Here is a 67,609-nt window from a genome sequence, read left to right as displayed (position 1 = left end):
TGTCCACGCGCCACATTTTATTAATGCACTCCTGGATGGATGGGCACTCGGGTCGCTTCCACATCTTTGCGATTGTGAATTGTGCCCTAACTGTAACCCTAACCCTTACCCAGCCCGTCTCCTCTGCCCCTGCCTGACTCGCTCCTCCCCGGCCAGGCCCGTCACTGTCCTGGGCCCCCGCCTGACCGGCTCCTTCCCGCCCGGCCTGTCACCGTCCTCTGCCCCTGCCTGACATGCTCCTTCCCGCCCGGCCTCTCACCGTCCTCGGCCCCTGCCTGACCGGCTGGCTCCTCCGTCGCCTGGGCCTTCCAAGGGCTTGGTGTGGACGCTGCTTCCAGGAAGCCCTCCAGAAACCCGGCAGCAGGGTGGCCGCAGCAGTCTCCAGCAGCCGTCCCTAAGGCGCTTGTGCGGGGAACGTGCCCCCCCGCTGTGCCCCCTCCCCCCCCCCGCTGTGCCGTGGGGGGGCCCAGCCTGGTGTCTTGCCTGAGGCCCTGGGGCTGCCGCTCCCCGCAAGGGGAGAGCCCCGGAGGTGGGGACCGCCTCCTGATGGGGACGTACACGCAGCTCTCCACGTCGGATTCCGGGGCTCTCTGTCCTGCCCGAAGGCCCAGCTGGCCTGCGGGTCCTTAGAGTGGCAAAAACATCCGAAAACTGAGACTGAGGGTCCGGTGGGTGTCTGCACTTTTGTGCTGGGCACCCCAGGGAGGCCCGGGGGCTGGCTGGACAACGTGGTCTGCTGGGCGGGGGGTTTGGAGGAGCAACCGATGCCCTTTGCACTTTGGGTAGCAAGGGTCTGAGGTGTCTCTGAGCCCTGTGCCATGTCGGTGGAGGGGTGGGGGCGGGGGGTGGGGGGGAAGAGGAGGAGGAGGAGGTGGGAAGGGCCGGGGCCTGCAGTCCTGTTCCCGGGGTGGCACGGCAAGTGGCTTCTTCCACAGGCTGCTTGGCCTGGGCTCCCTGTACCTGGGCCTTTGGAGGACTGGCCCTGTGCTTGCCAACACTTCCTGCAGGGACCCAGAGCTGGGAGGTGGCGTCTCTCAGCCCTGGGTCGGGCAGAGCCCCAGCGGGCCATGCCCACAACCTCTCTCAGCACCGGTCCCCCAGAAGGCTCCTTTGGGACCAGGATTCTCTTGCGGTGACTCTTTAAGGTCTGGCCCCTGGATGGAGGGGCACCAGGAGTAGAGGAGCAGGAAGGGGAAGGGGGTGGCCGTGCGAGGGGACACTTTGCGGCCAAGTCCCAGCTTCAGCCTGATCCTCCTGGGAACCCCGCTCTGAGACAAGGAGCCGGGCTTCGCATTCCCACAGCAGCCAGTCGTGGGCTGAGGACACCTGGGGCGTTGGGAACTCCCTGGCTTCTCCTTGGTTTAACATCTGGAGCTGCTTGGGAATCGCGCCGCCACACACACCCGAGTGCAGGTGTCTTCCGCACAGACTGCGGGCCTCGCTCTTCTGAATGCCGCTAGCTCGCCACCCACCCACGGGTGAACCTGGTCAGGGTGCTTTCTCTCGGGGGCAGACTCTGATCCGGGCGGGCTACCGGTGTCTCTGTTTGCTCGTTTCTTTCTTCCATTTCGGGAAAGGCTTCCTTGCTGGGTGTGGAAATCTCCTATGCCTTCCCTCGCCTATTCTGTCAGCTTTCAAATTCTCTTTCAGTTGCCACCCTCACAGATGGATTAGGAACCTCTTTCCGGTGCACTCATTAGTGAAATGACCTCAAGGAAGCTGGAATCCAATATCTAATGGCCGATTTTTGGCGAGTCCACACGCCAGGGTGGTCAGGGTCCAATGCAGCCCCGGCCAGGCCCAGGCCCCTTGGACTGGGCCACAGGAGGACACAGAGGAGGGTCCCGGCCCCCACGGTAGCGGTGCCGGCAGTTCTCCAAGGGCTTGGGCGTTTTCCAGAGGTGGGAGATGGAGGGGACTGATTTCTTCAGCGCCCCACAAACCACGCCACCCCACCCCACCCCACCCATGGGACACATCCCCAGAGAGAGATGCCCCATACACTCGCTCCCCTCCCCCTTGCGCTGTGCCCCAGTCCTGGCCCGGGGGAATAGGCGGCAGCCCACCCACAGGGCGGGGGGAGGGGGGCACAGCTGAAAGCGGTTGTGGGGGAGGGCGGCCCCTGGCTGGGGTCAGAGGGCGAGCGCCGGGCGCGTGCGCAGTCAGCGGCGGCGACGCGCTGGGGGTGGGCGGCGGGTAGGTGAAGGAGGCCAGGCGGGGAGAGGAGGGGGGCTGGAAGGTCTCCACCTTGGCGAGTCCAGCCGTGGAGGCGCATCTTGTGTGAGTGTGAGTGAGTGTGAGTGTGTGTGTGTGTAGAGAGAGACAGCCCCCCGCCCCGCCCCGCCCCGCCCATCACCCCGGTCCCTCGGAGCCCGCCGGACCCGGCCGCCGGCGAACTCAACAGGCCCGGCCCGGCGCGGGGCCTGGGGCGGGAGGCGGCGGCGGGGAAGCGCAGAGAGGCTCGGCTTCTTGAGCGGGGCAGGGGCGCCCTCCGCCGTCTAGGGCCACACCACCCTGAACGCCCCCCATCTCCTCTGGTCTCGGAAGCTAAGCAGGGTCGGGCCTCGTTAGTACTTGGATGGGAGACCGCCCGGGAATCACGGGTGCCCTAGGCGGCGGCTTTTTTTTTTTTTTTGCCTCTCGTTCTGTCCCCTTTCTGGGAGCGCGGCGGCGGCCCGGGGTGGGGGTCACCCCCACCCTCAGCGCCCGCCGCTGTGCCTGGCGCCCCAGCCCGCACCGTGGGGCCTCCTCTTGTCCCAAGCCGCGACACCGCCGCCACGCGGCAGCACGCGTGGCATCTGGACTGTCAGGTCTCAGACCAAAGGTCTGCTCTGTGGGAACCGACACGCTGGAGGAAACCTTGAGAGTCTGAGAGGGGAGGGAGTTCCAGAAGAAGGCCAGGATGTCATTTTGAGGGAGTATGTGACCAGAACTCGTCCCGTTGCTTTTGGGGTTCTACGGGCTCCACGTAGGAATCTTTGGTGGTGGCACCTGATGTTGGGGGATCCGGAGTCACACCCAGACCTGCTCGACAGGCCTCCTTTTACTTTTCTTTTCGGATTCATGTTCTTAGAAAGTGTCTCTTATCTCTATTATTGCATTTTCTTTTCTCTCTCCTTTCTAGCAGATGATGGGAGTACAAGTATTGAGGTGACATGTGTTGCCCGTGCCCCCCTCCCCCCTGTCTCCTTATTTATTTCTCATTCTCTCCCAGCGTATTGTGGGGGTACCAATGTTCAGGTCGGGTGCATTGCTCTTTCCCCGCCTCCCCCCTCGGGTCAGAGCTTCAAGTGCGCCCATCCCCCAGTAGGTGCGCACCCACCCCCTCCCTAATGGATGTGTATGCCCACCCCCTCCCCACGCCCGCCCGACACCCACCCGATGAAGGTGATTCCTGGCTGTCCACTTAGGTGTCCATCCGTTCCTACCAATTTGCCGGTGAGCGCGCGCACGTGGTGCTCGTGTGTCCGTTCTTGGGACACCTGGCCTACTGGAACGGGTTCCAGCTCTGGCCAGGAGAACACGAGAGGCGCCCCCTCACCGCTGCTCCTCACAGCCGAATGGCACTCCGTGGTGTCCACGCGCCACATGTTACTAATGCACTCCTGGATGGATGGGCACTCGGGTCGCTTCCACATCTTTGCGATTGTGAATTGTGCCCTAACTGTCACCCTACCCCTTACCCAGCCCGTCTCCTCTGCCCCTGCCTGACGCGCTCCTCCCCCGCCAGGCCCGTCACTGTCCTCGGCCCCTGCCCCTGCCTGACCGGCCCCTTCCCGCCCCGGCCCGTCACCGTCACCGTCACCGTCACCGTCCTCTGCCCCTGCCTGACAGGCTCCTCTCCGCCCGGCCCACCACCTGGGCCACTGCCTGACTCGCTCCTCCCCGGCCAGGCCCGTCACTGTCCTGGGCCCCCGCCTGACCGGCTCCTTCCCGCCCGGCCTGTCACCGTCCTCGGCCCCTGCCTGACACGCTCCTCCCCGCCCGTCACCGTCCTCGGCCCCTGCCTGACCGGCTCCTCCGTCGCCTGGGCCTTCCAGGGGCTTGGTGTGGACGCTGCTTCCAGGAAGCCCTCCAGGAACCCGGCAGCAGGGCGGCCGCAGCAGTCTGGCGCAGGCATCGCTAAGTCGCCTGCCGGGGACAGGGACGTGCCCCGCTGTGCCGCGGGGGCCCAGCCTGGTGTCTTCCCTGAGGCCCTGGGGCTGCCGCTCCCCGCAAGGGGAGAGCCTCGGAGGTGGGGACCGCCTCCTGATGGGGACGTCCACGCAGCTCTCCACGTCGGATTCCGGGGCTCTCTGTCCTGCCTGAAGGCCCAGCTGGCCTGCGGGTCCTTAGAATGGCAGGAACATCCTCAAACTGAGATTGCGAGTCCGGGGGTTGTCTGCACTTTTGTGCTGGGCACCCCAGGGAGGCCCAGGGTCTGGCTGGACAACGCGGTCTGCTCGGGTGCTTTGGAGGAGCAACCGATGCCCTTTGGACTTTGGTAGCAGCGTCTCAGGTGTCTCTGAGCCCTGCGCCATGTCGGGGAGGAGGCGGGAGGGGCCGCGACCTGCAGTCGTGTTCCCGGGGTGGCACGGCATGTGGCTTCTTCCACAGGCTGCTTGGCCTGGGCTCCCTGCACCTGGGCCTTTGGGGGACTGGCCCTGTGCTTGCCAACGCTTCCTGCAGGGACCCGGAGCTGGGAGGTGGCATCTCCCAGCCCTGGGCCGGGCAGAGCCCCAGCGGGCCATGCCCACAACCTCTCTCAGCACGGGTCCCCCAGAAGGCTCCTTTGGGACCAGGATTCTCCTGCGGGTGACTTCTTAAAGTCTGGCCCCTGGATGGAGGGGCACCGGGAGCAGAGGAGCCGGAAGCGGAAGGGGGTGCCCATGCGAGGGGACATTTTCAGGCCAAGTACCAGCTTCAGCCTGATCCTCCTGGGAACCCCGGGGTGTACGTCACACCTCCTGGTTGTCCCGCTCTGAGACAAGGAGCCGCCGGGCTTCGCATTCCCACAGCAGCCAGTCGTGGGCTGAGGACACCTGGGGCCTTGGGAACTCCCTGGCTTCTCTTTGGATTACCATTTGGAGCTGCTTGGGAATCGCGCCGCCACACACACCCGAGTGCAGGTGTCTTCTGCACAGACTGCGGGCCTCGCGCTTCTGAATGCCACTGGCTCGCCACCCACCCACGGGTGAACCTGGTCAGGGTGCTTTCTCTAAGGAGCCGACTCTGATCCGGGCGGGCTACCGGTGTCTCTGTTTGCTCGTTTCTTTCTTCCATTTCGGGAAAGTCTGCCTTACTGGGTGTGGAAATCTCCTATGCCTTTCCTCGCCTATTCTGTCAGCTTTAAAATTCTCTTTCAGTTGCCACCCTCACAGATGGATTAGGAAACTCTTTCCGGTGCACTCATTAGTGAAATGACCTCAAGGAAGCTCGAATCCAATATCTAATCGCCGGCTTTTAGCAAGTCCACACCCGAGGGTGGTTGGGGTCCAATCCAGCCCCGGGCCAGGCCCAGGCCCCTTGGACTGGGCCACAGGAGGACACGGAGCAGGGTCCCGGCCCCCACGGGAGCGGTGCCGGCAGTTCTCCAAGGGCTTGGGGGTTTTCCAGAGGTAGGAGATGGAGGGGACTGATTTCTTCAGCGCCCCCCAAACCACCCCGCCCCACCCCAGCCATGGGACACATCCCGAGAGACGCCCCTACACTCGCTCCCCTCCCCCATGCGCTGTGCCCCAGCCCTGGCCCTGGGGAATAGGCGGCAGCCCACCCACAGGGCGGGGGCGCAGCTGACAGGGGTTGTGCGGGAGGGCGGCCCCTGGCTGGGGTCAAAGGGTGAGCGCGCGTGCGCAGTCAGCGGCAGCGCGCTGGGGGTGGGGACGGGTAGGTGAAGGAGGCGAGGTGAGGAGAGGAGGGGGGCTGGAAGGTCTCCACCTTGGCGGGTCCAGCCGTGGAGGCGCATCGTGTCTGTGTGTCTGTGTGTGTGTGTGTGTGTGTGTGTGTGTGTGTAGACAGCCCCCCACCCCACCCCACCCCGCCCCGTCCCTCACCTCAGTCCTCCGGAGTCCGCCCGACCGGGCCGGCCAACTGCACAGGCCCGGCGCGGGTCAGCGCTATCGCGGGGAAGCGCAGTGAGGCTGGCCTCTTGAGCGGGACAGGGGCGCCCTCCGCGGTCTAGGGCCACACCACCCCGAACGCGCCCCATCTCGTCTGATCTCCGAAGCTAAGCAGCGTCGGGCCTGGTTAGTACTTGGATGGGAGACCGCCTGGGAATCCCGGGTGCCCTAGGCTTTTTTTTTTTTTTTTTTTTTTTTTTTGCCTGTTGCTCTGTCCCCTTGCCGGGAGCGCGGCGGGGCGGCCGTCCGGCGGATCACCACCACCCTCAGCGCCCGCCGCGGTGCCTGCCGCCCCAGCCCGCACCGTGGGGCCTCCTCTTGTCCCAAGCCGGGACACCGCCGCCACGGGGCAGCATGCGTGCCATCTGGACTGTCCGGTCTCAGTCCAAAGGTCTGGTCTGTGGGAAACGACACGCTGGAGGAAACCTGGAGAGTCTGAGAGGGGAGGGAGTTCCGGAAGGATTCCAGGATGTCACTTTGAGCGAGTATGTGACCAGAACTCGTCCCGTTGCTTTTGGGGTTCTATGGGCTACACGTAGGAATCTCTGGTGGTGGCACTGGAGGTTGGGGGATCCGGAGTCACACCCAGACCTGCTCGACAGGCCTCCTTTTACTTTTCTTTTCGGATTCATGTTCTTAGAAAGTGTCTCTTATCTCTATTATTGCATTTCCTTTTCTCTCTCCTTTCTAGCAGATGATGGGAGTACAAGTATTGAGGTGACATGTGTTGCCCGTGCCCCCCTCCCCCCTGTCTCCTTATTTATTTCTCATTCTCTCCCAGCGTATTGTGGGGGTACCAATGTTCAGGTCGGGTGCATTGCTCTTTCCCCGCCTCCCCCCTCGGGTCAGAGCTTCAAGTGCGCCCATCCCCCAGTCGGTGCGCACCCACCCCCTCCCTAATGGATGTGTATGCCCACCCCCTCCCCACGCCCGCCCGACACCCACCCGATGAAGGTGATTCCTCGCTGTCCACTTAGGTGTCCATCCGTTCCTACCAATTTGCCGGTGAGCGCGCGCACGTGGTGCTCGTGTGTCCGTTCTTGGGACACCTGGCCTACTGGAACGGGTTCCAGCTCTGGCCAGGAGAACACGAGAGGCGCCCCCTCACCGCTGCTCCTCACAGCCGAATGGCACTCCGTGGTGTCCACGCGCCACATGTTACTAATGCACTCCTGGATGGATGGGCACTCGGGTCGCTTCCACATCTTTGCGATTGTGAATTGTGCCCTAACTGTCACCCTACCCCTTACCCAGCCCGTCTCCTCTGCCCCTGCCTGACGCGCTCCTCCCCCGCCAGGCCCGTCACTGTCCTCGGCCCCTGCCCCTGCCTGACCGGCCCCTTCCCGCCCCGGCCCGTCACCGTCACCGTCACCGTCACCGTCCTCTGCCCCTGCCTGACAGGCTCCTCTCCGCCCGGCCCACCACCTGGGCCACTGCCTGACTCGCTCCTCCCCGGCCAGGCCCGTCACTGTCCTGGGCCCCCGCCTGACCGGCTCCTTTCCGCCCGGCCTGTCACCGTCCTCGGCCCCTGCCTGACACGCTCCTCCCCGCCCGTCACCGTCCTCGGCCCCTGCCTGACCGGCTCCTCCGTCGCCTGGGCCTTCCAGGGGCTTGGTGTGGACGCTGCTTCCAGGAAGCCCTCCAGGAACCCGGCAGCAGGGCGGCCGCAGCAGTCTGGCGCAGGCATCGCTAAGTCGCCTGCCTGCCGGGGACGGGGACGTGCCCCGCTGTGCCGCGGGGGCCCAGCCTGGTGTCTTCCCTGAGGCCCTGGGGCTGCCGCTCCCCGCAAGGGGAGAGCCTCGGAGGTGGGGACCGCCTCCTGATGGGGACGTCCACGCAGCTCTCCACGTCGGATTCCGGGGCTCTCTGTCCTGCCTGAAGGCCCAGCTGGCCTGCGGGTCCTTAGAATGGCAGGAACATCCTCAAACTGAGATTGCGAGTCCGGGGGTTGTCTGCACTTTTGTGCTGGGCACCCCAGGGAGGCCCAGGGGCTGGCTGGACAACGCGGTCTGCTCGGGTGCTTTGGAGGAGCAACCGATGCCCTTTGGACTTTGGTAGCAGCGTCTCAGGTGTCTCTGAGCCCTGCGCCATGTCGGGGAGGAGGCGGGAGGGGCCGCGACCTGCAGTCGTGTTCCCGGGGTGGCACGGGATGTGGCTTCTTCCACAGGCTGCTTGGCCTGGGCTCCCTGCACCTGGGCCTTTGGGGGACTGGCCCTGTGCTTGCCAACGCTTCCTGCAGGGACCCGGAGCTGGGAGGTGGCATCTCCCAGCCCTGGGCCGGGCAGAGCCCCAGCGGGCCATGCCCACAACCTCTCTCAGCACGGGTCCCCCAGAAGGCTCCTTTGGGACCAGGATTCTCCTGCGGGTGACTTCTTAAAGTCTGGCCCCTGGATGGAGGGGCACCGGGAGCAGAGGAGCCGGAAGCGGAAGGGGGTGCCCATGCGAGGGGACATTTTCAGGCCAAGTACCAGCTTCAGCCTGATCCTCCTGGGAACCCCGGGGTGTACGTCGTCACACCTCCTGGTTGTCCCGCTCTGAGACAAGGAGCCGGGCTTCGCATTCCCACAGCAGCCAGTCGTGGGCTGAGGACACCTGGGGCCTTGGGAACTCCCTGGCTTCTCTTTGGATTACCATTTGGAGCTGCTTGTGAATCGTGCCGCCACACACACCCGAGTGCAGGTGTCTTCTGCACAGACTGCGGGCCTCGCGCTTCTGAATGCCACTGGCTCGCCACCCACCCACGGGTGAACCTGGTCAGGGTGCTTTCTCTAAGGAGCCGACTCTGATCCGGGCGGGCTACCGGTGTCTCTGTTTGCTCGTTTCTTTCTTCCATTTCGGGAAAGTCTGCCTTGCTGGGTGTGGAAATCTCCTATGCCTTCCCTCGCCTATTCTGTCAGCTTTCAAATTCTCTTTCAGTTGCCACCCTCACAGATGGATTAGGAAACTCTTTCCGGTGCACTCATTAGTGAAATGACCTCAAGGAAGCTGGAATCCAATATCTAATCGCCGATTTTTAGCGAGTCCACACGCCAGGGTGGTCGGGGTCCAATGCAGCCCCGGCCAGGCCCAGGCCCCTTGGACTGGGCCACAGGAGGACACAGAGGAGGGTCCCGGCCCCCACGGTAGCGGTGCCGGCAGTTCTCCAAGGGCTTGGGCGTTTTCCAGAGGTGGGAGATGGAGGGGACTGATTTCTTCAGCGCCCCACAAACCACGCCACCCCACCCCACCCCACCCCACCCATGGGACACATCCCCAGAGAGAGATGCCCCATACACTCGCTCCCCTCCCCCTTGCGCTGTGCCCCAGCCCTGGCCCGGGGGAATAGGCGGCAGCCCACCCACAGGGCGGGGGGAGGGGGGCACAGCTGAAAGCGGTTGTGGGGGAGGGCGGCCCCTGGCTGGGGTCAGAGGGCGAGCGCCGGGCGCGTGCGCAGTCAGCGGCGGCGACGCGCTGGGGGTGGGCGGCGGGTAGGTGAAGGAGGCCAGGCGGGGAGAGGAGGGGGGCTGGAAGGTCTCCACCTTGGCGAGTCCAGCCGTGGAGGCGCATCTTGTGTGAGTGTGAGTGAGTGTGAGTGTGTGTGTGTGTAGAGAGAGACAGCCCCCCGCCCCGCCCCGCCCCGCCCATCACCCCGGTCCCTCGGAGCCCGCCGGACCCGGCCGCCGGCGAACTCAACAGGCCCGGCCCGGCGCGGGGCCTGGGGCGGGAGGCGGCGGCGGGGAAGCGCAGAGAGGCTCGGCTTCTTGAGCGGGGCAGGGGCGCCCTCCGCCGTCTAGGGCCACACCACCCTGAACGCCCCCCATCTCCTCTGGTCTCGGAAGCTAAGCAGGGTCGGGCCTCGTTAGTACTTGGATGGGAGACCGCCCGGGAATCACGGGTGCCCTAGGCGGCGGCTTTTTTTTTTTTTTGCCTCTCGTTCTGTCCCCTTTCTGGGAGCGCGGCGGCGGCCCGGGGTGGGGGTCACCCCCACCCTCAGCGCCCGCCGCTGTGCCTGGCGCCCCAGCCCGCACCGTGGGGCCTCCTCTTGTCCCAAGCCGCGACACCGCCGCCACGCGGCAGCACGCGTGGCATCTGGACTGTCAGGTCTCAGACCAAAGGTCTGCTCTGTGGGAACCGACACGCTGGAGGAAACCTTGAGAGTCTGAGAGGGGAGGGAGTTCCAGAAGAAGGCCAGGATGTCATTTTGAGGGAGTATGTGACCAGAACTCGTCCCGTTGCTTTTGGGGTTCTACGGGCTCCACGTAGGAATCTTTGGTGGTGGCACCTGATGTTGGGGGATCCGGAGTCACACCCAGACCTGCTCCACAGGCCTCCTTTTACTTTTCTCTTCGGATTCATTATTTTTAAAAAGTGTCTCTTACCTCTATTATTGCATTTTCTTTTTTTTTTTTTTCTTTTTTTTTTTTTTTTTTTGAGACAGAGTCTCACTTTGTTGTCCAGGCTAGAGTGAGTGCCGTGGCGTCACCCTAGCTCACAGCAACCTCAAACTCCTGGGCTCGAGTGATCCTTCTGCCTCAGCCTCCCGAGTAGCTGGGACTACAGGCATGCGCCACTATGCCCGGCTAATTTTTTTTTATATATATATATATATCAGTTGGCCAATCAATTTCTTTCTATTTATAGTAGAGACGGGGTCTCGCTCTTGCTCAGGCTGGTTTTGAACTCCTGACCTTGAGCAATCCACCCGCCTCGGCCTCCCAAGAGCTAGGATTACAGGCGTGAGCCACCGCGCCCGGCCTCTATTATTGCATTTTCTTTTCTCTCTCTTTTCAAGCAGATGATGGGAGTACAAGTATTCAGGTGACATGTGTTGCCCGTGCCCCCCTCCCCCCTGTGTTCTTATTCATTTACCTCTCATGTTGTATACCTCCAGCGTATTGTGGGGGTACCAATGTTAAGGTCGGGTACGTTGCCCTCTCCCAGCCTCCCCCCTCGGGTCATTAGCTTCAAGTGCGCCCATGCCCCAGTCGGTGCGCACCCACCCCATTCCTAATGGATGTGTATGCCCATCCCCTCCCCCCACCCGCCCGACACCCACCCGAGGAAGGGGATTCCTCTCTGTCCACTTAGGTGTCCATCCGTTCGTACCAATTTGCCGGTGAGCGCGCTCACGTGGTGCTCGTGTGTCCATTCTTGGGATACTTGGCTTACTGGAACGGGTTCCAGCTCTGGCCAGGAGAACACGAGAGGTGCCCTCTCACCGCTGCTCCTCACAGCCGAATGGCACTCCGTGGTGTCCACGCGCCACATTTTATTAATGCACTCCTGGATGGATGGGCACTCGGGTCGCTTCCACATCTTTGCGATTGTGAATTGTGCCCTAACTGTAACCCTAACCCTTACCCAGCCCGTCTCCTCTGCCCCTGCCTGACTCGCTCCTCCCCGGCCAGGCCCGTCACTGTCCTGGGCCCCCGCCTGACCGGCTCCTTCCCGCCCGGCCTGTCACCGTCCTCTGCCCCTGCCTGACATGCTCCTTCCCGCCCGGCCTCTCACCGTCCTCGGCCCCTGCCTGACCGGCTGGCTCCTCCGTCGCCTGGGCCTTCCAAGGGCTTGGTGTGGACGCTGCTTCCAGGAAGCCCTCCAGAAACCCGGCAGCAGGGTGGCCGCAGCAGTCTCCAGCAGCCGTCCCTAAGGCGCTTGTGCGGGGAACGTGCCCCCCCGCTGTGCCCCCTCCCCCCCCCCGCTGTGCCGTGGGGGGGCCCAGCCTGGTGTCTTGCCTGAGGCCCTGGGGCTGCCGCTCCCCGCAAGGGGAGAGCCCCGGAGGTGGGGACCGCCTCCTGATGGGGACGTACACGCAGCTCTCCACGTCGGATTCCGGGGCTCTCTGTCCTGCCCGAAGGCCCAGCTGGCCTGCGGGTCCTTAGAGTGGCAAAAACATCCGAAAACTGAGACTGAGGGTCCGGTGGGTGTCTGCACTTTTGTGCTGGGCACCCCAGGGAGGCCCGGGGGCTGGCTGGACAACGTGGTCTGCTGGGCGGGGGGTTTGGAGGAGCAACCGATGCCCTTTGCACTTTGGGTAGCAAGGGTCTGAGGTGTCTCTGAGCCCTGTGCCATGTCGGTGGAGGGGTGGGGGCGGGGGGTGGGGGGGAAGAGGAGGAGGAGGAGGTGGGAAGGGCCGGGGCCTGCAGTCCTGTTCCCGGGGTGGCACGGCAAGTGGCTTCTTCCACAGGCTGCTTGGCCTGGGCTCCCTGTACCTGGGCCTTTGGAGGACTGGCCCTGTGCTTGCCAACACTTCCTGCAGGGACCCAGAGCTGGGAGGTGGCGTCTCTCAGCCCTGGGTCGGGCAGAGCCCCAGCGGGCCATGCCCACAACCTCTCTCAGCACCGGTCCCCCAGAAGGCTCCTTTGGGACCAGGATTCTCTTGCGGTGACTCTTTAAGGTCTGGCCCCTGGATGGAGGGGCACCAGGAGTAGAGGAGCAGGAAGGGGAAGGGGGTGGCCATGCGAGGGGACACTTTGCGGCCAAGTCCCAGCTTCAGCCTGATCCTCCTGGGAACCCCGCTCTGAGACAAGGAGCCGGGCTTCGCATTCCCACAGCAGCCAGTCGTGGGCTGAGGACACCTGGGGCGTTGGGAACTCCCTGGCTTCTCCTTGGTTTAACATCTGGAGCTGCTTGGGAATCGCGCCGCCACACACACCCGAGTGCAGGTGTCTTCCGCACAGACTGCGGGCCTCGCTCTTCTGAATGCCGCTAGCTCGCCACCCACCCACGGGTGAACCTGGTCAGGGTGCTTTCTCTCGGGGGCAGACTCTGATCCGGGCGGGCTACCGGTGTCTCTGTTTGCTCGTTTCTTTCTTCCATTTCGGGAAAGGCTTCCTTGCTGGGTGTGGAAATCTCCTATGCCTTCCCTCGCCTATTCTGTCAGCTTTCAAATTCTCTTTCAGTTGCCACCCTCACAGATGGATTAGGAAACTCTTTCCGGTGCACTCATTAGTGAAATGACCTCAAGGAAGCTGGAATCCAATATCTAATGGCCGATTTTTGGCGAGTCCACACGCCAGGGTGGTCGGGGTCCAATGCAGCCCCGGCCAGGCCCAGGCCCCTTGGACTGGGCCACAGGAGGACACAGAGGAGGGTCCCGGCCCCCACGGTAGCGGTGCCGGCAGTTCTCCAAGGGCTTGGGCGTTTTCCAGAGGTGGGAGATGGAGGGGACTGATTTCTTCAGCGCCCCACAAACCACGCCACCCCACCCCACCCCACCCCACCCATGGGACACATCCCCAGAGAGAGATGCCCCATACACTCGCTCCCCTCCCCCTTGCGCTGTGCCCCAGCCCTGGCCCGGGGGAATAGGCGGCAGCCCACCCACAGGGCGGGGGGAGGGGGGCACAGCTGAAAGCGGTTGTGGGGGAGGGCGGCCCCTGGCTGGGGTCAGAGGGCGAGCGCCGGGCGCGTGCGCAGTCAGCGGCGGCGACGCGCTGGGGGTGGGCGGCGGGTAGGTGAAGGAGGCCAGGCGGGGAGAGGAGGGGGGCTGGAAGGTCTCCACCTTGGCGAGTCCAGCCGTGGAGGCGCATCTTGTGTGAGTGTGAGTGAGTGTGAGTGTGTGTGTGTGTAGAGAGAGACAGCCCCCCGCCCCGCCCCGCCCCGCCCATCACCCCGGTCCCTCGGAGCCCGCCGGACCCGGCCGCCGGCGAACTCAACAGGCCCGGCCCGGCGCGGGGCCTGGGGCGGGAGGCGGCGGCGGGGAAGCGCAGAGAGGCTCGGCTTCTTGAGCGGGGCAGGGGCGCCCTCCGCCGTCTAGGGCCACACCACCCTGAACGCCCCCCATCTCCTCTGGTCTCGGAAGCTAAGCAGGGTCGGGCCTCGTTAGTACTTGGATGGGAGACCGCCCGGGAATCACGGGTGCCCTAGGCGGCGGCTTTTTTTTTTTTTTTGCCTCTCGTTCTGTCCCCTTTCTGGGAGCGCGGCGGCGGCCCGGGGTGGGGGTCACCCCCACCCTCAGCGCCCGCCGCTGTGCCTGGCGCCCCAGCCCGCACCGTGGGGCCTCCTCTTGTCCCAAGCCGCGACACCGCCGCCACGCGGCAGCACGCGTGGCATCTGGACTGTCAGGTCTCAGACCAAAGGTCTGCTCTGTGGGAACCGACACGCTGGAGGAAACCTTGAGAGTCTGAGAGGGGAGGGAGTTCCAGAAGAAGGCCAGGATGTCATTTTGAGGGAGTATGTGACCAGAACTCGTCCCGTTGCTTTTGGGGTTCTACGGGCTCCACGTAGGAATCTTTGGTGGTGGCACCTGATGTTGGGGGATCCGGAGTCACACCCAGACCTGCTCCACAGGCCTCCTTTTACTTTTCTCTTCGGATTCATTATTTTTAAAAAGTGTCTCTTACCTCTATTATTGCATTTTCTTTTTTTTTTTTTTCTTTTTTTTTTTTTTTTTTTGAGACAGAGTCTCACTTTGTTGTCCAGGCTAGAGTGAGTGCCGTGGCGTCACCCTAGCTCACAGCAACCTCAAACTCCTGGGCTCGAGTGATCCTTCTGCCTCAGCCTCCCGAGTAGCTGGGACTACAGGCATGCGCCACTATGCCCGGCTAATTTTTTTTTATATATATATATATATCAGTTGGCCAATCAATTTCTTTCTATTTATAGTAGAGACGGGGTCTCGCTCTTGCTCAGGCTGGTTTTGAACTCCTGACCTTGAGCAATCCACCCGCCTCGGCCTCCCAAGAGCTAGGATTACAGGCGTGAGCCACCGCGCCCGGCCTCTATTATTGCATTTTCTTTTCTCTCTCTTTTCAAGCAGATGATGGGAGTACAAGTATTCAGGTGACATGTGTTGCCCGTGCCCCCCTCCCCCCTGTGTTCTTATTCATTTACCTCTCATGTTGTATACCTCCAGCGTATTGTGGGGGTACCAATGTTAAGGTCGGGTACGTTGCCCTCTCCCAGCCTCCCCCCTCGGGTCATTAGCTTCAAGTGCGCCCATGCCCCAGTCGGTGCGCACCCACCCCATTCCTAATGGATGTGTATGCCCATCCCCTCCCCCCACCCGCCCGACACCCACCCGAGGAAGGGGATTCCTCTCTGTCCACTTAGGTGTCCATCCGTTCGTACCAATTTGCCGGTGAGCGCGCTCACGTGGTGCTCGTGTGTCCATTCTTGGGATACTTGGCTTACTGGAACGGGTTCCAGCTCTGGCCAGGAGAACACGAGAGGTGCCCTCTCACCGCTGCTCCTCACAGCCGAATGGCACTCCGTGGTGTCCACGCGCCACATTTTATTAATGCACTCCTGGATGGATGGGCACTCGGGTCGCTTCCACATCTTTGCGATTGTGAATTGTGCCCTAACTGTAACCCTAACCCTTACCCAGCCCGTCTCCTCTGCCCCTGCCTGACTCGCTCCTCCCCGGCCAGGCCCGTCACTGTCCTGGGCCCCCGCCTGACCGGCTCCTTCCCGCCCGGCCTGTCACCGTCCTCTGCCCCTGCCTGACATGCTCCTTCCCGCCCGGCCTCTCACCGTCCTCGGCCCCTGCCTGACCGGCTGGCTCCTCCGTCGCCTGGGCCTTCCAAGGGCTTGGTGTGGACGCTGCTTCCAGGAAGCCCTCCAGAAACCCGGCAGCAGGGTGGCCGCAGCAGTCTCCAGCAGCCGTCCCTAAGGCGCTTGTGCGGGGAACGTGCCCCCCCGCTGTGCCCCCTCCCCCCCCCCCCCCGCTGTGCCGTGGGGGGGCCCAGCCTGGTGTCTTGCCTGAGGCCCTGGGGCTGCCGCTCCCCGCAAGGGGAGAGCCCCGGAGGTGGGGACCGCCTCCTGATGGGGACGTACACGCAGCTCTCCACGTCGGATTCCGGGGCTCTCTGTCCTGCCCGAAGGCCCAGCTGGCCTGCGGGTCCTTAGAGTGGCAAAAACATCCGAAAACTGAGACTGAGGGTCCGGTGGGTGTCTGCACTTTTGTGCTGGGCACCCCAGGGAGGCCCGGGGGCTGGCTGGACAACGTGGTCTGCTGGGCGGGGGGTTTGGAGGAGCAACCGATGCCCTTTGCACTTTGGGTAGCAAGGGTCTGAGGTGTCTCTGAGCCCTGTGCCATGTCGGTGGAGGGGTGGGGGCGGGGGGTGGGGGGGAAGAGGAGGAGGAGGAGGTGGGAAGGGCCGGGGCCTGCAGTCCTGTTCCCGGGGTGGCACGGCAAGTGGCTTCTTCCACAGGCTGCTTGGCCTGGGCTCCCTGTACCTGGGCCTTTGGAGGACTGGCCCTGTGCTTGCCAACACTTCCTGCAGGGACCCAGAGCTGGGAGGTGGCGTCTCTCAGCCCTGGGTCGGGCAGAGCCCCAGCGGGCCATGCCCACAACCTCTCTCAGCACCGGTCCCCCAGAAGGCTCCTTTGGGACCAGGATTCTCTTGCGGTGACTCTTTAAGGTCTGGCCCCTGGATGGAGGGGCACCAGGAGTAGAGGAGCAGGAAGGGGAAGGGGGTGGCCATGCGAGGGGACACTTTGCGGCCAAGTCCCAGCTTCAGCCTGATCCTCCTGGGAACCCCGCTCTGAGACAAGGAGCCGGGCTTCGCATTCCCACAGCAGCCAGTCGTGGGCTGAGGACACCTGGGGCGTTGGGAACTCCCTGGCTTCTCCTTGGTTTAACATCTGGAGCTGCTTGGGAATCGCGCCGCCACACACACCCGAGTGCAGGTGTCTTCCGCACAGACTGCGGGCCTCGCTCTTCTGAATGCCGCTAGCTCGCCACCCACCCACGGGTGAACCTGGTCAGGGTGCTTTCTCTCGGGGGCAGACTCTGATCCGGGCGGGCTACCGGTGTCTCTGTTTGCTCGTTTCTTTCTTCCATTTCGGGAAAGGCTTCCTTGCTGGGTGTGGAAATCTCCTATGCCTTCCCTCGCCTATTCTGTCAGCTTTCAAATTCTCTTTCAGTTGCCACCCTCACAGATGGATTAGGAAACTCTTTCCGGTGCACTCATTAGTGAAATGACCTCAAGGAAGCTGGAATCCAATATCTAATGGCCGATTTTTGGCGAGTCCACACGCCAGGGTGGTCGGGGTCCAATGCAGCCCCGGCCAGGCCCAGGCCCCTTGGACTGGGCCACAGGAGGACACAGAGGAGGGTCCCGGCCCCCACGGTAGCGGTGCCGGCAGTTCTCCAAGGGCTTGGGCGTTTTCCAGAGGTGGGAGATGGAGGGGACTGATTTCTTCAGCGCCCCACAAACCACGCCACCCCACCCCACCCCACCCCACCCATGGGACACATCCCCAGAGAGAGATGCCCCATACACTCGCTCCCCTCCCCCTTGCGCTGTGCCCCAGCCCTGGCCCGGGGGAATAGGCGGCAGCCCACCCACAGGGCGGGGGGAGGGGGGCACAGCTGAAAGCGGTTGTGGGGGAGGGCGGCCCCTGGCTGGGGTCAGAGGGCGAGCGCCGGGCGCGTGCGCAGTCAGCGGCGGCGACGCGCTGGGGGTGGGCGGCGGGTAGGTGAAGGAGGCCAGGCGGGGAGAGGAGGGGGGCTGGAAGGTCTCCACCTTGGCGAGTCCAGCCGTGGAGGCGCATCTTGTGTGAGTGTGAGTGAGTGTGAGTGTGTGTGTGTGTAGAGAGAGACAGCCCCCCGCCCCGCCCCGCCCCGCCCATCACCCCGGTCCCTCGGAGCCCGCCGGACCCGGCCGCCGGCGAACTCAACAGGCCCGGCCCGGCGCGGGGCCTGGGGCGGGAGGCGGCGGCGGGGAAGCGCAGAGAGGCTCGGCTTCTTGAGCGGGGCAGGGGCGCCCTCCGCCGTCTAGGGCCACACCACCCTGAACGCCCCCCATCTCCTCTGGTCTCGGAAGCTAAGCAGGGTCGGGCCTCGTTAGTACTTGGATGGGAGACCGCCCGGGAATCACGGGTGCCCTAGGCGGCGGCTTTTTTTTTTTTTTTTGCCTCTCGTTCTGTCCCCTTTCTGGGAGCGCGGCGGCGGCCCGGGGTGGGGGTCACCCCCACCCTCAGCGCCCGCCGCTGTGCCTGGCGCCCCAGCCCGCACCGTGGGGCCTCCTCTTGTCCCAAGCCGCGACACCGCCGCCACGCGGCAGCACGCGTGGCATCTGGACTGTCAGGTCTCAGACCAAAGGTCTGCTCTGTGGGAACCGACACGCTGGAGGAAACCTTGAGAGTCTGAGAGGGGAGGGAGTTCCAGAAGAAGGCCAGGATGTCATTTTGAGGGAGTATGTGACCAGAACTCGTCCCGTTGCTTTTGGGGTTCTACGGGCTCCACGTAGGAATCTTTGGTGGTGGCACCTGATGTTGGGGGATCCGGAGTCACACCCAGACCTGCTCCACAGGCCTCCTTTTACTTTTCTCTTCGGATTCATTATTTTTAAAAAGTGTCTCTTACCTCTATTATTGCATTTTCTTTTTTTTTTTTTCTTTTTTTTTTTTTTTTTTTGAGACAGAGTCTCACTTTGTTGTCCAGGCTAGAGTGAGTGCCGTGGCGTCACCCTAGCTCACAGCAACCTCAAACTCCTGGGCTCGAGTGATCCTTCTGCCTCAGCCTCCCGAGTAGCTGGGACTACAGGCATGCGCCACTATGCCCGGCTAATTTTTTTTTATATATATATATATATCAGTTGGCCAATCAATTTCTTTCTATTTATAGTAGAGACGGGGTCTCGCTCTTGCTCAGGCTGGTTTTGAACTCCTGACCTTGAGCAATCCACCCGCCTCGGCCTCCCAAGAGCTAGGATTACAGGCGTGAGCCACCGCGCCCGGCCTCTATTATTGCATTTTCTTTTCTCTCTCTTTTCAAGCAGATGATGGGAGTACAAGTATTCAGGTGACATGTGTTGCCCGTGCCCCCCTCCCCCCTGTGTTCTTATTCATTTACCTCTCATGTTGTATACCTCCAGCGTATTGTGGGGGTACCAATGTTAAGGTCGGGTACGTTGCCCTCTCCCAGCCTCCCCCCTCGGGTCATTAGCTTCAAGTGCGCCCATGCCCCAGTCGGTGCGCACCCACCCCATTCCTAATGGATGTGTATGCCCATCCCCTCCCCCCACCCGCCCGACACCCACCCGAGGAAGGGGATTCCTCTCTGTCCACTTAGGTGTCCATCCGTTCGTACCAATTTGCCGGTGAGCGCGCTCACGTGGTGCTCGTGTGTCCATTCTTGGGATACTTGGCTTACTGGAACGGGTTCCAGCTCTGGCCAGGAGAACACGAGAGGTGCCCTCTCACCGCTGCTCCTCACAGCCGAATGGCACTCCGTGGTGTCCACGCGCCACATTTTATTAATGCACTCCTGGATGGATGGGCACTCGGGTCGCTTCCACATCTTTGCGATTGTGAATTGTGCCCTAACTGTAACCCTAACCCTTACCCAGCCCGTCTCCTCTGCCCCTGCCTGACTCGCTCCTCCCCGGCCAGGCCCGTCACTGTCCTGGGCCCCCGCCTGACCGGCTCCTTCCCGCCCGGCCTGTCACCGTCCTCTGCCCCTGCCTGACATGCTCCTTCCCGCCCGGCCTCTCACCGTCCTCGGCCCCTGCCTGACCGGCTGGCTCCTCCGTCGCCTGGGCCTTCCAAGGGCTTGGTGTGGACGCTGCTTCCAGGAAGCCCTCCAGAAACCCGGCAGCAGGGTGGCCGCAGCAGTCTCCAGCAGCCGTCCCTAAGGCGCTTGTGCGGGGATCGTGCCCCCCCCGCTGTGCCCCCTCCCCCCCCCCCCCCGCTGTGCCGTGGGGGGGCCCAGCCTGGTGTCTTGCCTGAGGCCCTGGGGCTGCCGCTCCCCGCAAGGGGAGAGCCCCGGAGGTGGGGACCGCCTCCTGATGGGGACGTACACGCAGCTCTCCACGTCGGATTCCGGGGCTCTCTGTCCTGCCCGAAGGCCCAGCTGGCCTGCGGGTCCTTAGAGTGGCAAAAACATCCGAAAACTGAGACTGAGGGTCCGGTGGGTGTCTGCACTTTTGTGCTGGGCACCCCAGGGAGGCCCGGGGGCTGGCTGGACAACGTGGTCTGCTGGGCGGGGGGTTTGGAGGAGCAACCGATGCCCTTTGCACTTTGGGTAGCAAGGGTCTGAGGTGTCTCTGAGCCCTGTGCCATGTCGGTGGAGGGGTGGGGGCGGGGGGTGGGGGGGAAGAGGAGGAGGAGGAGGTGGGAAGGGCCGGGGCCTGCAGTCCTGTTCCCGGGGTGGCACGGCAAGTGGCTTCTTCCACAGGCTGCTTGGCCTGGGCTCCCTGTACCTGGGCCTTTGGAGGACTGGCCCTGTGCTTGCCAACACTTCCTGCAGGGACCCAGAGCTGGGAGGTGGCGTCTCTCAGCCCTGGGTCGGGCAGAGCCCCAGCGGGCCATGCCCACAACCTCTCTCAGCACCGGTCCCCCAGAAGGCTCCTTTGGGACCAGGATTCTCTTGCGGTGACTCTTTAAGGTCTGGCCCCTGGATGGAGGGGCACCAGGAGTAGAGGAGCAGGAAGGGGAAGGGGGTGGCCATGCGAGGGGACACTTTGCGGCCAAGTCCCAGCTTCAGCCTGATCCTCCTGGGAACCCCGCTCTGAGACAAGGAGCCGGGCTTCGCATTCCCACAGCAGCCAGTCGTGGGCTGAGGACACCTGGGGCGTTGGGAACTCCCTGGCTTCTCCTTGGTTTAACATCTGGAGCTGCTTGGGAATCGCGCCGCCACACACACCCGAGTGCAGGTGTCTTCCGCACAGACTGCGGGCCTCGCTCTTCTGAATGCCGCTAGCTCGCCACCCACCCACGGGTGAACCTGGTCAGGGTGCTTTCTCTCGGGGGCAGACTCTGATCCGGGCGGGCTACCGGTGTCTCTGTTTGCTCGTTTCTTTCTTCCATTTCGGGAAAGGCTTCCTTGCTGGGTGTGGAAATCTCCTATGCCTTCCCTCGCCTATTCTGTCAGCTTTCAAATTCTCTTTCAGTTGCCACCCTCACAGATGGATTAGGAAACTCTTTCCGGTGCACTCATTAGTGAAATGACCTCAAGGAAGCTGGAATCCAATATCTAATCGCCGATTTTTAGCGAGTCCACACGCCAGGGTGGTCGGGGTCCAATGCAGCCCCGGCCAGGCCCAGGCCCCTTGGACTGGGCCACAGGAGGACACAGAGGAGGGTCCCGGCCCCCACGGTAGCGGTGCCGGCAGTTCTCCAAGGGCTTGGGCGTTTTCCAGAGGTGGGAGATGGAGGGGACTGATTTCTTCAGCGCCCCACAAACCACGCCACCCCACCCCACCCCACCCCACCCATGGGACACATCCCCAGAGAGAGATGCCCCATACACTCGCTCCCCTCCCCCTTGCGCTGTGCCCCAGCCCTGGCCCGGGGGAATAGGCGGCAGCCCACCCACAGGGCGGGGGGAGGGGGGCACAGCTGAAAGCGGTTGTGGGGGAGGGCGGCCCCTGGCTGGGGTCAGAGGGCGAGCGCCGGGCGCGTGCGCAGTCAGCGGCGGCGACGCGCTGGGGGTGGGCGGCGGGTAGGTGAAGGAGGCCAGGCGGGGAGAGGAGGGGGGCTGGAAGGTCTCCACCTTGGCGAGTCCAGCCGTGGAGGCGCATCTTGTGTGAGTGTGAGTGAGTGTGAGTGTGTGTGTGTGTAGAGAGAGACAGCCCCCCGCCCCGCCCCGCCCCGCCCATCACCCCGGTCCCTCGGAGCCCGCCGGACCCGGCCGCCGGCGAACTCAACAGGCCCGGCCCGGCGCGGGGCCTGGGGCGGGAGGCGGCGGCGGGGAAGCGCAGAGAGGCTCGGCTTCTTGAGCGGGGCAGGGGCGCCCTCCGCCGTCTAGGGCCACACCACCCTGAACGCCCCCCATCTCCTCTGGTCTCGGAAGCTAAGCAGGGTCGGGCCTCGTTAGTACTTGGATGGGAGACCGCCCGGGAATCACGGGTGCCCTAGGCGGCGGCTTTTTTTTTTTTTTTGCCTCTCGTTCTGTCCCCTTTCTGGGAGCGCGGCGGCGGCCCGGGGTGGGGGTCACCCCCACCCTCAGCGCCCGCCGCTGTGCCTGGCGCCCCAGCCCGCACCGTGGGGCCTCCTCTTGTCCCAAGCCGCGACACCGCCGCCACGCGGCAGCACGCGTGGCATCTGGACTGTCAGGTCTCAGACCAAAGGTCTGCTCTGTGGGAACCGACACGCTGGAGGAAACCTTGAGAGTCTGAGAGGGGAGGGAGTTCCAGAAGAAGGCCAGGATGTCATTTTGAGGGAGTATGTGACCAGAACTCGTCCCGTTGCTTTTGGGGTTCTACGGGCTCCACGTAGGAATCTTTGGTGGTGGCACCTGATGTTGGGGGATCCGGAGTCACACCCAGACCTGCTCCACAGGCCTCCTTTTACTTTTCTCTTCGGATTCATTATTTTTAAAAAGTGTCTCTTACCTCTATTATTGCATTTTCTTTTTTTTTTTTTTCTTTTTTTTTTTTTTTTTTTGAGACAGAGTCTCACTTTGTTGTCCAGGCTAGAGTGAGTGCCGTGGCGTCACCCTAGCTCACAGCAACCTCAAACTCCTGGGCTCGAGTGATCCTTCTGCCTCAGCCTCCCGAGTAGCTGGGACTACAGGCATGCGCCACTATGCCCGGCTAATTTTTTTTTATATATATATATATATCAGTTGGCCAATCAATTTCTTTCTATTTATAGTAGAGACGGGGTCTCGCTCTTGCTCAGGCTGGTTTTGAACTCCTGACCTTGAGCAATCCACCCGCCTCGGCCTCCCAAGAGCTAGGATTACAGGCGTGAGCCACCGCGCCCGGCCTCTATTATTGCATTTTCTTTTCTCTCTCTTTTCAAGCAGATGATGGGAGTACAAGTATTCAGGTGACATGTGTTGCCCGTGCCCCCCTCCCCCCTGTGTTCTTATTCATTTACCTCTCATGTTGTATACCTCCAGCGTATTGTGGGGGTACCAATGTTAAGGTCGGGTACGTTGCCCTCTCCCAGCCTCCCCCCTCGGGTCATTAGCTTCAAGTGCGCCCATGCCCCAGTCGGTGCGCACCCACCCCATTCCTAATGGATGTGTATGCCCATCCCCTCCCCCCACCCGCCCGACACCCACCCGAGGAAGGGGATTCCTCTCTGTCCACTTAGGTGTCCATCCGTTCGTACCAATTTGCCGGTGAGCGCGCTCACGTGGTGCTCGTGTGTCCATTCTTGGGATACTTGGCTTACTGGAACGGGTTCCAGCTCTGGCCAGGAGAACACGAGAGGTGCCCTCTCACCGCTGCTCCTCACAGCCGAATGGCACTCCGTGGTGTCCACGCGCCACATTTTATTAATGCACTCCTGGATGGATGGGCACTCGGGTCGCTTCCACATCTTTGCGATTGTGAATTGTGCCCTAACTGTAACCCTAACCCTTACCCAGCCCGTCTCCTCTGCCCCTGCCTGACTCGCTCCTCCCCGGCCAGGCCCGTCACTGTCCTGGGCCCCCGCCTGACCGGCTCCTTCCCGCCCGGCCTGTCACCGTCCTCTGCCCCTGCCTGACATGCTCCTTCCCGCCCGGCCTCTCACCGTCCTCGGCCCCTGCCTGACCGGCTGGCTCCTCCGTCGCCTGGGCCTTCCAAGGGCTTGGTGTGGACGCTGCTTCCAGGAAGCCCTCCAGAAACCCGGCAGCAGGGTGGCCGCAGCAGTCTCCAGCAGCCGTCCCTAAGGCGCTTGTGCGGGGATCGTGCCCCCCCCGCTGTGCCCCCTCCCCCCCCCCCCCCGCTGTGCCGTGGGGGGGCCCAGCCTGGTGTCTTGCCTGAGGCCCTGGGGCTGCCGCTCCCCGCAAGGGGAGAGCCCCGGAGGTGGGGACCGCCTCCTGATGGGGACGTACACGCAGCTCTCCACGTCGGATTCCGGGGCTCTCTGTCCTGCCCGAAGGCCCAGCTGGCCTGCGGGTCCTTAGAGTGGCAAAAACATCCGAAAACTGAGACTGAGGGTCCGGTGGGTGTCTGCACTTTTGTGCTGGGCACCCCAGGGAGGCCCGGGGGCTGGCTGGACAACGTGGTCTGCTGGGCGGGGGGTTTGGAGGAGCAACCGATGCCCTTTGCACTTTGGGTAGCAAGGGTCTGAGGTGTCTCTGAGCCCTGTGCCATGTCGGTGGAGGGGTGGGGGCGGGGGGTGGGGGGGAAGAGGAGGAGGAGGAGGTGGGAAGGGCCGGGGCCTGCAGTCCTGTTCCCGGGGTGGCACGGCAAGTGGCTTCTTCCACAGGCTGCTTGGCCTGGGCTCCCTGTACCTGGGCCTTTGGAGGACTGGCCCTGTGCTTGCCAACACTTCCTGCAGGGACCCAGAGCTGGGAGGTGGCGTCTCTCAGCCCTGGGTCGGGCAGAGCCCCAGCGGGCCATGCCCACAACCTCTCTCAGCACCGGTCCCCCAGAAGGCTCCTTTGGGACCAGGATTCTCTTGCGGTGACTCTTTAAGGTCTGGCCCCTGGATGGAGGGGCACCAGGAGTAGAGGAGCAGGAAGGGGAAGGGGGTGGCCATGCGAGGGGACACTTTGCGGCCAAGTCCCAGCTTCAGCCTGATCCTCCTGGGAACCCCGCTCTGAGACAAGGAGCCGGGCTTCGCATTCCCACAGCAGCCAGTCGTGGGCTGAGGACACCTGGGGCGTTGGGAACTCCCTGGCTTCTCCTTGGTTTAACATCTGGAGCTGCTTGGGAATCGCGCCGCCACACACACCCGAGTGCAGGTGTCTTCCGCACAGACTGCGGGCCTCGCTCTTCTGAATGCCGCTAGCTCGCCACCCACCCACGGGTGAACCTGGTCAGGGTGCTTTCTCTCGGGGGCAGACTCTGATCCGGGCGGGCTACCGGTGTCTCTGTTTGCTCGTTTCTTTCTTCCATTTCGGGAAAGGCTTCCTTGCTGGGTGTGGAAATCTCCTATGCCTTCCCTCGCCTATTCTGTCAGCTTTCAAATTCTCTTTCAGTTGCCACCCTCACAGATGGATTAGGAAACTCTTTCCGGTGCACTCATTAGTGAAATGACCTCAAGGAAGCTGGAATCCAATATCTAATCGCCGATTTTTAGCGAGTCCACACGCCAGGGTGGTCGGGGTCCAATGCAGCCCCGGCCAGGCCCAGGCCCCTTGGACTGGGCCACAGGAGGACACAGAGGAGGGTCCCGGCCCCCACGGTAGCGGTGCCGGCAGTTCTCCAAGGGCTTGGGCGTTTTCCAGAGGTGGGAGATGGAGGGGACTGATTTCTTCAGCGCCCCACAAACCACGCCACCCCACCCCACCCCACCCCACCCATGGGACACATCCCCAGAGAGAGATGCCCCATACACTCGCTCCCCTCCCCCTTGCGCTGTGCCCCAGCCCTGGCCCGGGGGAATAGGCGGCAGCCCACCCACAGGGCGGGGGGAGGGGGGCACAGCTGAAAGCGGTTGTGGGGGAGGGCGGCCCCTGGCTGGGGTCAGAGGGCGAGCGCCGGGCGCGTGCGCAGTCAGCGGCGGCGACGCGCTGGGGGTGGGCGGCGGGTAGGTGAAGGAGGCCAGGCGGGGAGAGGAGGGGGGCTGGAAGGTCTCCACCTTGGCGAGTCCAGCCGTGGAGGCGCATCTTGTGTGAGTGTGAGTGAGTGTGAGTGTGTGTGTGTGTAGAGAGAGACAGCCCCCCGCCCCGCCCCGCCCCGCCCATCACCCCGGTCCCTCGGAGCCCGCCGGACCCGGCCGCCGGCGAACTCAACAGGCCCGGCCCGGCGCGGGGCCTGGGGCGGGAGGCGGCGGCGGGGAAGCGCAGAGAGGCTCGGCTTCTTGAGCGGGGCAGGGGCGCCCTCCGCCGTCTAGGGCCACACCACCCTGAACGCCCCCCATCTCCTCTGGTCTCGGAAGCTAAGCAGGGTCGGGCCTCGTTAGTACTTGGATGGGAGACCGCCCGGGAATCACGGGTGCCCTAGGCGGCGGCTTTTTTTTTTTTTTTGCCTCTCGTTCTGTCCCCTTTCTGGGAGCGCGGCGGCGGCCCGGGGTGGGGGTCACCCCCACCCTCAGCGCCCGCCGCTGTGCCTGGCGCCCCAGCCCGCACCGTGGGGCCTCCTCTTGTCCCAAGCCGCGACACCGCCGCCACGCGGCAGCACGCGTGGCATCTGGACTGTCAGGTCTCAGACCAAAGGTCTGCTCTGTGGGAACCGACACGCTGGAGGAAACCTTGAGAGTCTGAGAGGGGAGGGAGTTCCAGAAGAAGGCCAGGATGTCATTTTGAGGGAGTATGTGACCAGAACTCGTCCCGTTGCTTTTGGGGTTCTACGGGCTCCACGTAGGAATCTTTGGTGGTGGCACCTGATGTTGGGGGATCCGGAGTCACACCCAGACCTGCTCCACAGGCCTCCTTTTACTTTTCTCTTCGGATTCATTATTTTTAAAAAGTGTCTCTTACCTCTATTATTGCATTTTCTTTTTTTTTTTTTTCTTTTTTTTTTTTTTTTTTGAGACAGAGTCTCACTTTGTTGTCCAGGCTAGAGTGAGTGCCGTGGCGTCACCCTAGCTCACAGCAACCTCAAACTCCTGGGCTCGAGTGATCCTTCTGCCTCAGCCTCCCGAGTAGCTGGGACTACAGGCATGCGCCACTATGCCCGGCTAATTTTTTTTTATATATATATATATATCAGTTGGCCAATCAATTTCTTTCTATTTATAGTAGAGACGGGGTCTCGCTCTTGCTCAGGCTGGTTTTGAACTCCTGACCTTGAGCAATCCACCCGCCTCGGCCTCCCAAGAGCTAGGATTACAGGCGTGAGCCACCGCGCCCGGCCTCTATTATTGCATTTTCTTTTCTCTCTCTTTTCAAGCAGATGATGGGAGTACAAGTATTCAGGTGACATGTGTTGCCCGTGCCCCCCTCCCCCCTGTGTTCTTATTCATTTACCTCTCATGTTGTATACCTCCAGCGTATTGTGGGGGTACCAATGTTAAGGTCGGGTACGTTGCCCTCTCCCAGCCTCCCCCCTCGGGTCATTAGCTTCAAGTGCGCCCATGCCCCAGTCGGTGCGCACCCACCCCATTCCTAATGGATGTGTATGCCCATCCCCTCCCCCCACCCGCCCGACACCCACCCGAGGAAGGGGATTCCTCTCTGTCCACTTAGGTGTCCATCCGTTCGTACCAATTTGCCGGTGAGCGCGCTCACGTGGTGCTCGTGTGTCCATTCTTGGGATACTTGGCTTACTGGAACGGGTTCCAGCTCTGGCCAGGAGAACACGAGAGGTGCCCTCTCACCGCTGCTCCTCACAGCCGAATGGCACTCCGTGGTGTCCACGCGCCACATTTTATTAATGCACTCCTGGATGGATGGGCACTCGGGTCGCTTCCACATCTTTGCGATTGTGAATTGTGCCCTAACTGTAACCCTAACCCTTACCCAGCCCGTCTCCTCTGCCCCTGCCTGACTCGCTCCTCCCCGGCCAGGCCCGTCACTGTCCTGGGCCCCCGCCTGACCGGCTCCTTCCCGCCCGGCCTGTCACCGTCCTCTGCCCCTGCCTGACATGCTCCTTCCCGCCCGGCCTCTCACCGTCCTCGGCCCCTGCCTGACCGGCTGGCTCCTCCGTCGCCTGGGCCTTCCAAGGGCTTGGTGTGGACGCTGCTTCCAGGAAGCCCTCCAGAAACCCGGCAGCAGGGTGGCCGCAGCAGTCTCCAGCAGCCGTCCCTAAGGCGCTTGTGCGGGGAACGTGCCCCCCCCGCTGTGCCCCCTCCCCCCCCCCCCGCTGTGCCGTGGGGGGGCCCAGCCTGGTGTCTTGCCTGAGGCCCTGGGGCTGCCGCTCCCCGCAAGGGGAGAGCCCCGGAGGTGGGGACCGCCTCCTGATGGGGACGTACACGCAGCTCTCCACGTCGGATTCCGGGGCTCTCTGTCCTGCCCGAAGGCCCAGCTGGCCTGCGGGTCCTTAGAGTGGCAAAAACATCCGAAAACTGAGACTGAGGGTCCGGTGGGTGTCTGCACTTTTGTGCTGGGCACCCCAGGGAGGCCCGGGGGCTGGCTGGACAACGTGGTCTGCTGGGCGGGGGGTTTGGAGGAGCAACCGATGCCCTTTGCACTTTGGGTAGCAAGGGTCTGAGGTGTCTCTGAGCCCTGTGCCATGTCGGTGGAGGGGTGGGGGCGGGGGGTGGGGGGGAAGAGGAGGAGGAGGAGGTGGGAAGGGCCGGGGCCTGCAGTCCTGTTCCCGGGGTGGCACGGCAAGTGGCTTCTTCCACAGGCTGCTTGGCCTGGGCTCCCTGTACCTGGGCCTTTGGAGGACTGGCCCTGTGCTTGCCAACACTTCCTGCAGGGACCCAGAGCTGGGAGGTGGCGTCTCTCAGCCCTGGGTCGGGCAGAGCCCCAGCGGGCCATGCCCACAACCTCTCTCAGCACCGGTCCCCCAGAAGGCTCCTTTGGGACCAGGATTCTCTTGCGGTGACTCTTTAAGGTCTGGCCCCTGGATGGAGGGGCACCAGGAGTAGAGGAGCAGGAAGGGGAAGGGGGTGGCCATGCGAGGGGACACTTTGCGGCCAAGTCCCAGCTTCAGCCTGATCCTCCTGGGAACCCCGCTCTGAGACAAGGAGCCGGGCTTCGCATTCCCACAGCAGCCAGTCGTGGGCTGAGGACACCTGGGGCGTTGGGAACTCCCTGGCTTCTCCTTGGTTTAACATCTGGAGCTGCTTGGGAATCGCGCCGCCACACACACCCGAGTGCAGGTGTCTTCCGCACAGACTGCGGGCCTCGCTCTTCTGAATGCCGCTAGCTCGCCACCCACCCACGGGTGAACCTGGTCAGGGTGCTTTCTCTCGGGGGCAGACTCTGATCCGGGCGGGCTACCGGTGTCTCTGTTTGCTCGTTTCTTTCTTCCATTTCGGGAAAGGCTTCCTTGCTGGGTGTGGAAATCTCCTATGCCTTCCCTCGCCTATTCTGTCAGCTTTCAAATTCTCTTTCAGTTGCCACCCTCACAGATGGATTAGGAAACTCTTTCCGGTGCACTCATTAGTGAAATGACCTCAAGGAAGCTGGAATCCAATATCTAATGGCCGATTTTTAGCGAGTCCACACGCCAGGGTGGTCGGGGTCCAATGCAGCCCCGGCCAGGCCCAGGCCCCTTGGACTGGGCCACAGGAGGACACAGAGGAGGGTCCCGGCCCCCACGGTAGCGGTGCCGGCAGTTCTCCAAGGGCTTGGGCGTTTTCCAGAGGTGGGAGATGGAGGGGACTGATTTCTTCAGCGCCCCACAAACCACGCCACCCCACCCCACCCCACCCCACCCATGGGACACATCCCCAGAGAGAGATGCCCCATACACTCGCTCCCCTCCCCCTTGCGCTGTGCCCCAGCCCTGGCCCGGGGGAATAGGCGGCAGCCCACCCACAGGGCGGGGGGAGGGGGGCACAGCTGAAAGCGGTTGTGGGGGAGGGCGGCCCCTGGCTGGGGTCAGAGGGCGAGCGCCGGGCGCGTGCGCAGTCAGCGGCGGCGACGCGCTGGGGGTGGGCGGCGGGTAGGTGAAGGAGGCCAGGCGGGGAGAGGAGGGGGGCTGGAAGGTCTCCACCTTGGCGAGTCCAGCCGTGGAGGCGCATCTTGTGTGAGTGTGAGTGAGTGTGAGTGTGTGTGTGTGTAGAGAGAGACAGCCCCCCGCCCCGCCCCGCCCCGCCCATCACCCCGGTCCCTCGGAGCCCGCCGGACCCGGCCGCCGGCGAACTCAACAGGCCCGGCCCGGCGCGGGGCCTGGGGCGGGAGGCGGCGGCGGGGAAGCGCAGAGAGGCTCGGCTTCTTGAGCGGGGCAGGGGCGCCCTCCGCCGTCTAGGGCCACACCACCCTGAACGCCCCCCATCTCCTCTGGTCTCGGAAGCTAAGCAGGGTCGGGCCTCGTTAGTACTTGGATGGGAGACCGCCCGGGAATCACGGGTGCCCTAGGCGGCGGCTTTTTTTTTTTTTTTGCCTCTCGTTCTGTCCCCTTTCTGGGAGCGCGGCGGCGGCCCGGGGTGGGGGTCACCCCCACCCTCAGCGCCCGCCGCTGTGCCTGGCGCCCCAGCCCGCACCGTGGGGCCTCCTCTTGTCCCAAGCCGCGACACCGCCGCCACGCGGCAGCACGCGTGGCATCTGGACTGTCAGGTCTCAGACCAAAGGTCTGCTCTGTGGGAACCGACACGCTGGAGGAAACCTTGAGAGTCTGAGAGGGGAGGGAGTTCCAGAAGAAGGCCAGGATGTCATTTTGAGGGAGTATGTGACCAGAACTCGTCCCGTTGCTTTTGGGGTTCTACGGGCTCCACGTAGGAATCTTTGGTGGTGGCACCTGATGTTGGGGGATCCGGAGTCACACCCAGACCTGCTCCACAGGCCTCCTTTTACTTTTCTCTTCGGATTCATTATTTTTAAAAAGTGTCTCTTACCTCTATTATTGCATTTTCTTTTTTTTTTTTTTCTTTTTTTTTTTTTTTTTTTGAGACAGAGTCTCACTTTGTTGTCCAGGCTAGAGTGAGTGCCGTGGCGTCACCCTAGCTCACAGCAACCTCAAACTCCTGGGCTCGAGTGATCCTTCTGCCTCAGCCTCCCGAGTAGCTGGGACTACAGGCATGCGCCACTATGCCCGGCTAATTTTTTTTTATATATATATATATATCAGTTGGCCAATCAATTTCTTTCTATTTATAGTAGAGACGGGGTCTCGCTCTTGCTCAGGCTGGTTTTGAACTCCTGACCTTGAGCAATCCACCCGCCTCGGCCTCCCAAGAGCTAGGATTACAGGCGTGAGCCACCGCGCCCGGCCTCTATTATTGCATTTTCTTTTCTCTCTCTTTTCAAGCAGATGATGGGAGTACAAGTATTCAGGTGACATGTGTTGCCCGTGCCCCCCTCCCCCCTGTGTTCTTATTCATTTACCTCTCATGTTGTATACCTCCAGCGTATTGTGGGGGTACCAATGTTAAGGTCGGGTACGTTGCCCTCTCCCAGCCTCCCCCCTCGGGTCATTAGCTTCAAGTGCGCCCATGCCCCAGTCGGTGCGCACCCACCCCATTCCTAATGGATGTGTATGCCCATCCCCTCCCCCCACCCGCCCGACACCCACCCGAGGAAGGGGATTCCTCTCTGTCCACTTAGGTGTCCATCCGTTCGTACCAATTTGCCGGTGAGCGCGCTCACGTGGTGCTCGTGTGTCCATTCTTGGGATACTTGGCTTACTGGAACGGGTTCCAGCTCTGGCCAGGAGAACACGAGAGGTGCCCTCTCACCGCTGCTCCTCACAGCCGAATGGCACTCCGTGGTGTCCACGCGCCACATTTTATTAATGCACTCCTGGATGGATGGGCACTCGGGTCGCTTCCACATCTTTGCGATTGTGAATTGTGCCCTAACTGTAACCCTAACCCTTACCCAGCCCGTCTCCTCTGCCCCTGCCTGACTCGCTCCTCCCCGGCCAGGCCCGTCACTGTCCTGGGCCCCCGCCTGACCGGCTCCTTCCCGCCCGGCCTGTCACCGTCCTCTGCCCCTGCCTGACATGCTCCTTCCCGCCCGGCCTCTCACCGTCCTCGGCCCCTGCCTGACCGGCTGGCTCCTCCGTCGCCTGGGCCTTCCAAGGGCTTGGTGTGGACGCTGCTTCCAGGAAGCCCTCCAGAAACCCGGCAGCAGGGTGGCCGCAGCAGTCTCCAGCAGCCGTCCCTAAGGCGCTTGTGCGGGGAACGTGCCCCCCCGCTGTGCCCCCTCCCCCCCCCCCTGTGCCGTGGGGGGGCCCAGCCTGGTGTCTTGCCTGAGGCCCTGGGGCTGCCGCTCCCCGCAAGGGGAGAGCCCCGGAGGTGGGGACCGCCTCCTGATGGGGACGTACACGCAGCTCTCCACGTCGGATTCCGGGGCTCTCTGTCCTGCCCGAAGGCCCAGCTGGCCTGCGGGTCCTTAGAGTGGCAAAAACATCCGAAAACTGAGACTGAGGGTCCGGTGGGTGTCTGCACTTTTGTGCTGGGCACCCCAGGGAGGCCCGGGGGCTGGCTGGACAACGTGGTCTGCTGGGCGGGGGGTTTGGAGGAGCAACCGATGCCCTTTGCACTTTGGGTAGCAAGGGTCTGAGGTGTCTCTGAGCCCTGTGCCATGTCGGTGGAGGGGTGGGGGCGGGGGGTGGGGGGGAAGAGGAGGAGGAGGAGGTGGGAAGGGCCGGGGCCTGCAGTCCTGTTCCCGGGGTGGCACGGCAAGTGGCTTCTTCCACAGGCTGCTTGGCCTGGGCTCCCTGTACCTGGGCCTTTGGAGGACTGGCCCTGTGCTTGCCAACACTTCCTGCAGGGACCCAGAGCTGGGAGGTGGCGTCTCTCAGCCCTGGGTCGGGCAGAGCCCCAGCGGGCCATGCCCACAACCTCTCTCAGCACCGGTCCCCCAGAAGGCTCCTTTGGGACCAGGATTCTCTTGCGGTGACTCTTTAAGGTCTGGCCCCTGGATGGAGGGGCACCAGGAGTAGAGGAGCAGGAAGGGGAAGGGGGTGGCCATGCGAGGGGACACTTTGCGGCCAAGTCCCAGCTTCAGCCTGATCCTCCTGGGAACCCCGCTCTGAGACAAGGAGCCGGGCTTCGCATTCCCACAGCAGCCAGTCGTGGGCTGAGGACACCTGGGGCGTTGGGAACTCCCTGGCTTCTCCTTGGTTTAACATCTGGAGCTGCTTGGGAATCGCGCCGCCACACACACCCGAGTGCAGGTGTCTTCCGCACAGACTGCGGGCCTCGCTCTTCTGAATGCCGCTAGCTCGCCACCCACCCACGGGTGAACCTGGTCAGGGTGCTTTCTCTCGGGGGCAGACTCTGATCCGGGCGGGCTACCGGTGTCTCTGTTTGCTCGTTTCTTTCTTCCATTTCGGGAAAGGCTTCCTTGCTGGGTGTGGAAATCTCCTATGCCTTCCCTCGCCTATTCTGTCAGCTTTCAAATTCTCTTTCAGTTGCCACCCTCACAGATGGATTAGGAAACTCTTTCCGGTGCACTCATTAGTGAAATGACCTCAAGGAAGCTGGAATCCAATATCTAATGGCCGATTTTTAGCGAGTCCACACGCCAGGGTGGTCGGGGTCCAATGCAGCCCCGGCCAGGCCCAGGCCCCTTGGACTGGGCCACAGGAGGACACAGAGGAGGGTCCCGGCCCCCACGGTAGCGGTGCCGGCAGTTCTCCAAGGGCTTGGGCGTTTTCCAGAGGTGGGAGATGGAGGGGACTGATTTCTTCAGCGCCCCACAAACCACGCCACCCCACCCCACCCCACCCCACCCATGGGACACATCCCCAGAGAGAGATGCCCCATACACTCGCTCCCCTCCCCCTTGCGCTGTGCCCCAGCCCTGGCCCGGGGGAATAGGCGGCAGCCCACCCACAGGGCGGGGGGAGGGGGGCACAGCTGAAAGCGGTTGTGGGGGAGGGCGGCCCCTGGCTGGGGTCAGAGGGCGAGCGCCGGGCGCGTGCGCAGTCAGCGGCGGCGACGCGCTGGGGGTGGGCGGCGGGTAGGTGAAGGAGGCCAGGCGGGGAGAGGAGGGGGGCTGGAAGGTCTCCACCTTGGCGAGTCCAGCCGTGGAGGCGCATCTTGTGTGAGTGTGAGTGAGTGTGAGTGTGTGTGTGTGTAGAGAGAGACAGCCCCCCGCCCCGCCCCGCCCCGCCCATCACCCCGGTCCCTCGGAGCCCGCCGGACCCGGCCGCCGGCGAACTCAACAGGCCCGGCCCGGCGCGGGGCCTGGGGCGGGAGGCGGCGGCGGGGAAGCGCAGAGAGGCTCGGCTTCTTGAGCGGGGCAGGGGCGCCCTCCGCCGTCTAGGGCCACACCACCCTGAACGCCCCCCATCTCCTCTGGTCTCGGAAGCTAAGCAGGGTCGGGCCTCGTTAGTACTTGGATGGGAGACCGCCCGGGAATCACGGGTGCCCTAGGCGGCGGCTTTTTTTTTTTTTTTGCCTCTCGTTCTGTCCCCTTTCTGGGAGCGCGGCGGCGGCCCGGGGTGGGGGTCACCCCCACCCTCAGCGCCCGCCGCTGTGCCTGGCGCCCCAGCCCGCACCGTGGGGCCTCCTCTTGTCCCAAGCCGCGACACCGCCGCCACGCGGCAGCACGCGTGGCATCTGGACTGTCAGGTCTCAGACCAAAGGTCTGCTCTGTGGGAACCGACACGCTGGAGGAAACCTTGAGAGTCTGAGAGGGGAGGGAGTTCCAGAAGAAGGCCAGGATGTCATTTTGAGGGAGTATGTGACCAGAACTCGTCCCGTTGCTTTTGGGGTTCTACGGGCTCCACGTAGGAATCTTTGGTGGTGGCACCTGATGTTGGGGGATCCGGAGTCACACCCAGACCTGCTCCACAGGCCTCCTTTTACTTTTCTCTTCGGATTCATTATTTTTAAAAAGTGTCTCTTACCTCTATTATTGCATTTTCTTTTTTTTTTTTTTCTTTTTTTTTTTTTTTTTTTGAGACAGAGTCTCACTTTGTTGTCCAGGCTAGAGTGAGTGCCGTGGCGTCACCCTAGCTCACAGCAACCTCAAACTCCTGGGCTCGAGTGATCCTTCTGCCTCAGCCTCCCGAGTAGCTGGGACTACAGGCATGCGCCACTATGCCCGGCTAATTTTTTTTTATATATATATATATATCAGTTGGCCAATCAATTTCTTTCTATTTATAGTAGAGACGGGGTCTCGCTCTTGCTCAGGCTGGTTTTGAACTCCTGACCTTGAGCAATCCACCCGCCTCGGCCTCCCAAGAGCTAGGATTACAGGCGTGAGCCACCGCGCCCGGCCTCTATTATTGCATTTTCTTTTCTCTCTCTTTTCAAGCAGATGATGGGAGTACAAGTATTCAGGTGACATGTGTTGCCCGTGCCCCCCTCCCCCCTGTGTTCTTATTCATTTACCTCTCATGTTGTATACCTCCAGCGTATTGTGGGGGTACCAATGTTAAGGTCGGGTACGTTGCCCTCTCCCAGCCTCCCCCCTCGGGTCATTAGCTTCAAGTGCGCCCATGCCCCAGTCGGTGCGCACCCACCCCATTCCTAATGGATGTGTATGCCCATCCCCTCCCCCCACCCGCCCGACACCCACCCGAGGAAGGGGATTCCTCTCTGTCCACTTAGGTGTCCATCCGTTCGTACCAATTTGCCGGTGAGCGCGCTCACGTGGTGCTCGTGTGTCCATTCTTGGGATACTTGGCTTACTGGAACGGGTTCCAGCTCTGGCCAGGAGAACACGAGAGGTGCCCTCTCACCGCTGCTCCTCACAGCCGAATGGCACTCCGTGGTGTCCACGCGCCACATTTTATTAATGCACTCCTGGATGGATGGGCACTCGGGTCGCTTCCACATCTTTGCGATTGTGAATTGTGCCCTAACTGTAACCCTAACCCTTACCCAGCCCGTCTCCTCTGCCCCTGCCTGACTCGCTCCTCCCCGGCCAGGCCCGTCACTGTCCTGGGCCCCCGCCTGACCGGCTCCTTCCCGCCCGGCCTGTCACCGTCCTCTGCCCCTGCCTGACATGCTCCTTCCCGCCCGGCCTCTCACCGTCCTCGGCCCCTGCCTGACCGGCTGGCTCCTCCGTCGCCTGGGCCTTCCAAGGGCTTGGTGTGGACGCTGCTTCCAGGAAGCCCTCCAGAAACCCGGCAGCAGGGTGGCCGCAGCAGTCTCCAGCAGCCGTCCCTAAGGCGCTTGTGCGGGGAACGTGCCCCCCCGCTGTGCCCCCTCCCCCCCCCCCCCCCCGCTGTGCCGTGGGGGGGCCCAGCCTGGTGTCTTGCCTGAGGCCCTGGGGCTGCCGCTCCCCGCAAGGGGAGAGCCCCGGAGGTGGGGACCGCCTCCTGATGGGGACGTACACGCAGCTCTCCACGTCGGATTCCGGGGCTCTCTGTCCTGCCCGAAGGCCCAGCTGGCCTGCGGGTCCTTAGAGTGGCAAAAACATCCGAAAACTGAGACTGAGGGTCCGGTGGGTGTCTGCACTTTTGTGCTGGGCACCCCAGGGAGGCCCGGGGGCTGGCTGGACAACGTGGTCTGCTGGGCGGGGGGTTTGGAGGAGCAACCGATGCCCTTTGCACTTTGGGTAGCAAGGGTCTGAGGTGTCTCTGAGCCCTGTGCCATGTCGGTGGAGGGGTGGGGGCGGGGGGTGGGGGGGAAGAGGAGGAGGAGGAGGTGGGAAGGGCCGGGGCCTGCAGTCCTGTTCCCGGGGTGGCACGGCAAGTGGCTTCTTCCACAGGCTGCTTGGCCTGGGCTCCCTGTACCTGGGCCTTTGGAGGACTGGCCCTGTGCTTGCCAACACTTCCTGCAGGGACCCAGAGCTGGGAGGTGGCGTCTCTCAGCCCTGGGTCGGGCAGAGCCCCAGCGGGCCATGCCCACAACCTCTCTCAGCACCGGTCCCCCAGAAGGCTCCTTTGGGACCAGGATTCTCTTGCGGTGACTCTTTAAGGTCTGGCCCCTGGATGGAGGGGCACCAGGAGTAGAGGAGCAGGAAGGGGAAGGGGGTGGCCATGCGAGGGGACACTTTGCGGCCAAGTCCCAGCTTCAGCCTGATCCTCCTGGGAACCCCGCTCTGAGACAAGGAGCCGGGCTTCGCATTCCCACAGCAGCCAGTCGTGGGCTGAGGACACCTGGGGCGTTGGGAACTCCCTGGCTTCTCCTTGGTTTAACATCTGGAGCTGCTTGGGAATCGCGCCGCCACACACACCCGAGTGCAGGTGTCTTCCGCACAGACTGCGGGCCTCGCTCTTCTGAATGCCGCTAGCTCGCCACCCACCCACGGGTGAACCTGGTCAGGGTGCTTTCTCTCGGGGGCAGACTCTGATCCGGGCGGGCTACCGGTGTCTCTGTTTGCTCGTTTCTTTCTTCCATTTCGGGAAAGGCTTCCTTGCTGGGTGTGGAAATCTCCTATGCCTTCCCTCGCCTATTCTGTCAGCTTTCAAATTCTCTTTCAGTTGCCACCCTCACAGATGGATTAGGAAACTCTTTCCGGTGCACTCATTAGTGAAATGACCTCAAGGAAGCTGGAATCCAATATCTAATGGCCGATTTTTGGCGAGTCCACACGCCAGGGTGGTCAGGGTCCAATGCAGCCCCGGCCAGGCCCAGGCCCCTTGGACTGGGCCACAGGAGGACACAGAGGAGGGTCCCGGCCCCCACGGTAGCGGTGCCGGCAGTTCTCCAAGGGCTTGGGCGTTTTCCAGAGGTGGGAGATGGAGGGGACTGATTTCTTCAGCGCCCCACAAACCACGCCACCCCACCCCACCCCACCCATGGGACACATCCCCAGAGAGAGATGCCCCATACACTCGCTCCCCTCCCCCTTGCGCTGTGCCCCAGTCCTGGCCCGGGGGAATAGGCGGCAGCCCACCCACAGGGCGGGGGGAGGGGGGCACAGCTGAAAGCGGTTGTGGGGGAGGGCGGCCCCTGGCTGGGGTCAGAGGGCGAGCGCCGGGCGCGTGCGCAGTCAGCGGCGGCGACGCGCTGGGGGTGGGCGGCGGGTAGGTGAAGGAGGCCAGGCGGGGAGAGGAGGGGGGCTGGAAGGTCTCCACCTTGGCGAGTCCAGCCGTGGAGGCGCATCTTGTGTGAGTGTGAGTGAGTGTGAGTGTGTGTGTGTGTAGAGAGAGACAGCCCCCCGCCCCGCCCTGCCCCGCCCATCACCCCGGTCCCTCGGAGCCCGCCGGACCCGGCCGCCGGCGAACTCAACAGGCCCGGCCCGGCGCGGGGCCTGGGGCGGGAGGCGGCGGCGGGGAAGCGCAGAGAGGCTCGGCTTCTTGAGCGGGGCAGGGGCGCCCTCCGCCGTCTAGGGCCACACCACCCTGAACGCCCCCCATCTCCTCTGGTCTCGGAAGCTAAGCAGGGTCGGGCCTCGTTAGTACTTGGATGGGAGACCGCCCGGGAATCACGGGTGCCCTAGGCGGCGGCTTTTTTTTTTTTTTTGCCTCTCGTTCTGTCCCCTTTCTGGGAGCGCGGCGGCGGCCCGGGGTGGGGTTCACCCCCACCCTCAGCGCCCGCCGCTGTGCCTGGCGCCCCAGCCCGCACCGTGGGGCCTCCTCTTGTCCCAAGCCGCGACACCGCCGCCACGCGGCAGCACGCGTGGCATCTGGACTGTCAGGTCTCAGACCAAAGGTCTGCTCTGTGGGAACCGACACGCTGGAGGAAACCTTGAGAGTCTGAGAGGGGAGGGAGTTCCAGAAGAAGGCCAGGATGTCATTTTGAGGGAGTATGTGACCAGAACTCGTCCCGTTGCTTTTGGGGTTCTACGGGCTCCACGTAGGAATCTTTGGTGGTGGCACCTGATGTTGGGGGATCCGGAGTCACACCCAGACCTGCTCCACAGGCCTCCTTTTACTTTTCTCTTCGGATTCATTATTTTTAAAAAGTGTCTCTTACCTCTATTATTGCATTTTCTTTTTTTTTTTTTCTTTTTTTTTTTTTTTTTGAGACAGAGTCTCACTTTGTTGTCCAGGCTAGAGTGAGTGCCGTGGCGTCACCCTAGCTCACAGCAACCTCAAACTCCTGGGCTCGAGTGATCCTTCTGCCTCAGCCTCCCGAGTAGCTGGGACTACAGGCATGCGCCACTATGCCCGGCTAATTTTTTTTTATATATATATATATATCAGTTGGCCAATCAATTTCTTTCTATTTATAGTAGAGACGGGGTCTCGCTCTTGCTCAGGCTGGTTTTGAACTCCTGACCTTGAGCAATCCACCCGCCTCGGCCTCCCAAGAGCTAGGATTACAGGCGTGAGCCACCGCGCCCGGCCTCTATTATTGCATTTTCTTTTCTCTCTCTTTTCAAGCAGATGATGGGAGTACAAGTATTCAGGTGACATGTGTTGCCCGTGCCCCCCTCCCCCCTGTGTTCTTATTCATTTACCTCTCATGTTGTATACCTCCAGCGTATTGTGGGGGTACCAATGTTAAGGTCGGGTACGTTGCCCTCTCCCAGCCTCCCCCCTCGGGTCATTAGCTTCAAGTGCGCCCATGCCCCAGTCGGTGCGCACCCACCCCATTCCTAATGGATGTGTATGCCCATCCCCTCCCCCCACCCGCCCGACACCCACCCGAGGAAGGGGATTCCTCTCAGTGCACTTAGGTGTCCATCCGTTCGTACCAATTTGCCGGTGAGCGCGCTCACGTGGTGCTCGTGTGTCCATTCTTGGGATACTTGGCTTACTGGAACGGGTTCCAGCTCTGGCCAGGAGAACACGAGAGGTGCCCTCTCACCGCTGCTCCTCACAGCCGAATGGCACTCCGTGGTGTCCACGCGCCACATTTTATTAATGCACTCCTGGATGGATGGGCACTCGGGTCGCTTCCACATCTTTGCGATTGTGAATTGTGCCCTAACTGTAACCCTAACCCTTACCCAGCCCGTCTCCTCTGCCCCTGCCTGACTCGCTCCTCCCCGGCCAGGCCCGTCACTGTCCTGGGCCCCCGCCTGACCGGCTCCTTCCCGCCCGGCCTGTCACCGTCCTCTGCCCCTGCCTGACATGCTCCTTCCCGCCCGGCCTCTCACCGTCCTCGGCCCCTGCCTGACCGGCTGGCTCCTCCGTCGCCTGGGCCTTCCAAGGGCTTGGTGTGGACGCTGCTTCCAGGAAGCCCTCCAGAAACCCGGCAGCAGGGTGGCCGCAGCAGTCTCCAGCAGCCGTCCCTAAGGCGCTTGTGCGGGGATCGTGCCCCCCCGCTGTGCCCCCTCCCCCCCCCCCCCCGCTGTGCCGTGGGGGGGCCCAGCCTGGTGTCTTGCCTGAGGCCCTGGGGCTGCCGCTCCCCGCAAGGGGAGAGCCCCGGAGGTGGGGACCGCCTCCTGATGGGGACGTACACGCAGCTCTCCACGTCGGATTCCGGGGCTCTCTGTCCTGCCCGAAGGCCCAGCTGGCCTGCGGGTCCTTAGAGTGGCAAAAACATCCGAAAACTGAGACTGAGGGTCCGGTGGGTGTCTGCACTTTTGTGCTGGGCACCCCAGGGAGGCCCGGGGGCTGGCTGGACAACGTGGTCTGCTGGGCGGGGGGTTTGGAGGAGCAACCGATGCCCTTTGCACTTTGGGTAGCAAGGGTCTGAGGTGTCTCTGAGCCCTGTGCCATGTCGGTGGAGGGGTGGGGGCGGGGGGTGGGGGGGAAGAGGAGGAGGAGGAGGTGGGAAGGGCCGGGGCCTGCAGTCCTGTTCCCGGGGTGGCACGGCAAGTGGCTTCTTCCACAGGCTGCTTGGCCTGGGCTCCCTGTACCTGGGCCTTTGGAGGACTGGCCCTGTGCTTGCCAACACTTCCTGCAGGGACCCAGAGCTGGGAGGTGGCGTCTCTCAGCCCTGGGTCGGGCAGAGCCCCAGCGGGCCATGCCCACAACCTCTCTCAGCACCGGTCCCCCAGAAGGCTCCTTTGGGACCAGGATTCTCTTGCGGTGACTCTTTAAGGTCTGGCCCCTGGATGGAGGGGCACCAGGAGTAGAGGAGCAGGAAGGGGAAGGGGGTGGCCATGCGAGGGGACACTTTGCGGCCAAGTCCCAGCTTCAGCCTGATCCTCCTGGGAACCCCGCTCTGAGACAAGGAGCCGGGCTTCGCATTCCCACAGCAGCCAGTCGTGGGCTGAGGACACCTGGGGCGTTGGGAACTCCCTGGCTTCTCCTTGGTTTAACATCTGGAGCTGCTTGGGAATCGCGCCGCCACACACACCCGAGTGCAGGTGTCTTCCGCACAGACTGCGGGCCTCGCTCTTCTGAATGCCGCTAGCTCGCCACCCACCCACGGGTGAACCTGGTCAGGGTGCTTTCTCTCGGGGGCAGACTCTGATCCGGGCGGGCTACCGGTGTCTCTGTTTGCTCGTTTCTTTCTTCCATTTCGGGAAAGGCTTCCTTGCTGGGTGTGGAAATCTCCTATGCCTTCCCTCGCCTATTCTGTCAGCTTTCAAATTCTCTTTCAGTTGCCACCCTCACAGATGGATTAGGAAACTCTTTCCGGTGCACTCATTAGTGAAATGACCTCAAGGAAGCTGGAATCCAATATCTAATGGCCGATTTTTGGCGAGTCCACACGCCAGGGTGGTCGGGGTCCAATGCAGCCCCGGCCAGGCCCAGGCCCCTTGGACTGGGCCACAGGAGGACACAGAGGAGGGTCCCGGCCCCCACGGTAGCGGTGCCGGCAGTTCTCCAAGGGCTTGGGCGTTTTCCAGAGGTGGGAGATGGAGGGGACTGATTTCTTCAGCGCCCCACAAACCACGCCACCCCACCCCACCCCACCCATGGGACACATCCCCAGAGAGAGATGCCCCATACACTCGCTCCCCTCCCCCTTGCGCTGTGCCCCAGTCCTGGCCCGGGGGAATAGGCGGCAGCCCACCCACAGGGCGGGGGGAGGGGGGCACAGCTGAAAGCGGTTGTGGGGGAGGGCGGCCCCTGGCTGGGGTCAGAGGGCGAGCGCCGGGCGCGTGCGCAGTCAGCGGCGGCGACGCGCTGGGGGTGGGCGGCGGGTAGGTGAAGGAGGCCAGGCGGGGAGAGGAGGGGGGCTGGAAGGTCTCCACCTTGGCGAGTCCAGCCGTGGAGGCGCATCTTGTGTGAGTGTGAGTGAGTGTGAGTGTGTGTGTGTGTAGAGAGAGACAGCCCCCCGCCCCGCCCTGCCCCGCCCATCACCCCGGTCCCTCGGAGCCCGCCGGACCCGGCCGCCGGCGAACTCAACAGGCCCGGCCCGGCGCGGGGCCTGGGGCGGGAGGCGGCGGCGGGGAAGCGCAGAGAGGCTCGGCTTCTTGAGCGGGGCAGGGGCGCCCTCCGCCGTCTAGGGCCACACCACCCTGAACGCCCCCCATCTCCTCTGGTCTCGGAAGCTAAGCAGGGTCGGGCCTCGTTAGTACTTGGATGGGAGACCGCCCGGGAATCACGGGTGCCCTAGGCGGCGGCTTTTTTTTTTTTTTTGCCTCTCGTTCTGTCCCCTTTCTGGGAGCGCGGCGGCGGCCCGGGGTGGGGTTCACCCCCACCCTCAGCGCCCGCCGCTGTGCCTGGCGCCCCAGCCCGCACCGTGGGGCCTCCTCTTGTCCCAAGCCGCGACACCGCCGCCACGCGGCAGCACGCGTGGCATCTGGACTGTCAGGTCTCAGACCAAAGGTCTGCTCTGTGGGAACCGACACGCTGGAGGAAACCTTGAGAGTCTGAGAGGGGAGGGAGTTCCAGAAGAAGGCCAGGATGTCATTTTGAGGGAGTATGTGACCAGAACTCGTCCCGTTGCTTTTGGGGTTCTACGGGCTCCACGTAGGAATCTTTGGTGGTGGCACCTGATGTTGGGGGATCCGGAGTCACACCCAGACCTGCTCCACAGGCCTCCTTTTACTTTTCTCTTCGGATTCATTATTTTTAAAAAGTGTCTCTTACCTCTATTATTGCATTTTCTTTTTTTTTTTTTCTTTTTTTTTTTTTTTTTTGAGACAGAGTCTCACTTTGTTGTCCAGGCTAGAGTGAGTGCCGTGGCGTCACCCTAGCTCACAGCAACCTCAAACTCCTGGGCTCGAGTGATCCTTCTGCCTCAGCCTCCCGAGTAGCTGGGACTACAGGCATGCGCCACTATGCCCGGCTAATTTTTTTTTATATATATATATATATCAGTTGGCCAATCAATTTCTTTCTATTTATAGTAGAGACGGGGTCTCGCTCTTGCTCAGGCTGGTTTTGAACTCCTGACCTTGAGCAATCCACCCGCCTCGGCCTCCCAAGAGCTAGGATTACAGGCGTGAGCCACCGCGCCCGGCCTCTATTATTGCATTTTCTTTTCTCTCTCTTTTCAAGCAGATGATGGGAGTACAAGTATTCAGGTGACATGTGTTGCCCGTGCCCCCCTCCCCCCTGTGTTCTTATTCATTTACCTCTCATGTTGTATACCTCCAGCGTATTGTGGGGGTACCAATGTTAAGGTCGGGTACGTTGCCCTCTCCCAGCCTCCCCCCTCGGGTCATTAGCTTCAAGTGCGCCCATGCCCCAGTCGGTGCGCACCCACCCCATTCCTAATGGATGTGTATGCCCATCCCCTCCCCCCACCCGCCCGACACCCACCCGAGGAAGGGGATTCCTCTCTGTCCACTTAGGTGTCCATCCGTTCGTACCAATTTGCCGGTGAGCGCGCTCACGTGGTGCTCGTGTGTCCATTCTTGGGATACTTGGCTTACTGGAACGGGTTCCAGCTCTGGCCAGGAGAACACGAGAGGTGCCCTCTCACCGCTGCTCCTCACAGCCGAATGGCACTCCGTGGTGTCCACGCGCCACATTTTATTAATGCACTCCTGGATGGATGGGCACTCGGGTCGCTTCCACATCTTTGCGATTGTGAATTGTGCCCTAACTGTAACCCTAACCCTTACCCAGCCCGTCTCCTCTGCCCCTGCCTGACTCGCTCCTCCCCGGCCAGGCCCGTCACTGTCCTGGGCCCCCGCCTGACCGGCTCCTTCCCGCCCGGCCTGTCACCGTCCTCTGCCCCTGCCTGACATGCTCCTTCCCGCCCGGCCTCTCACCGTCCTCGGCCCCTGCCTGACCGGCTGGCTCCTCCGTCGCCTGGGCCTTCCAAGGGCTTGGTGTGGACGCTGCTTCCAGGAAGCCCTCCAGAAACCCGGCAGCAGGGTGGCCGCAGCAGTCTCCAGCAGCCGTCCCTAAGGCGCTTGTGCGGGGAACGTGCCCCCCCGCTGTGCCCCCTCCCCCCCCCCCCCCCCCCGCTGTGCCGTGGGGGGGCCCAGCCTGGTGTCTTGCCTGAGGCCCTGGGGCTGCCGCTCCCCGCAAGGGGAGAGCCCCGGAGGTGGGGACCGCCTCCTGATGGGGACGTACACGCAGCTCTCCACGTCGGATTCCGGGGCTCTCTGTCCTGCCCGAAGGCCCAGCTGGCCTGCGGGTCCTTAGAGTGGCAAAAACATCCGAAAACTGAGACTGAGGGTCCGGTGGGTGTCTGCACTTTTGTGCTGGGCACCCCAGGGAGGCCCGGGGGCTGGCTGGACAACGTGGTCTGCTGGGCGGGGGGTTTGGAGGAGCAACCGATGCCCTTTGCACTTTGGGTAGCAAGGGTCTGAGGTGTCTCTGAGCCCTGTGCCATGTCGGTGGAGGGGTGGGGGCGGGGGGTGGGGGGGAAGAGGAGGAGGAGGAGGTGGGAAGGGCCGGGGCCTGCAGTCCTGTTCCCGGGGTGGCACGGCAAGTGGCTTCTTCCACAGGCTGCTTGGCCTGGGCTCCCTGTACCTGGGCCTTTGGAGGACTGGCCCTGTGCTTGCCAACACTTCCTGCAGGGACCCAGAGCTGGGAGGTGGCGTCTCTCAGCCCTGGGTCGGGCAGAGCCCCAGCGGGCCATGCCCACAACCTCTCTCAGCACCGGTCCCCCAGAAGGCTCCTTTGGGACCAGGATTCTCTTGCGGTGACTCTTTAAGGTCTGGCCCCTGGATGGAGGGGCACCAGGAGTAGAGGAGCAGGAAGGGGAAGGGGGTGGCCATGCGAGGGGACACTTTGCGGCCAAGTCCCAGCTTCAGCCTGATCCTCCTGGGAACCCCGCTCTGAGACAAGGAGCCGGGCTTCGCATTCCCACAGCAGCCAGTCGTGGGCTGAGGACACCTGGGGCGTTGGGAACTCCCTGGCTTCTCCTTGGTTTAACATCTGGAGCTGCTTGGGAATCGCGCCGCCACACACACCCGAGTGCAGGTGTCTTCCGCACAGACTGCGGGCCTCGCTCTTCTGAATGCCGCTAGCTCGCCACCCACCCACGGGTGAACCTGGTCAGGGTGCTTTCTCTCGGGGGCAGACTCTGATCCGGGCGGGCTACCGGTGTCTCTGTTTGCTCGTTTCTTTCTTCCATTTCGGGAAAGGCTTCCTTGCTGGGTGTGGAAATCTCCTATGCCTTCCCTCGCCTATTCTGTCAGCTTTCAAATTCTCTTTCAGTTGCCACCCTCACAGATGGATTAGGAAACTCTTTCCGGTGCACTCATTAGTGAAATGACCTCAAGGAAGCTGGAATCCAATATCTAATGGCCGATTTTTGGCGAGTCCACACGCCAGGGTGGTCAGGGTCCAATGCAGCCCCGGCCAGGCCCAGGCCCCTTGGACTGGGCCACAGGAGGACACAGAGGAGGGTCCCGGCCCCCACGGTAGCGGTGCCGGCAGTTCTCCAAGGGCTTGGGCGTTTTCCAGAGGTGGGAGATGGAGGGGACTGATTTCTTCAGCGCCCCACAAACCACGCCACCCCACCCCACCCCACCCATGGGACACATCCCCAGAGAGAGATGCCCCATACACTCGCTCCCCTCCCCCTTGCGCTGTGCCCCAGTCCTGGCCCGGGGGAATAGGCGGCAGCCCACCCACAGGGCGGGGGGAGGGGGGCACAGCTGAAAGCGGTTGTGGGGGAGGGCGGCCCCTGGCTGGGGTCAGAGGGCGAGCGCCGGGCGCGTGCGCAGTCAGCGGCGGCGACGCGCTGGGGGTGGGCGGCGGGTAGGTGAAGGAGGCCAGGCGGGGAGAGGAGGGGGGCTGGAAGGTCTCCACCTTGGCGAGTCCAGCCGTGGAGGCGCATCTTGTGTGAGTGTGAGTGAGTGTGAGTGTGTGTGTGTGTAGAGAGAGACAGCCCCCCGCCCCGCCCTGCCCCGCCCATCACCCCGGTCCCTCGGAGCCCGCCGGACCCGGCCGCCGGCGAACTCAACAGGCCCGGCCCGGCGCGGGGCCTGGGGCGGGAGGCGGCGGCGGGGAAGCGCAGAGAGGCTCGGCTTCTTGAGCGGGGCAGGGGCGCCCTCCGCCGTCTAGGGCCACACCACCCTGAACGCCCCCCATCTCCTCTGGTCTCGGAAGCTAAGCAGGGTCGGGCCTCGTTAGTACTTGGATGGGAGACCGCCCGGGAATCACGGGTGCCCTAGGCGGCGGCTTTTTTTTTTTTTTTGCCTCTCGTTCTGTCCCCTTTCTGGGAGCGCGGCGGCGGCCCGGGGTGGGGTTCACCCCCACCCTCAGCGCCCGCCGCTGTGCCTGGCGCCCCAGCCCGCACCGTGGGGCCTCCTCTTGTCCCAAGCCGCGACACCGCCGCCACGCGGCAGCACGCGTGGCATCTGGACTGTCAGGTCTCAGACCAAAGGTCTGCTCTGTGGGAACCGACACGCTGGAGGAAACCTTGAGAGTCTGAGAGGGGAGGGAGTTCCAGAAGAAGGCCAGGATGTCATTTTGAGGGAGTATGTGACCAGAACTCGTCCCGTTGCTTTTGGGGTTCTACGGGCTCCACGTAGGAATCTTTGGTGGTGGCACCTGATGTTGGGGGATCCGGAGTCACACCCAGACCTGCTCCACAGGCCTCCTTTTACTTTTCTCTTCGGATTCATTATTTTTAAAAAGTGTCTCTTACCTCTATTATTGCATTTTCTTTTTTTTTTTTTCTTTTTTTTTTTTTTTTTGAGACAGAGTCTCACTTTGTTGTCCAGGCTAGAGTGAGTGCCGTGGCGTCACCCTAGCTCACAGCAACCTCAAACTCCTGGGCTCGAGTGATCCTTCTGCCTCAGCCTCCCGAGTAGCTGGGACTACAGGCATGCGCCACTATGCCCGGCTAATTTTTTTTTATATATATATATATATCAGTTGGCCAATCAATTTCTTTCTATTTATAGTAGAGACGGGGTCTCGCTCTTGCTCAGGCTGGTTTTGAACTCCTGACCTTGAGCAATCCACCCGCCTCGGCCTCCCAAGAGCTAGGATTACAGGCGTGAGCCACCGCGCCCGGCCTCTATTATTGCATTTTCTTTTCTCTCTCTTTTCAAGCAGATGATGGGAGTACAAGTATTCAGGTGACATGTGTTGCCCGTGCCCCCCTCCCCCCTGTGTTCTTATTCATTTACCTCTCATGTTGTATACCTCCAGCGTATTGTGGGGGTACCAATGTTAAGGTCGGGTACGTTGCCCTCTCCCAGCCTCCCCCCTCGGGTCATTAGCTTCAAGTGCGCCCATGCCCCAGTCGGTGCGCACCCACCCCATTCCTAATGGATGTGTATGCCCATCCCCTCCCCCCACCCGCCCGACACCCACCCGAGGAAGGGGATTCCTCTCAGTGCACTTAGGTGTCCATCCGTTCGTACCAATTTGCCGGTGAGCGCGCTCACGTGGTGCTCGTGTGTCCATTCTTGGGATACTTGGCTTACTGGAACGGGTTCCAGCTCTGGCCAGGAGAACACGAGAGGTGCCCTCTCACCGCTGCTCCTCACAGCCGAATGGCACTCCGTGGTGTCCACGCGCCACATTTTATTAATGCACTCCTGGATGGATGGGCACTCGGGTCGCTTCCACATCTTTGCGATTGTGAATTGTGCCCTAACTGTAACCCTAACCCTTACCCAGCCCGTCTCCTCTGCCCCTGCCTGACTCGCTCCTCCCCGGCCAGGCCCGTCACTGTCCTGGGCCCCCGCCTGACCGGCTCCTTCCCGCCCGGCCTGTCACCGTCCTCTGCCCCTGCCTGACATGCTCCTTCCCGCCCGGCCTCTCACCGTCCTCGGCCCCTGCCTGACCGGCTGGCTCCTCCGTCGCCTGGGCCTTCCAAGGGCTTGGTGTGGACGCTGCTTCCAGGAAGCCCTCCAGAAACCCGGCAGCAGGGTGGCCGCAGCAGTCTCCAGCAGCCGTCCCTAAGGCGCTTGTGCGGGGATCGTGCCCCCCCGCTGTGCCCCCTCCCCCCCCCCCCCGCTGTGCCGTGGGGGGGCCCAGCCTGGTGTCTTGCCTGAGGCCCTGGGGCTGCCGCTCCCCGCAAGGGGAGAGCCCCGGAGGTGGGGACCGCCTCCTGATGGGGACGTACACGCAGCTCTCCACGTCGGATTCCGGGGCTCTCTGTCCTGCCCGAAGGCCCAGCTGGCCTGCGGGTCCTTAGAGTGGCAAAAACATCCGAAAACTGAGACTGAGGGTCCGGTGGGTGTCTGCACTTTTGTGCTGGGCACCCCAGGGAGGCCCGGGGGCTGGCTGGACAACGTGGTCTGCTGGGCGGGGGGTTTGGAGGAGCAACCGATGCCCTTTGCACTTTGGGTAGCAAGGGTCTGAGGTGTCTCTGAGCCCTGTGCCATGTCGGTGGAGGGGTGGGGGCGGGGGGTGGGGGGGAAGAGGAGGAGGAGGAGGTGGGAAGGGCCGGGGCCTGCAGTCCTGTTCCCGGGGTGGCACGGCAAGTGGCTTCTTCCACAGGCTGCTTGGCCTGGGCTCCCTGTACCTGGGCCTTTGGAGGACTGGCCCTGTGCTTGCCAACACTTCCTGCAGGGACCCAGAGCTGGGAGGTGGCGTCTCTCAGCCCTGGGTCGGGCAGAGCCCCAGCGGGCCATGCCCACAACCTCTCTCAGCACCGGTCCCCCAGAAGGCTCCTTTGGGACCAGGATTCTCTTGCGGTGACTCTTTAAGGTCTGGCCCCTGGATGGAGGGGCACCAGGAGTAGAGGAGCAGGAAGGGGAAGGGGGTGGCCATGCGAGGGGACACTTTGCGGCCAAGTCCCAGCTTCAGCCTGATCCTCCTGGGAACCCCGCTCTGAGACAAGGAGCCGGGCTTCGCATTCCCACAGCAGCCAGTCGTGGGCTGAGGACACCTGGGGCGTTGGGAACTCCCTGGCTTCTCCTTGGTTTAACATCTGGAGCTGCTTGGGAATCGCGCCGCCACACACACCCGAGTGCAGGTGTCTTCCGCACAGACTGCGGGCCTCGCTCTTCTGAATGCCGCTAGCTCGCCACCCACCCACGGGTGAACCTGGTCAGGGTGCTTTCTCTCGGGGGCAGACTCTGATCCGGGCGGGCTACCGGTGTCTCTGTTTGCTCGTTTCTTTCTTCCATTTCGGGAAAGGCTTCCTTGCTGGGTGTGGAAATCTCCTATGCCTTCCCTCGCCTATTCTGTCAGCTTTCAAATTCTCTTTCAGTTGCCACCCTCACAGATGGATTAGGAAACTCTTTCCGGTGCACTCATTAGTGAAATGACCTCAAGGAAGCTGGAATCCAATATCTAATGGCCGATTTTTGGCGAGTCCACACGCCAGGGTGGTCAGGGTCCAATGCAGCCCCGGCCAGGCCCAGGCCCCTTGGACTGGGCCACAGGAGGACACAGAGGAGGGTCCCGGCCCCCACGGTAGCGGTGCCGGCAGTTCTCCAAGGGCTTGGGCGTTTTCCAGAGGTGGGAGATGGAGGGGACTGATTTCTTCAGCGCCCCACAAACCACGCCACCCCACCCCACCCCACCCATGGGACACATCCCCAGAGAGAGATGCCCCATACACTCGCTCCCCTCCCCCTTGCGCTGTGCCCCAGTCCTGGCCCGGGGGAATAGGCGGCAGCCCACCCACAGGGCGGGGGGAGGGGGGCACAGCTGAAAGCGGTTGTGGGGGAGGGCGGCCCCTGGCTGGGGTCAGAGGGCGAGCGCCGGGCGCGTGCGCAGTCAGCGGCGGCGACGCGCTGGGGGTGGGCGGCGGGTAGGTGAAGGAGGCCAGGCGGGGAGAGGAGGGGGGCTGGAAGGTCTCCACCTTGGCGAGTCCAGCCGTGGAGGCGCATCTTGTGTGAGTGTGAGTGAGTGTGAGTGTGTGTGTGTGTAGAGAGAGACAGCCCCCCGCCCCGCCCTGCCCCGCCCATCACCCCGGTCCCTCGGAGCCCGCCGGACCCGGCCGCCGGCGAACTCAACAGGCCCGGCCCGGCGCGGGGCCTGGGGCGGGAGGCGGCGGCGGGGAAGCGCAGAGAGGCTCGGCTTCTTGAGCGGGGCAGGGGCGCCCTCCGCCGTCTAGGGCCACACCACCCTGAACGCCCCCCATCTCCTCTGGTCTCGGAAGCTAAGCAGGGTCGGGCCTCGTTAGTACTTGGATGGGAGACCGCCCGGGAATCACGGGTGCCCTAGGCGGCGGCTTTTTTTTTTTTTTTGCCTCTCGTTCTGTCCCCTTTCTGGGAGCGCGGCGGCGGCCCGGGGTGGGGTTCACCCCCACCCTCAGCGCCCGCCGCTGTGCCTGGCGCCCCAGCCCGCACCGTGGGGCCTCCTCTTGTCCCAAGCCGCGACACCGCCGCCACGCGGCAGCACGCGTGGCATCTGGACTGTCAGGTCTCAGACCAAAGGTCTGCTCTGTGGGAACCGACACGCTGGAGGAAACCTTGAGAGTCTGAGAGGGGAGGGAGTTCCAGAAGAAGGCCAGGATGTCATTTTGAGGGAGTATGTGACCAGAACTCGTCCCGTTGCTTTTGGGGTTCTACGGGCTCCACGTAGGAATCTTTGGTGGTGGCACCTGATGTTGGGGGATCCGGAGTCACACCCAGACCTGCTCCACAGGCCTCCTTTTACTTTTCTCTTCGGATTCATTATTTTTAAAAAGTGTCTCTTACCTCTATTATTGCATTTTCTTTTTTTTTTTTTCTTTTTTTTTTTTTTTTTGAGACAGAGTCTCACTTTGTTGTCCAGGCTAGAGTGAGTGCCGTGGCGTCACCCTAGCTCACAGCAACCTCAAACTCCTGGGCTCGAGTGATCCTTCTGCCTCAGCCTCCCGAGTAGCTGGGACTACAGGCATGCGCCACTATGCCCGGCTAATTTTTTTTTATATATATATATATATCAGTTGGCCAATCAATTTCTTTCTATTTATAGTAGAGACGGGGTCTCGCTCTTGCTCAGGCTGGTTTTGAACTCCTGACCTTGAGCAATCCACCCGCCTCGGCCTCCCAAGAGCTAGGATTACAGGCGTGAGCCACCGCGCCCGGCCTCTATTATTGCATTTTCTTTTCTCTCTCTTTTCAAGCAGATGATGGGAGTACAAGTATTCAGGTGACATGTGTTGCCCGTGCCCCCCTCCCCCCTGTGTTCTTATTCATTTACCTCTCATGTTGTATACCTCCAGCGTATTGTGGGGGTACCAATGTTAAGGTCGGGTACGTTGCCCTCTCCCAGCCTCCCCCCTCGGGTCATTAGCTTCAAGTGCGCCCATGCCCCAGTCGGTGCGCACCCACCCCATTCCTAATGGATGTGTATGCCCATCCCCTCCCCCCACCCGCCCGACACCCACCCGAGGAAGGGGATTCCTCTCAGTGCACTTAGGTGTCCATCCGTTCGTACCAATTTGCCGGTGAGCGCGCTCACGTGGTGCTCGTGTGTCCATTCTTGGGATACTTGGCTTACTGGAACGGGTTCCAGCTCTGGCCAGGAGAACACGAGAGGTGCCCTCTCACCGCTGCTCCTCACAGCCGAATGGCACTCCGTGGTGTCCACGCGCCACATTTTATTAATGCACTCCTGGATGGATGGGCACTCGGGTCGCTTCCACATCTTTGCGATTGTGAATTGTGCCCTAACTGTAACCCTAACCCTTACCCAGCCCGTCTCCTCTGCCCCTGCCTGACTCGCTCCTCCCCGGCCAGGCCCGTCACTGTCCTGGGCCCCCGCCTGACCGGCTCCTTCCCGCCCGGCCTGTCACCGTCCTCTGCCCCTGCCTGACATGCTCCTTCCCGCCCGGCCTCTCACCGTCCTCGGCCCCTGCCTGACCGGCTGGCTCCTCCGTCGCCTGGGCCTTCCAAGGGCTTGGTGTGGACGCTGCTTCCAGGAAGCCCTCCAGAAACCCGGCAGCAGGGTGGCCGCAGCAGTCTCCAGCAGCCGTCCCTAAGGCGCTTGTGCGGGGATCGTGCCCCCCCGCTGTGCCCCCTCCCCCCCCCCCCCCGCTGTGCCGTGGGGGGGCCCAGCCTGGTGTCTTGCCTGAGGCCCTGGGGCTGCCGCTCCCCGCAAGGGGAGAGCCCCGGAGGTGGGGACCGCCTCCTGATGGGGACGTACACGCAGCTCTCCACGTCGGATTCCGGGGCTCTCTGTCCTGCCCGAAGGCCCAGCTGGCCTGCGGGTCCTTAGAGTGGCAAAAACATCCGAAAACTGAGACTGAGGGTCCGGTGGGTGTCTGCACTTTTGTGCTGGGCACCCCAGGGAGGCCCGGGGGCTGGCTGGACAACGTGGTCTGCTGGGCGGGGGGTTTGGAGGAGCAACCGATGCCCTTTGCACTTTGGGTAGCAAGGGTCTGAGGTGTCTCTGAGCCCTGTGCCATGTCGGTGGAGGGGTGGGGGCGGGGGGTGGGGGGGAAGAGGAGGAGGAGGAGGTGGGAAGGGCCGGGGCCTGCAGTCCTGTTCCCGGGGTGGCACGGCAAGTGGCTTCTTCCACAGGCTGCTTGGCCTGGGCTCCCTGTACCTGGGCCTTTGGAGGACTGGCCCTGTGCTTGCCAACACTTCCTGCAGGGACCCAGAGCTGGGAGGTGGCGTCTCTCAGCCCTGGGTCGGGCAGAGCCCCAGCGGGCCATGCCCACAACCTCTCTCAGCACCGGTCCCCCAGAAGGCTCCTTTGGGACCAGGATTCTCTTGCGGTGACTCTTTAAGGTCTGGCCCCTGGATGGAGGGGCACCAGGAGTAGAGGAGCAGGAAGGGGAAGGGGGTGGCCATGCGAGGGGACACTTTGCGGCCAAGTCCCAGCTTCAGCCTGATCCTCCTGGGAACCCCGCTCTGAGACAAGGAGCCGGGCTTCGCATTCCCACAGCAGCCAGTCGTGGGCTGAGGACACCTGGGGCGTTGGGAACTCCCTGGCTTCTCCTTGGTTTAACATCTGGAGCTGCTTGGGAATCGCGCCGCCACACACACCCGAGTGCAGGTGTCTTCCGCACAGACTGCGGGCCTCGCTCTTCTGAATGCCGCTAGCTCGCCACCCACCCACGGGTGAACCTGGTCAGGGTGCTTTCTCTCGGGGGCAGACTCTGATCCGGGCGGGCTACCGGTGTCTCTGTTTGCTCGTTTCTTTCTTCCATTTCGGGAAAGGCTTCCTTGCTGGGTGTGGAAATCTCCTATGCCTTCCCTCGCCTATTCTGTCAGCTTTCAAATTCTCTTTCAGTTGCCACCCTCACAGATGGATTAGGAAACTCTTTCCGGTGCACTCATTAGTGAAATGACCTCAAGGAAGCTGGAATCCAATATCTAATGGCCGATTTTTGGCGAGTCCACACGCCAGGGTGGTCGGGGTCCAATGCAGCCCCGGCCAGGCCCAGGCCCCTTGGACTGGGCCACAGGAGGACACAGAGGAGGGTCCCGGCCCCCACGGTAGCGGTGCCGGCAGTTCTCCAAGGGCTTGGGCGTTTTCCAGAGGTGGGAGATGGAGGGGACTGATTTCTTCAGCGCCCCACAAACCACGCCACCCCACCCCACCCCACCCATGGGACACATCCCCAGAGAGAGATGCCCCATACACTCGCTCCCCTCCCCCTTGCGCTGTGCCCCAGTCCTGGCCCGGGGGAATAGGCGGCAGCCCACCCACAGGGCGGGGGGAGGGGGGCACAGCTGAAAGCGGTTGTGGGGGAGGGCGGCCCCTGGCTGGGGTCAGAGGGCGAGCGCCGGGCGCGTGCGCAGTCAGCGGCGGCGACGCGCTGGGGGTGGGCGGCGGGTAGGTGAAGGAGGCCAGGCGGGGAGAGGAGGGGGGCTGGAAGGTCTCCACCTTGGCGAGTCCAGCCGTGGAGGCGCATCTTGTGTGAGTGTGAGTGAGTGTGAGTGTGTGTGTGTGTAGAGAGAGACAGCCCCCCGCCCCGCCCTGCCCCGCCCATCACCCCGGTCCCTCGGAGCCCGCCGGACCCGGCCGCCGGCGAACTCAACAGGCCCGGCCCGGCGCGGGGCCTGGGGCGGGAGGCGGCGGCGGGGAAGCGCAGAGAGGCTCGGCTTCTTGAGCGGGGCAGGGGCGCCCTCCGCCGTCTAGGGCCACACCACCCTGAACGCCCCCCATCTCCTCTGGTCTCGGAAGCTAAGCAGGGTCGGGCCTCGTTAGTACTTGGATGGGAGACCGCCCGGGAATCACGGGTGCCCTAGGCGGCGGCTTTTTTTTTTTTTTTGCCTCTCGTTCTGTCCCCTTTCTGGGAGCGCGGCGGCGGCCCGGGGTGGGGTTCACCCCCACCCTCAGCGCCCGCCGCTGTGCCTGGCGCCCCAGCCCGCACCGTGGGGCCTCCTCTTGTCCCAAGCCGCGACACCGCCGCCACGCGGCAGCACGCGTGGCATCTGGACTGTCAGGTCTCAGACCAAAGGTCTGCTCTGTGGGAACCGACACGCTGGAGGAAACCTTGAGAGTCTGAGAGGGGAGGGAGTTCCAGAAGAAGGCCAGGATGTCATTTTGAGGGAGTATGTGACCAGAACTCGTCCCGTTGCTTTTGGGGTTCTACGGGCTCCACGTAGGAATCTTTGGTGGTGGCACCTGATGTTGGGGGATCCGGAGTCACACCCAGACCTGCTCCACAGGCCTCCTTTTACTTTTCTCTTCGGATTCATTATTTTTAAAAAGTGTCTCTTACCTCTATTATTGCATTTTCTTTTTTTTTTTTTCTTTTTTTTTTTTTTTTTGAGACAGAGTCTCACTTTGTTGTCCAGGCTAGAGTGAGTGCCGTGGCGTCACCCTAGCTCACAGCAACCTCAAACTCCTGGGCTCGAGTGATCCTTCTGCCTCAGCCTCCCGAGTAGCTGGGACTACAGGCATGCGCCACTATGCCCGGCTAATTTTTTTTTATATATATATATATATCAGTTGGCCAATCAATTTCTTTCTATTTATAGTAGAGACGGGGTCTCGCTCTTGCTCAGGCTGGTTTTGAACTCCTGACCTTGAGCAATCCACCCGCCTCGGCCTCCCAAGAGCTAGGATTACAGGCGTGAGCCACCGCGCCCGGCCTCTATTATTGCATTTTCTTTTCTCTCTCTTTTCAAGCAGATGATGGGAGTACAAGTATTCAGGTGACATGTGTTGCCCGTGCCCCCCTCCCCCCTGTGTTCTTATTCATTTACCTCTCATGTTGTATACCTCCAGCGTATTGTGGGGGTACCAATGTTAAGGTCGGGTACGTTGCCCTCTCCCAGCCTCCCCCCTCGGGTCATTAGCTTCAAGTGCGCCCATGCCCCAGTCGGTGCGCACCCACCCCATTCCTAATGGATGTGTATGCCCATCCCCTCCCCCCACCCGCCCGACACCCACCCGAGGAAGGGGATTCCTCTCAGTGCACTTAGGTGTCCATCCGTTCGTACCAATTTGCCGGTGAGCGCGCTCACGTGGTGCTCGTGTGTCCATTCTTGGGATACTTGGCTTACTGGAACGGGTTCCAGCTCTGGCCAGGAGAACACGAGAGGTGCCCTCTCACCGCTGCTCCTCACAGCCGAATGGCACTCCGTGGTGTCCACGCGCCACATTTTATTAATGCACTCCTGGATGGATGGGCACTCGGGTCGCTTCCACATCTTTGCGATTGTGAATTGTGCCCTAACTGTAACCCTAACCCTTACCCAGCCCGTCTCCTCTGCCCCTGCCTGACTCGCTCCTCCCCGGCCAGGCCCGTCACTGTCCTGGGCCCCCGCCTGACCGGCTCCTTCCCGCCCGGCCTGTCACCGTCCTCTGCCCCTGCCTGACATGCTCCTTCCCGCCCGGCCTCTCACCGTCCTCGGCCCCTGCCTGACCGGCTGGCTCCTCCGTCGCCTGGGCCTTCCAAGGGCTTGGTGTGGACGCTGCTTCCAGGAAGCCCTCCAGAAACCCGGCAGCAGGGTGGCCGCAGCAGTCTCCAGCAGCCGTCCCTAAGGCGCTTGTGCGGGGATCGTGCCCCCCCGCTGTGCCCCCTCCCCCCCCCCCCCCGCTGTGCCGTGGGGGGGCCCAGCCTGGTGTCTTGCCTGAGGCCCTGGGGCTGCCGCTCCCCGCAAGGGGAGAGCCCCGGAGGTGGGGACCGCCTCCTGATGGGGACGTACACGCAGCTCTCCACGTCGGATTCCGGGGCTCTCTGTCCTGCCCGAAGGCCCAGCTGGCCTGCGGGTCCTTAGAGTGGCAAAAACATCCGAAAACTGAGACTGAGGGTCCGGTGGGTGTCTGCACTTTTGTGCTGGGCACCCCAGGGAGGCCCGGGGGCTGGCTGGACAACGTGGTCTGCTGGGCGGGGGGTTTGGAGGAGCAACCGATGCCCTTTGCACTTTGGGTAGCAAGGGTCTGAGGTGTCTCTGAGCCCTGTGCCATGTCGGTGGAGGGGTGGGGGCGGGGGGTGGGGGGGAAGAGGAGGAGGAGGAGGTGGGAAGGGCCGGGGCCTGCAGTCCTGTTCCCGGGGTGGCACGGCAAGTGGCTTCTTCCACAGGCTGCTTGGCCTGGGCTCCCTGTACCTGGGCCTTTGGAGGACTGGCCCTGTGCTTGCCAACACTTCCTGCAGGGACCCAGAGCTGGGAGGTGGCGTCTCTCAGCCCTGGGTCGGGCAGAGCCCCAGCGGGCCATGCCCACAACCTCTCTCAGCACCGGTCCCCCAGAAGGCTCCTTTGGGACCAGGATTCTCTTGCGGTGACTCTTTAAGGTCTGGCCCCTGGATGGAGGGGCACCAGGAGTAGAGGAGCAGGAAGGGGAAGGGGGTGGCCATGCGAGGGGACACTTTGCGGCCAAGTCCCAGCTTCAGCCTGATCCTCCTGGGAACCCCGCTCTGAGACAAGGAGCCGGGCTTCGCATTCCCACAGCAGCCAGTCGTGGGCTGAGGACACCTGGGGCGTTGGGAACTCCCTGGCTTCTCCTTGGTTTAACATCTGGAGCTGCTTGGGAATCGCGCCGCCACACACACCCGAGTGCAGGTGTCTTCCGCACAGACTGCGGGCCTCGCTCTTCTGAATGCCGCTAGCTCGCCACCCACCCACGGGTGAACCTGGTCAGGGTGCTTTCTCTCGGGGGCAGACTCTGATCCGGGCGGGCTACCGGTGTCTCTGTTTGCTCGTTTCTTTCTTCCATTTCGGGAAAGGCTTCCTTGCTGGGTGTGGAAATCTCCTATGCCTTCCCTCGCCTATTCTGTCAGCTTTCAAATTCTCTTTCAGTTGCCACCCTCACAGATGGATTAGGAAACTCTTTCCGGTGCACTCATTAGTGAAATGACCTCAAGGAAGCTGGAATCCAATATCTAATGGCCGATTTTTGGCGAGTCCACACGCCAGGGTGGTCGGGGTCCAATGCAGCCCCGGCCAGGCCCAGGCCCCTTGGACTGGGCCACAGGAGGACACAGAGGAGGGTCCCGGCCCCCACGGTAGCGGTGCCGGCAGTTCTCCAAGGGCTTGGGCGTTTTCCAGAGGTGGGAGATGGAGGGGACTGATTTCTTCAGCGCCCCACAAACCACGCCACCCCACCCCACCCCACCCATGGGACACATCCCCAGAGAGAGATGCCCCATACACTCGCTCCCCTCCCCCTTGCGCTGTGCCCCAGTCCTGGCCCGGGGGAATAGGCGGCAGCCCACCCACAGGGCGGGGGGAGGGGGGCACAGCTGAAAGCGGTTGTGGGGGAGGGCGGCCCCTGGCTGGGGTCAGAGGGCGAGCGCCGGGCGCGTGCGCAGTCAGCGGCGGCGACGCGCTGGGGGTGGGCGGCGGGTAGGTGAAGGAGGCCAGGCGGGGAGAGGAGGGGGGCTGGAAGGTCTCCACCTTGGCGAGTCCAGCCGTGGAGGCGCATCTTGTGTGAGTGTGAGTGAGTGTGAGTGTGTGTGTGTGTAGAGAGAGACAGCCCCCCGCCCCGCCCTGCCCCGCCCATCACCCCGGTCCCTCGGAGCCCGCCGGACCCGGCCGCCGGCGAACTCAACAGGCCCGGCCCGGCGCGGGGCCTGGGGCGGGAGGCGGCGGCGGGGAAGCGCAGAGAGGCTCGGCTTCTTGAGCGGGGCAGGGGCGCCCTCCGCCGTCTAGGGCCACACCACCCTGAACGCCCCCCATCTCCTCTGGTCTCGGAAGCTAAGCAGGGTCGGGCCTCGTTAGTACTTGGATGGGAGACCGCCCGGGAATCACGGGTGCCCTAGGCGGCGGCTTTTTTTTTTTTTTTGCCTCTCGTTCTGTCCCCTTTCTGGGAGCGCGGCGGCGGCCCGGGGTGGGGTTCACCCCCACCCTCAGCGCCCGCCGCTGTGCCTGGCGCCCCAGCCCGCACCGTGGGGCCTCCTCTTGTCCCAAGCCGCGACACCGCCGCCACGCGGCAGCACGCGTGGCATCTGGACTGTCAGGTCTCAGACCAAAGGTCTGCTCTGTGGGAACCGACACGCTGGAGGAAACCTTGAGAGTCTGAGAGGGGAGGGAGTTCCAGAAGAAGGCCAGGATGTCATTTTGAGGGAGTATGTGACCAGAACTCGTCCCGTTGCTTTTGGGGTTCTACGGGCTCCACGTAGGAATCTTTGGTGGTGGCACCTGATGTTGGGGGATCCGGAGTCACACCCAGACCTGCTCCACAGGCCTCCTTTTACTTTTCTCTTCGGATTCATTATTTTTAAAAAGTGTCTCTTACCTCTATTATTGCATTTTCTTTTTTTTTTTTTCTTTTTTTTTTTTTTTTTTGAGACAGAGTCTCACTTTGTTGTCCAGGCTAGAGTGAGTGCCGTGGCGTCACCCTAGCTCACAGCAACCTCAAACTCCTGGGCTCGAGTGATCCTTCTGCCTCAGCCTCCCGAGTAGCTGGGACTACAGGCATGCGCCACTATGCCCGGCTAATTTTTTTTTATATATATATATATATCAGTTGGCCAATCAATTTCTTTCTATTTATAGTAGAGACGGGGTCTCGCTCTTGCTCAGGCTGGTTTTGAACTCCTGACCTTGAGCAATCCACCCGCCTCGGCCTCCCAAGAGCTAGGATTACAGGCGTGAGCCACCGCGCCCGGCCTCTATTATTGCATTTTCTTTTCTCTCTCTTTTCAAGCAGATGATGGGAGTACAAGTATTCAGGTGACATGTGTTGCCCGTGCCCCCCTCCCCCCTGTGTTCTTATTCATTTACCTCTCATGTTGTATACCTCCAGCGTATTGTGGGGGTACCAATGTTAAGGTCGGGTACGTTGCCCTCTCCCAGCCTCCCCCCTCGGGTCATTAGCTTCAAGTGCGCCCATGCCCCAGTCGGTGCGCACCCACCCCATTCCTAATGGATGTGTATGCCCATCCCCTCCCCCCACCCGCCCGACACCCACCCGAGGAAGGGGATTCCTCTCTGTCCACTTAGGTGTCCATCCGTTCGTACCAATTTGCCGGTGAGCGCGCTCACGTGGTGCTCGTGTGTCCATTCTTGGGATACTTGGCTTACTGGAACGGGTTCCAGCTCTGGCCAGGAGAACACGAGAGGTGCCCTCTCACCGCTGCTCCTCACAGCCGAATGGCACTCCGTGGTGTCCACGCGCCACATTTTATTAATGCACTCCTGGATGGATGGGCACTCGGGTCGCTTCCACATCTTTGCGATTGTGAATTGTGCCCTAACTGTAACCCTAACCCTTACCCAGCCCGTCTCCTCTGCCCCTGCCTGACTCGCTCCTCCCCGGCCAGGCCCGTCACTGTCCTGGGCCCCCGCCTGACCGGCTCCTTCCCGCCCGGCCTGTCACCGTCCTCTGCCCCTGCCTGACATGCTCCTTCCCGCCCGGCCTCTCACCGTCCTCGGCCCCTGCCTGACCGGCTGGCTCCTCCGTCGCCTGGGCCTTCCAAGGGCTTGGTGTGGACGCTGCTTCCAGGAAGCCCTCCAGAAACCCGGCAGCAGGGTGGCCGCAGCAGTCTCCAGCAGCCGTCCCTAAGGCGCTTGTGCGGGGAACGTGCCCCCCCGCTGTGCCCCCTCCCCCCCCCCCCCCGCTGTGCCGTGGGGGGGCCCAGCCTGGTGTCTTGCCTGAGGCCCTGGGGCTGCCGCTCCCCGCAAGGGGAGAGCCCCGGAGGTGGGGACCGCCTCCTGATGGGGACGTACACGCAGCTCTCCACGTCGGATTCCGGGGCTCTCTGTCCTGCCCGAAGGCCCAGCTGGCCTGCGGGTCCTTAGAGTGGCAAAAACATCCGAAAACTGAGACTGAGGGTCCGGTGGGTGTCTGCACTTTTGTGCTGGGCACCCCAGGGAGGCCCGGGGGCTGGCTGGACAACGTGGTCTGCTGGGCGGGGGGTTTGGAGGAGCAACCGATGCCCTTTGCACTTTGGGTAGCAAGGGTCTGAGGTGTCTCTGAGCCCTGTGCCATGTCGGTGGAGGGGTGGGGGCGGGGGGTGGGGGGGAAGAGGAGGAGGAGGAGGTGGGAAGGGCCGGGGCCTGCAGTCCTGTTCCCGGGGTGGCACGGCAAGTGGCTTCTTCCACAGGCTGCTTGGCCTGGGCTCCCTGTACCTGGGCCTTTGGAGGACTGGCCCTGTGCTTGCCAACACTTCCTGCAGGGACCCAGAGCTGGGAGGTGGCGTCTCTCAGCCCTGGGTCGGGCAGAGCCCCAGCGGGCCATGCCCACAACCTCTCTCAGCACCGGTCCCCCAGAAGGCTCCTTTGGGACCAGGATTCTCTTGCGGTGACTCTTTAAGGTCTGGCCCCTGGATGGAGGGGCACCAGGAGTAGAGGAGCAGGAAGGGGAAGGGGGTGGCCATGCGAGGGGACACTTTGCGGCCAAGTCCCAGCTTCAGCCTGATCCTCCTGGGAACCCCGCTCTGAGACAAGGAGCCGGGCTTCGCATTCCCACAGCAGCCAGTCGTGGGCTGAGGACACCTGGGGCGTTGGGAACTCCCTGGCTTCTCCTTGGTTTAACATCTGGAGCTGCTTGGGAATCGCGCCGCCACACACACCCGAGTGCAGGTGTCTTCCGCACAGACTGCGGGCCTCGCTCTTCTGAATGCCGCTAGCTCGCCACCCACCCACGGGTGAACCTGGTCAGGGTGCTTTCTCTCGGGGGCAGACTCTGATCCGGGCGGGCTACCGGTGTCTCTGTTTGCTCGTTTCTTTCTTCCATTTCGGGAAAGGCTTCCTTGCTGGGTGTGGAAATCTCCTATGCCTTCCCTCGCCTATTCTGTCAGCTTTCAAATTCTCTTTCAGTTGCCACCCTCACAGATGGATTAGGAAACTCTTTCCGGTGCACTCATTAGTGAAATGACCTCAAGGAAGCTGGAATCCAATATCTAATGGCCGATTTTTGGCGAGTCCACACGCCAGGGTGGTCGGGGTCCAATGCAGCCCCGGCCAGGCCCAGGCCCCTTGGACTGGGCCACAGGAGGACACAGAGGAGGGTCCCGGCCCCCACGGTAGCGGTGCCGGCAGTTCTCCAAGGGCTTGGGCGTTTTCCAGAGGTGGGAGATGGAGGGGACTGATTTCTTCAGCGCCCCACAAACCACGCCACCCCACCCCACCCCACCCCACCCATGGGACACATCCCCAGAGAGAGATGCCCCATACACTCGCTCCCCTCCCCCTTGCGCTGTGCCCCAGCCCTGGCCCGGGGGAATAGGCGGCAGCCCACCCACAGGGCGGGGGGAGGGGGGCACAGCTGAAAGCGGTTGTGGGGGAGGGCGGCCCCTGGCTGGGGTCAGAGGGCGAGCGCCGGGCGCGTGCGCAGTCAGCGGCGGCGACGCGCTGGGGGTGGGCGGCGGGTAGGTGAAGGAGGCCAGGCGGGGAGAGGAGGGGGGCTGGAAGGTCTCCACCTTGGCGAGTCCAGCCGTGGAGGCGCATCTTGTGTGAGTGTGAGTGAGTGTGAGTGTGTGTGTGTGTAGAGAGAGACAGCCCCCCGCCCCGCCCCGCCCCGCCCATCACCCCGGTCCCTCGGAGCCCGCCGGACCCGGCCGCCGGCGAACTCAACAGGCCCGGCCCGGCGCGGGGCCTGGGGCGGGAGGCGGCGGCGGGGAAGCGCAGAGAGGCTCGGCTTCTTGAGCGGGGCAGGGGCGCCCTCCGCCGTCTAGGGCCACACCACCCTGAACGCCCCCCATCTCCTCTGGTCTCGGAAGCTAAGCAGGGTCGGGCCTCGTTAGTACTTGGATGGGAGACCGCCCGGGAATCACGGGTGCCCTAGGCGGCGGCTTTTTTTTTTTTTTTGCCTCTCGTTCTGTCCCCTTTCTGGGAGCGCGGCGGCGGCCCGGGGTGGGGGTCACCCCCACCCTCAGCGCCCGCCGCTGTGCCTGGCGCCCCAGCCCGCACCGTGGGGCCTCCTCTTGTCCCAAGCCGCGACACCGCCGCCACGCGGCAGCACGCGTGGCATCTGGACTGTCAGGTCTCAGACCAAAGGTCTGCTCTGTGGGAACCGACACGCTGGAGGAAACCTTGAGAGTCTGAGAGGGGAGGGAGTTCCAGAAGAAGGCCAGGATGTCATTTTGAGGGAGTATGTGACCAGAACTCGTCCCGTTGCTTTTGGGGTTCTACGGGCTCCACGTAGGAATCTTTGGTGGTGGCACCTGATGTTGGGGGATCCGGAGTCACACCCAGACCTGCTCCACAGGCCTCCTTTTACTTTTCTCTTCGGATTCATTATTTTTAAAAAGTGTCTCTTACCTCTATTATTGCATTTTCTTTTTTTTTTTTTTCTTTTTTTTTTTTTTTTTTTGAGACAGAGTCTCACTTTGTTGTCCAGGCTAGAGTGAGTGCCGTGGCGTCACCCTAGCTCACAGCAACCTCAAACTCCTGGGCTCGAGTGATCCTTCTGCCTCAGCCTCCCGAGTAGCTGGGACTACAGGCATGCGCCACTATGCCCGCTAATTTTTTTTTATATATATATATATATCAGTTGGCCAATCAATTTCTTTCTATTTATAGTAGAGACGGGGTCTCGCTCTTGCTCAGGCTGGTTTTGAACTCCTGACCTTGAGCAATCCACCCGCCTCGGCCTCCCAAGAGCTAGGATTACAGGCGTGAGCCACCGCGCCCGGCCTCTATTATTGCATTTTCTTTTCTCTCTCTTTTCAAGCAGATGATGGGAGTACAAGTATTCAGGTGACATGTGTTGCCCGTGCCCCCCTCCCCCCTGTGTTCTTATTCATTTACCTCTCATGTTGTATACCTCCAGCGTATTGTGGGGGTACCAATGTTAAGGTCGGGTACGTTGCCCTCTCCCAGCCTCCCCCCTCGGGTCATTAGCTTCAAGTGCGCCCATGCCCCAGTCGGTGCGCACCCACCCCATTCCTAATGGATGTGTATGCCCATCCCCTCCCCCCACCCGCCCGACACCCACCCGAGGAAGGGGATTCCTCTCTGTCCACTTAGGTGTCCATCCGTTCGTACCAATTTGCCGGTGAGCGCGCTCACGTGGTGCTCGTGTGTCCATTCTTGGGATACTTGGCTTACTGGAACGGGTTCCAGCTCTGGCCAGGAGAACACGAGAGGTGCCCTCTCACCGCTGCTCCTCACAGCCGAATGGCACTCCGTGGTGTCCACGCGCCACATTTTATTAATGCACTCCTGGATGGATGGGCACTCGGGTCGCTTCCACATCTTTGCGATTGTGAATTGTGCCCTAACTGTAACCCTAACCCTTACCCAGCCCGTCTCCTCTGCCCCTGCCTGACTCGCTCCTCCCCGGCCAGGCCCGTCACTGTCCTGGGCCCCCGCCTGACCGGCTCCTTCCCGCCCGGCCTGTCACCGTCCTCTGCCCCTGCCTGACATGCTCCTTCCCGCCCGGCCTCTCACCGTCCTCGGCCCCTGCCTGACCGGCTGGCTCCTCCGTCGCCTGGGCCTTCCAAGGGCTTGGTGTGGACGCTGCTTCCAGGAAGCCCTCCAGAAACCCGGCAGCAGGGTGGCCGCAGCAGTCTCCAGCAGCCGTCCCTAAGGCGCTTGTGCGGGGAACGTGCCCCCCCGCTGTGCCCCCTCCCCCCCCCCCCCCGCTGTGCCGTGGGGGGGCCCAGCCTGGTGTCTTGCCTGAGGCCCTGGGGCTGCCGCTCCCCGCAAGGGGAGAGCCCCGGAGGTGGGGACCGCCTCCTGATGGGGACGTACACGCAGCTCTCCACGTCGGATTCCGGGGCTCTCTGTCCTGCCCGAAGGCCCAGCTGGCCTGCGGGTCCTTAGAGTGGCAAAAACATCCGAAAACTGAGACTGAGGGTCCGGTGGGTGTCTGCACTTTTGTGCTGGGCACCCCAGGGAGGCCCGGGGGCTGGCTGGACAACGTGGTCTGCTGGGCGGGGGGTTTGGAGGAGCAACCGATGCCCTTTGCACTTTGGGTAGCAAGGGTCTGAGGTGTCTCTGAGCCCTGTGCCATGTCGGTGGAGGGGTGGGGGCGGGGGGTGGGGGGGAAGAGGAGGAGGAGGAGGTGGGAAGGGCCGGGGCCTGCAGTCCTGTTCCCGGGGTGGCACGGCAAGTGGCTTCTTCCACAGGCTGCTTGGCCTGGGCTCCCTGTACCTGGGCCTTTGGAGGACTGGCCCTGTGCTTGCCAACACTTCCTGCAGGGACCCAGAGCTGGGAGGTGGCGTCTCTCAGCCCTGGGTCGGGCAGAGCCCCAGCGGGCCATGCCCACAACCTCTCTCAGCACCGGTCCCCCAGAAGGCTCCTTTGGGACCAGGATTCTCTTGCGGTGACTCTTTAAGGTCTGGCCCCTGGATGGAGGGGCACCAGGAGTAGAGGAGCAGGAAGGGGAAGGGGGTGGCCATGCGAGGGGACACTTTGCGGCCAAGTCCCAGCTTCAGCCTGATCCTCCTGGGAACCCCGCTCTGAGACAAGGAGCCGGGCTTCGCATTCCCACAGCAGCCAGTCGTGGGCTGAGGACACCTGGGGCGTTGGGAACTCCCTGGCTTCTCCTTGGTTTAACATCTGGAGCTGCTTGGGAATCGCGCCGCCACACACACCCGAGTGCAGGTGTCTTCCGCACAGACTGCGGGCCTCGCTCTTCTGAATGCCGCTAGCTCGCCACCCACCCACGGGTGAACCTGGTCAGGGTGCTTTCTCTCGGGGGCAGACTCTGATCCGGGCGGGCTACCGGTGTCTCTGTTTGCTCGTTTCTTTCTTCCATTTCGGGAAAGGCTTCCTTGCTGGGTGTGGAAATCTCCTATGCCTTCCCTCGCCTATTCTGTCAGCTTTCAAATTCTCTTTCAGTTGCCACCCTCACAGATGGATTAGGAAACTCTTTCCGGTGCACTCATTAGTGAAATGACCTCAAGGAAGCTGGAATCCAATATCTAATGGCCGATTTTTAGCGAGTCCACACGCCAGGGTGGTCGGGGTCCAATGCAGCCCCGGCCAGGCCCAGGCCCCTTGGACTGGGCCACAGGAGGACACAGAGGAGGGTCCCGGCCCCCACGGTAGCGGTGCCGGCAGTTCTCCAAGGGCTTGGGCGTTTTCCAGAGGTGGGAGATGGAGGGGACTGATTTCTTCAGCGCCCCACAAACCACGCCACCCCACCCCACCCCACCCCACCCATGGGACACATCCCCAGAGAGAGATGCCCCATACACTCGCTCCCCTCCCCCTTGCGCTGTGCCCCAGCCCTGGCCCGGGGGAATAGGCGGCAGCCCACCCACAGGGCGGGGGGAGGGGGGCACAGCTGAAAGCGGTTGTGGGGGAGGGCGGCCCCTGGCTGGGGTCAGAGGGCGAGCGCCGGGCGCGTGCGCAGTCAGCGGCGGCGACGCGCTGGGGGTGGGCGGCGGGTAGGTGAAGGAGGCCAGGCGGGGAGAGGAGGGGGGCTGGAAGGTCTCCACCTTGGCGAGTCCAGCCGTGGAGGCGCATCTTGTGTGAGTGTGAGTGAGTGTGAGTGTGTGTGTGTGTAGAGAGAGACAGCCCCCCGCCCCGCCCCGCCCCGCCCATCACCCCGGTCCCTCGGAGCCCGCCGGACCCGGCCGCCGGCGAACTCAACAGGCCCGGCCCGGCGCGGGGCCTGGGGCGGGAGGCGGCGGCGGGGAAGCGCAGAGAGGCTCGGCTTCTTGAGCGGGGCAGGGGCGCCCTCCGCCGTCTAGGGCCACACCACCCTGAACGCCCCCCATCTCCTCTGGTCTCGGAAGCTAAGCAGGGTCGGGCCTCGTTAGTACTTGGATGGGAGACCGCCCGGGAATCACGGGTGCCCTAGGCGGCGGCTTTTTTTTTTTTTTTGCCTCTCGTTCTGTCCCCTTTCTGGGAGCGCGGCGGCGGCCCGGGGTGGGGGTCACCCCCACCCTCAGCGCCCGCCGCTGTGCCTGGCGCCCCAGCCCGCACCGTGGGGCCTCCTCTTGTCCCAAGCCGCGACACCGCCGCCACGCGGCAGCACGCGTGGCATCTGGACTGTCAGGTCTCAGACCAAAGGTCTGCTCTGTGGGAACCGACACGCTGGAGGAAACCTTGAGAGTCTGAGAGGGGAGGGAGTTCCAGAAGAAGGCCAGGATGTCATTTTGAGGGAGTATGTGACCAGAACTCGTCCCGTTGCTTTTGGGGTTCTACGGGCTCCACGTAGGAATCTTTGGTGGTGGCACCTGATGTTGGGGGATCCGGAGTCACACCCAGACCTGCTCCACAGGCCTCCTTTTACTTTTCTCTTCGGATTCATTATTTTTAAAAAGTGTCTCTTACCTCTATTATTGCATTTTCTTTTTTTTTTTTTTCTTTTTTTTTTTTTTTTTTGAGACAGAGTCTCACTTTGTTGTCCAGGCTAGAGTGAGTGCCGTGGCGTCACCCTAGCTCACAGCAACCTCAAACTCCTGGGCTCGAGTGATCCTTCTGCCTCAGCCTCCCGAGTAGCTGGGACTACAGGCATGCGCCACTATGCCCGGCTAATTTTTTTTTATATATATATATATATCAGTTGGCCAATCAATTTCTTTCTATTTATAGTAGAGACGGGGTCTCGCTCTTGCTCAGGCTGGTTTTGAACTCCTGACCTTGAGCAATCCACCCGCCTCGGCCTCCCAAGAGCTAGGATTACAGGCGTGAGCCACCGCGCCCGGCCTCTATTATTGCATTTTCTTTTCTCTCTCTTTTCAAGCAGATGATGGGAGTACAAGTATTCAGGTGACATGTGTTGCCCGTGCCCCCCTCCCCCCTGTGTTCTTATTCATTTACCTCTCATGTTGTATACCTCCAGCGTATTGTGGGGGTACCAATGTTAAGGTCGGGTACGTTGCCCTCTCCCAGCCTCCCCCCTCGGGTCATTAGCTTCAAGTGCGCCCATGCCCCAGTCGGTGCGCACCCACCCCATTCCTAATGGATGTGTATGCCCATCCCCTCCCCCCACCCGCCCGACACCCACCCGAGGAAGGGGATTCCTCTCTGTCCACTTAGGTGTCCATCCGTTCGTACCAATTTGCCGGTGAGCGCGCTCACGTGGTGCTCGTGTGTCCATTCTTGGGATACTTGGCTTACTGGAACGGGTTCCAGCTCTGGCCAGGAGAACACGAGAGGTGCCCTCTCACCGCTGCTCCTCACAGCCGAATGGCACTCCGTGGTGTCCACGCGCCACATTTTATTAATGCACTCCTGGATGGATGGGCACTCGGGTCGCTTCCACATCTTTGCGATTGTGAATTGTGCCCTAACTGTAACCCTAACCCTTACCCAGCCCGTCTCCTCTGCCCCTGCCTGACTCGCTCCTCCCCGGCCAGGCCCGTCACTGTCCTGGGCCCCCGCCTGACCGGCTCCTTCCCGCCCGGCCTGTCACCGTCCTCTGCCCCTGCCTGACATGCTCCTTCCCGCCCGGCCTCTCACCGTCCTCGGCCCCTGCCTGACCGGCTGGCTCCTCCGTCGCCTGGGCCTTCCAAGGGCTTGGTGTGGACGCTGCTTCCAGGAAGCCCTCCAGAAACCCGGCAGCAGGGTGGCCGCAGCAGTCTCCAGCAGCCGTCCCTAAGGCGCTTGTGCGGGGAACGTGCCCCCCCGCTGTGCCCCCTCCCCCCCCCCCCCCCGCTGTGCCGTGGGGGGGCCCAGCCTGGTGTCTTGCCTGAGGCCCTGGGGCTGCCGCTCCCCGCAAGGGGAGAGCCCCGGAGGTGGGGACCGCCTCCTGATGGGGACGTACACGCAGCTCTCCACGTCGGATTCCGGGGCTCTCTGTCCTGCCCGAAGGCCCAGCTGGCCTGCGGGTCCTTAGAGTGGCAAAAACATCCGAAAACTGAGACTGAGGGTCCGGTGGGTGTCTGCACTTTTGTGCTGGGCACCCCAGGGAGGCCCGGGGGCTGGCTGGACAACGTGGTCTGCTGGGCGGGGG

The 67,609-nt window shown here is 62.7% G+C and overlaps 17 pseudogenes; all 17 read left to right on the top strand.

Moving 5' to 3' along the window:
• Positions 1-2,496: 2,496 nt before the first annotated feature.
• LOC142866689 (uncharacterized) lies at positions 2,497-2,615 on the top strand (annotated as a pseudogene).
• Positions 2,616-6,154: 3,539 nt separating this feature from the next.
• On the top strand, positions 6,155-6,273 carry LOC142866537 (uncharacterized; annotated as a pseudogene).
• Positions 6,274-9,865: 3,592 nt separating this feature from the next.
• Positions 9,866-9,984, top strand: LOC142866688 (uncharacterized; annotated as a pseudogene).
• Positions 9,985-13,830: 3,846 nt separating this feature from the next.
• On the top strand, positions 13,831-13,949 carry LOC142866687 (uncharacterized; annotated as a pseudogene).
• Positions 13,950-17,800: 3,851 nt separating this feature from the next.
• On the top strand, positions 17,801-17,919 carry LOC142866686 (uncharacterized; annotated as a pseudogene).
• Positions 17,920-21,771: 3,852 nt separating this feature from the next.
• Positions 21,772-21,890, top strand: LOC142866685 (uncharacterized; annotated as a pseudogene).
• A 3,852-nt stretch (positions 21,891-25,742) lies between these two features.
• LOC142866684 (uncharacterized) lies at positions 25,743-25,861 on the top strand (annotated as a pseudogene).
• Positions 25,862-29,710: 3,849 nt separating this feature from the next.
• LOC142866683 (uncharacterized) lies at positions 29,711-29,829 on the top strand (annotated as a pseudogene).
• Positions 29,830-33,675: 3,846 nt separating this feature from the next.
• On the top strand, positions 33,676-33,794 carry LOC142866682 (uncharacterized; annotated as a pseudogene).
• Positions 33,795-37,642: 3,848 nt separating this feature from the next.
• On the top strand, positions 37,643-37,761 carry LOC142866681 (uncharacterized; annotated as a pseudogene).
• Positions 37,762-41,604: 3,843 nt separating this feature from the next.
• On the top strand, positions 41,605-41,723 carry LOC142866679 (uncharacterized; annotated as a pseudogene).
• Positions 41,724-45,571: 3,848 nt separating this feature from the next.
• Positions 45,572-45,690, top strand: LOC142866678 (uncharacterized; annotated as a pseudogene).
• A 3,842-nt stretch (positions 45,691-49,532) lies between these two features.
• Positions 49,533-49,651, top strand: LOC142866677 (uncharacterized; annotated as a pseudogene).
• Positions 49,652-53,494: 3,843 nt separating this feature from the next.
• LOC142866676 (uncharacterized) lies at positions 53,495-53,613 on the top strand (annotated as a pseudogene).
• A 3,843-nt stretch (positions 53,614-57,456) lies between these two features.
• On the top strand, positions 57,457-57,575 carry LOC142866675 (uncharacterized; annotated as a pseudogene).
• Positions 57,576-61,424: 3,849 nt separating this feature from the next.
• Positions 61,425-61,543, top strand: LOC142866673 (uncharacterized; annotated as a pseudogene).
• A 3,850-nt stretch (positions 61,544-65,393) lies between these two features.
• On the top strand, positions 65,394-65,512 carry LOC142866672 (uncharacterized; annotated as a pseudogene).
• Positions 65,513-67,609: the final 2,097 nt, after the last annotated feature.

The sequence above is a fragment of the Microcebus murinus genome, unplaced genomic scaffold (genome assembly GCF_040939455.1).
Source record: "Microcebus murinus isolate Inina unplaced genomic scaffold, M.murinus_Inina_mat1.0 scaf006_hap2_Mmur4.0, whole genome shotgun sequence".
NCBI lineage: Eukaryota > Metazoa > Chordata > Mammalia > Primates > Cheirogaleidae > Microcebus > Microcebus murinus.
The sequence above is the reverse complement of the archived record's forward strand: the minus strand, read 5'-3'. Positions and strand labels throughout refer to the sequence as shown.